This window comes from Vanacampus margaritifer, chromosome 10 (assembly GCF_051991255.1).
Source record: "Vanacampus margaritifer isolate UIUO_Vmar chromosome 10, RoL_Vmar_1.0, whole genome shotgun sequence".
Taxonomy (NCBI): Eukaryota; Metazoa; Chordata; class Actinopteri; order Syngnathiformes; family Syngnathidae; genus Vanacampus; species Vanacampus margaritifer.
This window is the reverse complement of record NC_135441.1, coordinates 19,160,996-19,221,943: the sequence shown is the minus strand read 5'-3', so window position 1 is coordinate 19,221,943 and position 60,948 is coordinate 19,160,996. Positions and strand designations below refer to the sequence as shown.

At 39.3% G+C, this 60,948-nt stretch overlaps 3 protein-coding genes across 11 annotated transcripts; 2 read left to right on the top strand and 1 right to left on the bottom strand.

The window, feature by feature from the left end:
• Positions 1-6,590: 6,590 nt before the first annotated feature.
• LOC144059062 (uncharacterized) lies at positions 6,591-12,165 on the bottom strand. Of its 4 annotated transcripts, XR_013295553.1 has the most exons (5): positions 12,028-12,164; positions 11,042-11,160; positions 10,762-10,832; positions 9,896-9,960; positions 6,591-6,946 (listed from the first exon to the last, which is right to left on the bottom strand). XR_013295553.1 is itself a non-coding variant. In XM_077577878.1 (4 exons), exons 1-4 carry the CDS (start codon positions 11,716-11,718, stop codon positions 6,772-6,774), a joined length of 339 nt encoding a protein of 112 aa, XP_077434004.1. In that variant the 5' UTR covers positions 11,719-11,868; the 3' UTR covers positions 6,591-6,771. The 4 variants fall into 4 exon arrangements, 1 of the variants encoding a protein (XP_077434004.1); XR_013295555.1 differs by lacking the exon at positions 11,042-11,160 and having other exon boundaries at positions 12,028-12,165; XR_013295554.1 differs by lacking the exons at positions 11,042-11,160; positions 12,028-12,164 and adding an exon at positions 11,696-11,868.
• Positions 7,733-28,442, top strand: LOC144059060 (solute carrier family 4 member 11-like). 4 transcript variants are annotated; one of them, XM_077577874.1, is made up of 20 exons: positions 7,735-7,949; positions 12,015-12,062; positions 13,054-13,149; positions 13,642-13,685; positions 14,289-14,508; positions 14,587-14,668; positions 16,263-16,386; positions 16,559-16,768; positions 18,492-18,576; positions 18,676-18,801; positions 19,712-19,825; positions 20,050-20,182; positions 20,466-20,539; positions 21,327-21,570; positions 24,896-25,002; positions 25,071-25,236; positions 25,958-26,131; positions 26,987-27,182; positions 27,381-27,550; positions 28,311-28,442. In XM_077577874.1, exons 1-20 carry the CDS (start codon positions 7,913-7,915, stop codon positions 28,375-28,377), a joined length of 2,517 nt encoding a protein of 838 aa, XP_077434000.1. In that variant the 5' UTR covers positions 7,735-7,912; the 3' UTR covers positions 28,378-28,442. The 4 variants fall into 4 exon arrangements, with proteins under 4 accessions (XP_077433998.1, XP_077434000.1, XP_077433999.1 ...); XM_077577872.1 differs by having other exon boundaries at positions 7,733-7,949; positions 14,289-14,668; XM_077577873.1 differs by lacking the exon at positions 7,735-7,949 and adding an exon at positions 11,844-11,934 and having other exon boundaries at positions 14,289-14,668.
• Positions 28,443-46,550: 18,108 nt separating this feature from the next.
• On the top strand, positions 46,551-55,475 carry LOC144059423 (uncharacterized). Of its 3 annotated transcripts, none has more exons than XM_077578508.1 (8): positions 46,551-46,614; positions 46,734-46,887; positions 46,981-47,224; positions 47,324-47,438; positions 49,021-49,183; positions 49,263-49,506; positions 49,597-49,715; positions 54,238-55,475. In XM_077578508.1, the coding sequence occupies exons 1-8, from the start codon at positions 46,601-46,603 to the stop codon at positions 55,321-55,323; spliced, it is 2,139 nt and encodes a 712-aa protein (XP_077434634.1). In that variant the 5' UTR covers positions 46,551-46,600; the 3' UTR covers positions 55,324-55,475. The 3 variants fall into 3 exon arrangements, with proteins under 3 accessions (XP_077434634.1, XP_077434635.1, XP_077434633.1); XM_077578509.1 differs by having other exon boundaries at positions 46,557-46,614; positions 46,749-46,887; XM_077578507.1 differs by lacking the exon at positions 46,551-46,614 and having other exon boundaries at positions 46,625-46,887.
• Positions 55,476-60,948: the final 5,473 nt, after the last annotated feature.

Genomic DNA, 60,948 nt, shown 5'->3' with positions numbered 1-60,948 from the left:
TAAGGTCATTTTCTGTTTTTTCTCTTCCTTTTTGGACATTTTTAGATAATTTTTAAAAAACTTTTTCATTTACCTTTCATCTATCTTTTTCTGACAACTTAAAATTTGGGACTCTGGCATTTTTGAATATATAATTATTAAAAAATAAAATAAAATCTAAATCATTAGTTCATTTAAATAATATTTTATCTAAAAAAATAAAAATGGGAAAATAAATATATTCATTTCTACAATTTTTTTTTAATTTAATTTTTTAGAAATCCACATGGAGCCACAGGAGAGGGACTAGAGAGCCACATATGGCTCCAGAGCCGCAGGTTGCAGACCCCTGCTCTAAGTGGTATTGGAAATTAATTGATGGATGCTGTTATGATGCTACTAAATGATGTATTAACACTCCTGGTTGAAATTAGGAGGATTGAAAACAATAGGTTGTTCAAGAGCTTTATTGAATAAAATGTGATTTTGAAAGTTGGAGTCAGTCGCGAAAAGCTTTATAACTTTATAAGTATGGATTCAGTTGGGATGGATACAAACAGGTTGAAGGCAATGTGGGATTGTGGTGATAATTAGACCATATTTTGAACCAACTGCTTTGGCACCAGAGCAGGAAAGGAACATTAGCAAGGGAAATTAATTCTGCTTCTCTGAGGGAGCTGACACAATAGGTGACAGATTACACATGAAGGTAGATGATTTGTATCAATTCAGGTGGAAAGTAGCAACCTCTGAACTACCACCAACCTTAATGAGGTGTCATCAAAAAAAGAATCAGGAAATTATCAGACAGTATTTTTGTGCTTTGGTTTGTACAATATCAATAGTTGACAATAGGGTACTTTTGATGGCATACATCAAATCTTTATAGTGATTGTCTTGTGATACATTGTTGCGTCACCATAAAAAAGTAAAGAAAAGGATAAAAAAACGCCTTAAGACAGCTGAGATGGGCTTCAGTAAGCCTAGTGAGGATAAGCAGTTCAGAAAATGGATGGATGGGATGGATCTAAAAAAAAAAATCTGTAGGTTCAGTGATGCAGGATTTGAATCTCAAGTTATCTCAAGGCAAAAGCATTTCTGGAATGCTTCCGACGAATGTCGTGCCGAATGCATTCATGGTTTAGCATAGCCGTCAATTAGAATAGCAAAAGAGACACTCCAGGCATTGGCTGCAGTCACACCTTCATCCCCCATCTACTCGTTTCCCCCCGATGCTTCCTTATTACCGCTTGCCTCAAAGGGATTGGAAGAGAGGACATTAAGGTGTTACTCATTGGTGGTGACTGGCTCCCATCTACCTGTGACCCTCACAGTCTGGAGCTGCCTAACCCAACATCTACTTTGCTATCGTTTTCCCTCTCCTTGTGCAAGTCTGAAATAGGCTATTACAGTTTTTGGGGGCAACTTTGGAGGAGTGTTGCGTAATGAAGACGAAAAAGGAAGCCGACGCCACGTCAAGCGTTACGCTCAATCGTTTTGCTCAAGGTAAGACTAAAAATATTGTATTAATTTGTGTGTGGAACCAAGAGGAAGTCCACCCATAATGCACGATTGCTGCAAAATGACATCATAACCTGTTGTACTCAAAAGAAACACTTGCTGCGCCATCACTCTAGAAAGTTTGCTATTTATTTGGATGATTCTTTAAACTTCTTTAGTTTAACAAAAAAAAACTGTTGCATTTACACAACTTTAAGTAAAACACCACAATTCTTTACAAATTTAATTTGGTGTATTTATGTGCCACTGCACCAGCCCTTCTTATAGTGGGACTTTAGAATATGTTACATGACAACAGCGCTGAAACCCTTTGAGAGCCATTTGAGACTCTTTTGTGATTGACTTGACCCAGAAAGCACTTTAAAATTGGTCTTGAAAGTTTTGTTATCCACATGATCTTTCTCACTGAAAACAAAATGGCGAGCATGCACACTGGCAACCCCAAATCTGATAACCAAGTCAAAATGTGCATCACTAACTTACGCTAACGCAGTAGTAAAGTCATAATTCGAGTAATTAATTGTACACAAACACTTAGAAACCATTTTGTACTAAATAATCAAATGAAAGACAGTAAACGAGGTCCCTGGTTGGACAAGCGGAAAGTGTTGTGACTAAGAGTAAATAAGGTCTGAAAGAGGATGCACATCCCAGTGACTCTTACAAGCCAAGCAGTCTTGCAAAATGGATGGATGACTGAACACTCTTAATGGCTAAAGAGGGCAATATGTAGTGTTTTATTTCCTAAATAACTCTTCCTTGCGGTTGCATCGACAATTCCGTGAGCAGTTATTTCCTCCTATGTGTATTACTGCGTCGAGAGTCTAAACATATTTTAATGTTTGAAGGGGGAAACGAAAAGACAAAATGACATACACCCTATTGTACATTTATAGGTCTCAGGAGGTAGAATATTATTGACACTCTCATTCAGTAGCACTTATATGTGATCCATTGCCTATTTAAAAAACTAGAGTGCCTGCTGGTTTCTCTACTGCCACCATTACCCACAAGTGTTTGTATGGATTTTAAAGTTGTGCTCATAATAACATACGTTTTACTGATTATTCTTTTTTTTTCGATAAAGAATGGTACATGATATGCAAATTTAGGAGGGACTGTCATAGATTTTGAAACACATAGTGTGTGGGAAAAACATCCGTTCTGCATTTGTTTTTCTCCCTCTAGTTGTGCCACTCCCGTTGTTCTTTGGGGTTGGATTAATGTGTCACTGTACCATAAACTGGAGAAAGTTTGCCCTTGCACAGAAGATTAGTTTATTAATGCAGCATTTCATTGCTCATTGTTTTAGTGGTCACTGTTTGACCAGCACGGTTGATGGTGAAAGTCCAAACAACTGAGGGGAAAAGGCCTCAAAGATGAATCGTCAAATGGAGATTAAAGTTGTAATTCATTTGGGGCGGGGGTTGTGGTGAAGATGTGGTGATTACCATTTAGGGGGGGGGGGGGCACATGGAAATGCAAACATTTGAATGAATGTTTTCTAAATGCAGAAAAAAAGTCACCTTTGGCCTCTTTCCCACACGGATCCTGCAAAATTGCAGCGACTCGACGTGCATCTGCTGTTTTTTTACAGAATTCCCACAATCAGATGATTGAATGACATCAGTTTCAGCATCTGGCATGATGTAAAAAGTACTTGCAACAGTTGCAGCAACTGTTCAACTTAACATGGTTAGAGAAACAAACGAGTGTGACTGTGAAACCTTTCGTTGTCCGGGCTTTGCTACAGCACTAATACTACCACGGAGGGTGGGAAAAATGCAAAATGAGTAGTTTTTATTTAATTATTTATTTATATAAATTCTGGTTTTATGTTAAAGCTAATCGTTTTAGTTAGGGTATTCTAAGATAATAAAAATTACGCAATTGAGAGGCTAATTAAAAAAAATATATATATTAACAAGGTCTCTTAAAGGATCTTTATGCAGTTTGTCACTTTTTTACTCACGACTGCCACCTCTGACCCAAAGTGTAACTGCAGCATCTGTGTCAGGCTCGTTCATGGTGCGCATGCGAATACGTGCACGATCTTAAAGCGACAGCCACAGTTGACAAAACGAAGACATGACTTCAAATGGTAAGAAGAAAAACTCGGCCCCCACCACCAAAGAAACTCTGGAGTGTGAAGGGTCCGCACACTCTACCACAAAGGGAAGATAAAAGCTGATAAGTGCAGTCAGAGTAAAACAGTCAGGGCTCTTCGTACTCATCTGGGCATTGGTAGAGCATGCATGATGTAGAAAAAGCTTTAACTCTTTGACTGCCAGACGTTTTCAGAAAAGGGATGCCGTGGGTGCCAGCCGATTTAAGCATTTTTAACTGATCTTTCAAGGTCCACAGAAAATGATGTGTTTGGACTATGGAAACACACATACTACCAAATGAAAGATTGGACTCTCATCTTTCATCAGAAAAAAAAGTTTGTTTCTACCTTATTCCGTTTTTCAGTAATCAACAATAGAAAATGGTTAGTTTCACCTCTGTTTTGAAAAAAAACAAACATCTTTTAACGTCTTTGGCACTCCTCCATAGGATTTTACTAAACGTTATTTAACGTTTTTGGCAGTCAAAGAGTTAATATTACATTTTTAAACACCTTTAAATAGGTCTTGGAAAACACCAAGAAAATAATTTTTGTTCAATAAAAAAAAACAAAAAAACAAACATTTTCCCATAATTATTAAATTGAAATGGTATTGTGCTTTGTAAATAAAAAATAATAACAAATGAGTATAATACTATAATCTCATGAAATAACCTTAACCTAAATTAACCCTTATTCCTAACCCTTCTAGTTCAAGCTTTTTTCCCATTGTACCGGTTGCAGACCCAAACTGCTTTGCTCCACTCGGAGTGGTTGCTTTTCCATTACACTATTTTGAGGCTGTACGGTTATAATGGAGCGGCCGAGGTGGTTCTCGAACACAGACTAAAACGCAATCATGAACTAAATCTCTTTTCTATGCAATCATTATGTCAACACATTTAATGAACGCTTACTGGTTGATAACCGATTCACTTTGTTTTCATGTGATTATTTCTCCATTTAAAGAAAAGAAAAACACACAAAGTACAGACACTGATACTAATGAGTGGATGCATTTTATTATTTCTTAAAGATTTACTAAAGTATAGCTTGAAAAGATCATTAGTTCATTATGTGGTTGTAAAATTACGACTTTACTGTCAAAATGATTCTTACTTTTGAAAACATTTGCAACGTTAAATACATACGACTTTAATCTCATAATGTAATCTTTTTCAGTGTAGTCCTAATACTTCTTTGTAGAGATGTCCTACTTCTGGGTGAGTGGCAATGATGTTTAAAACAGCTTGAATTCAACTACTACAAGGGAAAATGTTGGTTTCTGTCCACAACTGTGATTTAAACATCAGATGATTTGTGAAGTGAATAACTAGGGCAGCAGTGGTTCAAATGGTGTGGGGCCAAAGAGATCAAAATTTGACTCCCCCAGCCCCCAACACTGTGGGGATATGGGCATAGGAAGAATGAAAGCGATTTAATCTCGAGGACTCTGTGGCCATTTTTCCTTTTATCGACTGCCAATCTGTGTCCAGGAGTTAGTGATTTAAGGCTGTCGTGTGTGCGTTTAAATGATGAATAGGCATGCAGAATTAATTAAAACAAAGGAAGATGATGCAACACTGTTCAGTACAGGATCATGAATAAAAAATAAATGACGACTTGCTCTGTTGATAATGTCACTCAACCAGTGCTTTTTTTTTTTTGTAATCCAGAAAATTAAGACATAGATAAATGAGAACGGGATCAAGGATAAAAATATATGTGGACTCGTTTTGTTAGAAATGTCACAAAATATTGAAAAACTGTACAGCAATGCAAAATATTGCCACCCACCTCCAAACCGCTTATCTTCACTGTACAGTTTGCAACATGGGTCCTCTTGCTTTGCTTTTCATGACATGTGCTGCCATCTAGAGGCTTTTCTGCTACAAAGTAGTATTAATAATGTTTCTGTTTATAGAGGTGAATGCCCAAAAAAATTAACTTTATTTATTTCAATAATTTGTTTCATAAAGGGAAATGTTGTATTTGTTCGCCACACACAAATTGAAAATTTTCAAGACTATTTGTTTCAAGTTTGTTGATTATGCCAGAAAGATACAAAAAATAAACAAATCCAGAATTTCACTAAATGTGAATATTTCATGTTGTAATATGAAATAAGTACAGTAATATTAAGAAATATGCCCTCAGTGCTTTGTTGGCCCTTTTTTTTTGCATTAATTACAGCATAAGGAGGCATGGCATGAAGGTGATCAACCTTTAGCACAGTTCAACTGTTATTGTAGCCCAAGTTGCATTAATATTGGCCCTCAGATTGTCTGCATTTGGGGGTTTCTGTTCCCTCATCTTCTTCTTGACAATACCATATAAGGCCCATACATTTTCAATGAGGTTCAAGTCAGGTGAATTTGCTGCATGGCCAATACCTCATTCACTGCCACTGACGGCTATAGACGTCAAAAATGAATTTGAACTATTTGACATTTTTTTCCACTTTTGTTAACAAGAGAATGAAAACCTAGAAAAAAATGTATTGTACATTTAGAACAGATATAAAATTTGTGATTAATCTTGAGTTAACTAGTGAAGTCCTGTGATTAATTATTAAAAATTCTAATCACCCAATGTCCCTAATTAACAAAAGAAGAAAAGATTATAAAAAATTAGGGGCAGCAGACGAATACATTTTTAAAATTGTAATTAATCAATTAATCACAAATTTTATATCTGTTATAAATGCACGATAAAAAAAACTAGGTTTTCATAGTCTTGTTAACAAACGTGGAAAAAAATGTGAAACTAATATAGTTCAAATGAATTTTTGACGTCTATAGCCGTCAATGGCAGTGAATGAGTTACTGGCATTGGTAATTTTGTCTTTGTGGGCAGGTGCCAAATCCTGCCGGAAAATAAAATCATGGTCTCCAAAAAGCTCATCGACAGCGGAAAGCATGGAGTGCTCTAAAATTTCATGGTAGACTTGCTTGATTAGAGACAATTGATCCAAATCAACAAATGGCATGACTCCCCAAACCTTTATTGACTGTGGGAACATAACATTAGACTTTAAGCAACTTGACCTTTGCGCATCTCCAGTTCTCATCCAGACCTTGAATTTCCAAATCAAATTCAAAATGTATTTCCATCTGAAAAGGGGACACGGTTGGGACCACTGTGCAGTACTTTTTCTCCTTAGCCTAGCATAGATACATCTGACGCGGTCTTTGGTTATGACGTGGCTTGCGCTTGACGTATGGCATTCTACAGCTAATCATGATGTCATGATGTCTATATGTGGTGGTTCTTGATGCACTGACACCAGCCTCAGTCCACTCCTTATATGATAGATAGCCACAGCTCTCAATAGTTGCCCTGAAATTGATGACAGGCATATGAAATTGGAATTTGAAGCTCATATCAAAATCAAAATCAGTGTACTTAAAACGGAGCTGGCCATCATCATGAATGACAAACTATTATCAAATTGCACACCTTTTTTGTCAACTGAAGGTTAATGATTTCAATATTTTTTTTAATTATAGGTCAAAAATAAGTAAACAAAAAAACAATTAAAATACTACTACTACTTCTAACATAGTCTTGCCACAAATAGGGCAGGTCTGATGCCCACAAACTGCAGTTGCCACACGATGGCGGCAAAGCAACCTTTTCTATTGAGACAGTCATGAACTATATGAGTGAAATTTCTCTCCTCAGTGTACCACCAGATGGCACCACAACAATATTTATGTGTTGGATAAGGGCTGCACGCACAACAAAAAGGCGAGTTTTTCAGCAAATAATGGAGAGTAATCTCTGAATGGGCAAATTTGCAGAAACCACAATTATATCCACAATGATAATGATTTTTAGCTTTGACTGACACATCCAAACAATAATTTGAACAACATTTATGTTTGTTTTATTAATACTCATATTAATACTTTCATGACTGTGTCAATCGCCAATCTTTACTGTCTTTATAAAGGCACAACTCTGAACTGAAGTGTTCCTAATATTATGGCCTGAATAGTGGTAACATGAGCCAGCTCATAGGCAGAGGGACCCAGTAGGAACAAAAACCGGCCTCCACCCCAACACGTCACCTAACCACTTCCTCTTTCAAACCCATGTGCTGCTAGAGGAGGTCTTAGGTGCTCCACGTGTTCATGTGTCGTGCGTGAATGTATGCAACACATTGAGAGAGAGTAAGGGCGAGAAAGACTGAAGGACAGAGTGTGACAAACAGAAAGAGAGAGAGAGAGAGAGAGAGAGATCGCAAACATGAAAATGATGGGTTGACCTCTTGAGAGCATCTCACCTGAACCCCTGGAGAACATGGAGGGCAAAAAAGTCCTCCATTTCGTGCCGGCCGGTAAGTTTTTGAAAAAAATCTTTTTATAGGCGTGTGTGTGTGTGTGAGTGTGTGGTTTGAGAGTCTCCCACAGTGCAACCCGAGCCACCTAATATCACGTGGAGTGGAGAACTGTGCTATGCATGTGGATTGTTTTATGACAACATGACTTTTGTTTTGCTGTAGTTTATTCACTTTTCCTCAAAGATATGGTGATGAAGCAGCATTGCCCCGATTGTCAAAAAGCAACAAAGTCAACATTCACCCCCAGGCAAGAAAAGGGTTCATATGTGAGGATGTGAAGCAGCTACATAGACTACGTTTGCTTCGTCAAATGAGATTTTTCATCGAGATTTCCTTGTGCTTGCGCCTTTTAGTCGCCAAAAACCGGTAAATCTCAGTCACACGTCACAGATTAAGAAGATTAGGAAGAAGAAAAATGTCTCGTGTTTTAGATCTGACAAACCATTTGCTTTCAATTGACATGACGTATCCAATCGGATAGTATTTATGGCTGATATTATTGTTGGTCCACTGGCTACGTCCACTGTGCCGGATGAGCAAACATGAGGTGGTTTTCAATTGCAAGACTTTGAGTTGTTGAAGTGGACTGAGCAGTGAGGCTTTCCTTCCTGCTGTTTGCTTTACTTCGCGTCCGAACGTGTACATTGGGACGTCAAGTGCAAACACAGTTCACACAGCAGTCAGGTCGACTGAGCTCCAACTGCACATGACTTGACCCTGATAAAATCTGACGAGTGACGGGATCTTGATATTCTAAATATGCTAAAGCTTTTTTTCTCAGAGACACCACAAGGGTTCTTTTTTCTGTTTGTTTCCTATTGCTCAAGGGCATCCTCTTCTCGCTGATAGTGGGGCAGTGAGGATGAATACAACATTCTCCATGGTTAGAGGCAGTTTGGTATATCCAGAGATTTGTTTTATTGTCTGAGGGTTAGAGCAGTGGAAAACACGGATTCTTGAGTGCTAACTTTCTTGCACTGTGCAAATGTAACACGTTTATGCTGTTAAACTGATTATCATATGTACAGTATATTTGCCTCCTGTTACCTTTTGTTAGATAGTTGCCTCATTACCCCAAATGGAGCGAGCACAAGGCATATTTAGGTGGAAAGGAATTGCTGTGTGTTTTAAAAAATGCAAACAAACAAAACATATTTGCATTAAAGATGAAAACTCGCAATTGGAGTTACCTCTATCCCCCAAAGAGGGAATTAAATATTTTGTGCCTCCCCAATGCTCCGCCATGACTATAAATAGTATCATTTACCTATATATATATATATATATATATATATATATATATATATATATATATATATATATATTTTTTTTTTTTGCAAGTACTGTACACATTGAGAGTGCGCACTGCCACCTACTGTGGTGGATGTGCAATTGCACTTCTAGTTTACAAAAAACAAAACATGAAGTCATACCTCACCCCCTTATTTATACTGAGTTGAAGTACTAAGTTACAGTGAACCTATGCCTATTTGTGGATTTCTATTCACAAATTCACCAGTTTGCGTTTTTTTTTCTGTGGAACCTCAGCTATTTGTCACTTTCAATCACATTATTGTGCGCTTTCTCCGAACATGCCACAAGATGCTGCCAAACAGGTGCATTTTTCTGCTGAGTGACTACTAAATGGCTCAAACTAACAAGTTAAATCAAATAATTGGTAAGCAATTTATTTTTAAGGGAACTGATGTGTATAGTTTATTACTACTAAAGGCAAGTTAGTTGTCTTTTTCTTTTTATAGCATTTTTGTTCTTATCTAATTTCATTAACGAAAATGTTGTTTTCAGTTACAATTATTTTATTAGTTTGTGTTAATTACGCACAATAATAACCTTGGCCTCAACAAGTGATTGTTATGAAATCTGTACTTTAAGAATGCGTGATCCCGCCCACTGGTCATCATTGTAACAAAAGTCGAACTCACCATTGGCTCAGCAGTGTATAGAGTGTGATGAGGGCTGGCTCGCTTGCATAAGACTGGGCTGGCCCCTAAAACAAGAAAATGTAAGCAAGACAAGAAGACAAGGATGTGTCAGATTCTTGATCTTTGGGATATATTGACAAAAGCATGTCATTCTGGAAACTATTTGAAATTGTGGGGAAAAATGCATACAGCGTTAAGGAGCGACATGAAGCTACTCAGCTCACTTCAATGTAGTTTTTTGGCACCAAGATCCAAAGCAATACTTTTGTTTTTGACAACCCTTTAACCTGGGCCAAAAAACAGCTAAATGAGTAGCAAATCTAAAATATGTGGGGAACATTGTAATGCTTAAAATCTATTTTGGCAGCCATTTTATGATCAGTATGTCCCTATCAGAGATCGCACTAATAATTAGCTACAGTCAGAACACCTATGCCAAGTGGGACCTTTACCTTGACGACACCACACAGTAAAACTATCACAGGTGTGACACAAATATCTTGCTGCCTGAGCTGTGAGGCATCTCCCGTGAGGGGAAAAGGAGGCCTTGGGAATGTTCTGTGCTAATCTGCTACGAGACAGAGTCTAGCTCAGGAGGCTTCAGAGCAAAACAGCTCTTCTTTATAGAAACACAAAGACTGCTTATGAAAACATCGGGCACAGCTGCGCTCCGGTTTTCATTGTAAGTGAGAGTGGAATATGTGCTTTCCACTGCATGCTATTGCTTCCTTCCACATCGTCTTAACCGACATTATTACGGTCACTGTATGAAAAATAACCTCTCCACATTGCACTGGTGTGACGCTGTCCAAAAAACATGCATCAACATATGGGAAATTTCTGTATTCGAAACGCCGCTCGCTTACTGTGAGGAGTTTGCATGTTCTCTCCATCCTTGTGTGGGTCTTTTCAGGATACTCCGGCTTCCTCCAACATTCTAAACACATACACATGGCATGTTCATTGAAGACTGTTTGATTGTTATCTTCGGTGTGAATGTGACTATAGTCTTTGTTAGTATGTGCCCTACGATCGACTGGTGACATGTCTTGCAGCCTGTCTTGGCAAAAGTTAACCAGGACACATACTAGAGAAAATGGATGAATGTTATGTAGAATACATGTGAGACAATAAGGGTAGACCCACAGGCCATTTTGGCGTCCTGGCTCTTAGTTCGGTAAATCCTGCCTATATTGACAATTGCAAACATCCGGGCATTTCTGATACTTCCCCAATGCAAAGCAATGCAATCCCAAATGCTTCCTCTATACAATGAAAAAAAACAACATATTGTTACAGTAGTCAAAAGACATCTAATCATATTTTAAAATCAAAATAAATCCACACAAATATTTACAGACATTATGATTACACTATTGCGTGCGTACAGGTTAGTGACTATAGCGCGTTCTGGCTTGCATACAAATTTGAGCAGGTGCATCTAATTTTAAGTGTCCGCTGTGACACCGGCACTTCCATAGACAACAGCGACCCCTACAGAATCAATGGCCAAGTACAAGATCAATGAATTAAAAAATATAATGGACAAACGATTGACGATTCGAACGTAAACTTATACACACTAAGTTAAATGTCATGTAAAATATAAGCTTAATAGTATGAAATATGAAACTTAATACATCAGCGTGTTGCCGTTTACGAATCTCATTGACATTATTTAGAAGAACGGCAATACAGAACATAAAGTAAGAAAAAACAAAAGCGAAATTAGGAAGACATATTATATATTATTTTACCCAAACTCGCTAAAAAGGAAACTTTTATATTTATTTACTTAACAATTTAGCCAGCTTGGTGTTCATGGTTCATTGTTTCCTTAACTTCCCTTTTCTTCTTCTTCTACGGTCAGGTATGATACCGATGGCTTCCGCTATTACGTCCAAGTGATTAAAAAAAAAAAATACTTATTTTGATAGTCAAAATCCAAAGTGATCAATCTATTCCAATGTTTAATTTCTAACTATGGTTGGTTGTACGAAAGTATGGCCAGTCATTTGTTTTATATATGCATTGTGCAAGTATGTGTTTGGCATGAATAATGGATCATAGTTGAATGAAAAACAAACAAACAAACATGGCTATGTTTTTTTTCCCGCAGAGGTCTCACCAACCGGGAGCTCCAATGGATATGCGTTCCAAGAAATGGGTTTGTATTTTTCTATATATTTGTGATGATTTCTTTGACTGCATTCTTGTCATTTTCCTTTTAAGGTCTACTTTACAAACGTTTGCATGGACAGATATCAATCCTAGTGATCCCCTTTTACATAAGTTATATAAAATGGCCCTTAGTGACGTTTTAATACTCCATTAGTTAACAGCTACGCCTACTAGGAGAATGCAAGTGTCAACTAGTGCAGTATTATTTTCCCCCAAGTTGTATGCCAGAGGACGAATTTGGCATACAGCACTGGGGACAAGTGAGGCAAAACTACTATCAGACATTTTGGTGTTAGTGGTCCTGAAGTTCATTAGTGCGTGACACATGCCTAGTTTACTCTTAGGTTTAATGTTGTACTAGACGACTAAAAATGGTGTTGTTGGGACTATTGTGCTCTTGTACTAGTGATGACAAAGAGCTACTAGTAAATGGACCTTTAGCTGGATATCAAGGATATTGAATAAATCCTCAAGTGACTTGTCATACTTGTGGTCTATTTCAAATGCATGCTGTCCCCTTGCTGGATTGTTGAGAGTCTTAATTAATGGCTACATAACGAGGCGGATAATCTGTAAGGGGTGCAATCATCACTCATGGAGGCTTTTTGCTTAATTCTGAGACCTGTGTTCCTTCTCATAAAATAAGCTTCCACACTGTATTTATCGTCTGTACAATAAAGGAATTTACAAGGCGGTGCAATTTGTTATAGTGCTGCAGGTATTCTTTAAAGGTTTTGTTTTTTTAATTGGATCTCCCTCTCTCTTTCTCTCTCTACTTGTGGCTAGATGCCAGGGTGTAAAACAAAGCCTGGCTAACTATAGGAACCCTTAATGTTGCTAATATAACACCTACTGCTCAATAAAGAACCCGTTTATCTCACATAGGGCCAACAAATGAAATCAATACGGCTTGCTTTGTGTAAATCAATTATTTTTATGCTATATTAACTTAAAAGTAGCAAACTGGTTTATCGCAGAGCTGCGCAATGGAGAACAAGAGGATTATGGGAAAAATTCAGCCATCCCGCACAAGGACCCCATCTATGACAACGAGAGCCAAGTCAGTGTGTCAGGTGTGTAATATGAGTGTGAGAGGAAATAACACTAGTGGTTATTATTAAATGATCACAGTTGAAGCTCAAAAGTCTTAATTATGTATTATTAGAACATGTCTCAAAATGTATTTACAAAAAAAAAAAATCATCACATATGACATCAGCAAATCTTTGAGACTTTAACTCAGAGAACATCTTAAACATATCCCAGCTATATTTCGCAATGTCTTTGGCTTCTTTAATGATGACACCACAAACAAGTAACTGAAGCAGACTCGTGATAACCATTAAATCTAAAATGCAAAGACATTTAAATGGTTTCGTATGTTGCATATTTGGACCATATTTAATTGTTCAGGCACCTCTTAATTGATCATATTTGTATATCTTCTTTAAGTCTGCCACTCCTTCAAATTTTGAAAAACGTTGAACTATAGTCAGTCAAAGGGCAACTTGATAGAAACTGATCCAATTTGTGTGTTTATTTTTGTGTTATGTTTTTATTTACAGATACAGAAGGTCCAGGGTTTGGCCTTTTAAACACAACAAGAAAGGTAAAAATCATCTTTTTACCTAACCTTTTTCTTACAAATCATCTTGGGCGGGAGAACTTGTTAATCTCTAAATAGCACATGCAAATGAACACTTTATAATGAGGTATGTCATAAAAGATATATTTCAAATCCAAACTCAATTTTTTTCCCCTTCATAGTAATTCCTCTGGAATCGAATGCCCTTTCCCAGCCCATGCTTTCATGTACTCCTGCAGGGATTTTTCTGGGATCCTCCACATGACTTACCGTAGTTATTCTATTTTTCTTTGAGCTGCAAACGTTCCATGTCGCCATTCTTTTTTCCCAGATTTGATCAAAAATGGCATCCTTGAATACAAATGTAATAATCCTCCCTTCATGAGTCTTGCTTTCATGAGGTGGCCTCTGCACTGCACATTATAGGATACTGGTGGATTGCCAGGTTTGAGCACACTAAACAAAAACAAAAAAATATATAAAAAAGGAACACTATCTTGAAAGTACCGATTTTCAAATGTAAACAGGCGAGACTACGTTTCAAGCCAAGCAAGCCCCAAGTTTTAAAACTGGTGATTTCAATCTGACTTGAGCCTATAGGATTCTCCCTCATCTCTGCCTCTTTAGTATGTGAAGCTCATGGACTTTTGCGAGGAGGTGCGCGCCCACAGAGACTTGGATTCCTTCCTGGCCCAGGCAAGCGTCCTCCTGGACGAGGGATCGTCCACCCTGGACGAGGTCTTGAGGCGGATGTTGAGCAGCGCTGTGGAGGATGGCCACACCAAGTGTGACGTCAACCAGGTCATGGACTCGCTGTTCACAGATGCGGGAAGGAAGGAGCTGGACGGTAAGAACGCAAAGCATGAAATGAGACAAGTGATTTGGAATTGGATTATTTTGACTTCTTTTGTTTGTATGCCAACAGTTCACCTGCTGTCGGAAACTATTCAGGGGGTGACGGTGACATCCACGGGGATTCATTACCAGCAGTCGTGGCTTTGTATTCTGTGAGTTCATGTCCATGACATTGCCTTCAGTTTCATGCTGTATTTCTTTCTTTATTTGTGCTTTGTAATCAATACAAAATGGTGGGTCAGTTGTAAAAATATTATATAAAACAATGAGCCTGTTGGATGTATGGGCCCATCCTCTGCAATGCTGCCTTTGAAACAGACAAAAGACTGCTCTGGCACAGACTTGCACCAATTGTCATTGTGCTCTGAAATGACCAAGATGCAAGTAAATATAAAGTTGAAAGGAATTTATTCATCGGCGATACAGCATGACTCCTTCTTGTGTCAGCCCTTAGATTGCTTTGTTTCTGGTATTACATGAGCTCACGTCACCTCTCATTTTGCCTTTGCCTCAATTGTGCAGGTTTGCACTTGCAGACTTGGTCATTAAAGACGCAATTCAGCCGTTTAGCACTTCGTCTCATAATGCGCAGAATTAACTGCATGGCAATTTTATTCATTTGGCAGACACAATCCGGGGTGTGCCTTGTTAGTAGATGAGCATCCACATCTGTTTGTTTGAGCCACCTTTAACAGCCTGTGCATATCTAATGTGCCATTTTTACACCATATTTATTTAATATTCTGTGTATCTTGATTATGCCATGTTTAACTCTCCATACATGTAATATACCATATTTGGAGCGTATTTACTGTTATGGTAAATAATAGTGTCATACATTTGTGTTATAATGACTATTTATATTTACAATTGTTCTTTGCTTATAAATGTGCAAAAGCTAAATGTCGCTTAACCCCTGTGAACCATTTTGGTCTTTTTGATAGTTCTGACCAAGCCATTTCAAAATAAAAAACTGCCCACGAGCAATGACACAAAAATGCTATGAATTGTGACCAAAATTCACATGCAATATAAATATATCAAAACAATTGCCCCTGTATTTTGGATTATATCGATATTAAGCCTTTTTCTTACCATACATTGCTTTACATTGCATACATAAACTTTCAAGCATAACTGTATAAATTTGTTAACATTTGTTTCAATGTTTCTGGTGACCGGCGTAAAAGATTTGGACTTTATTGATGTACTTTTTTTTTTTTTTAACCCCTAGGCGTTATTGTGACCATTTTTTGGCTTTTTGTTGGTTCTGACCAAGCCATTTCAAAATAAAATACTGCCCACGGGTTAATCTGATTTCTCAGCCTCTTATTTAATTGGGTATAAAAAAAAAGATCACGGGCAGCACGGTGGCTGACTGGTTAGCACGTCTGCCTCCCAGTGCAGAGGACGTGAGATCGAGTCCGGGCTTCGGCCTTCCTGGGTGGAGTTTGCATGTTCGCCCCGTGCTTGCGTGGGTTTTCACCGGGTACTCCGGTTTCCTCCCACATTCCAAAGACATGCATGGCAGGTTAATTGAACACTCCAAATTGTCCCTAGGTGTGATTGTGAGTGTGGTTGTTTGTCTCTGTGTGCCCTGCGATTGGCTGGCAACCAGTTCAGGGTGTACCCCGCCTACTGCCCGAAGCCAGCTGGGATAGGCTCCAGCACCCCCCGTGACCCTTGTGAGGAAAAGCGGCCAAGAAAATGGATGGAAAAAAAGATCACCTGGTGTGTGTTTTTCAGCTGCAGTGTGAGTAGCCTACAGAAACGCCACGTTTGCATCGCACGTCTGGAAAGGCCGCAGAACTGGGGGGCCGACTGCTGCGAGGCGCGCTACGTCATCCTCATCCTGGCCCCACCCAGAACGGTAAGTACACTAGACCAGTTGGTCCTAATGACTGTGAGAGGTCATCATGTGTGTTCACTACTGTAAATTGTCCAATTTCACAAATAGTGTGCCTCATGAAGTTGCATACACAATTGTACATTTCATAGTCAACAAACATCCTTGGACTGTTCCCATGCTTCATCGTTCACAGAAAAGTACCAAGTCGGCCATTGAAGTGGGACGAACATTCGCCACCATGTTCGCGGACATTTCCTTCAGACAGAAGCTTCTGGAGACGAAGACCCTGGAGGAGTTCAAACAAGAGCTGGTCCGCCAGCGTCAGCAACTCTCTTCGTTCACAGAGAAGGAGGCTGTAGACCAAGTGGACGACTTTGACCCACGGAGAGGTAAAGAACTTAAGGTAAGGGAAGGAATCGGTGCCCTGTTGTGTCTACAGTCGTGTGAAACCATGGTAGCAACAATAAAACACCATGTTTCCAAACAACATTTTATCTTTCGGCTGACATTCCGTCTTTAGCGCTCCAGTCAGGCGTGCAATGAAATCAAGTGCCAAATGATGTGATTATCCTGATTCCAAAATGGACTTGTCAGGCAGGGGGAAAGAGATGCAGATGGGTTTGGAGAAAAGGCTGCCAAGTGCGCTTGGCAGCAGAATGACTGGAGACCCATCATGAGTCGACAAAACACTTCATTATGTCCAGTGTGTACATTTGTACTAAATACCTAAACATTTCCCCTCTGGAGAAATCTTGTGTTTGGGTTGTAACATTGACATACTTTGTTTCCTTGATGAGGATGGTTAAATGTTTGTTTAAAAGCCTTGATGAAGTAAGGTGATTGATGACTGAATAAGAACACATTTAATTGTCTTTATTGTATCTTATTTTGACCATACGGTCTGTGTATGGTATATAGCCATGAGGCACCACACTGCCTCTCACAGGTCATTTTTAGAACTACAACAGAGATCTGGTTTGGTGGTGGAACTGGATACTCAAGATTGTTGGTCTGGATATTGTTGTGGGATTTCTCACCAAAAAAATCAGTACAGTATGAATTGTAACAGTATATGTTCTAGTGTACAGTATATGTACAGTATATGCACCATATTTAGACTGTATTTATTCATCTGTGCATCTGCATTTTTAGACCACGTGATACTGTACAATAGTTGTACCTTATGGTCTCATGTATCATATTTAGACCACATTTAATAATCAGTTTTAATGCACCCAGTTTAGACTGTCCATATTCATGCATACTATTGTGTACCATATTAAGATCGTATTTATTTTTCTTTGTACCTAAAAATGTAGCCAATTAAGACAATATGTAAAGGGTGTGGGTTTTTTGGCGGGGACAATATTGTCTATGTAGCCCCACTAGTCTAAATATGGTATTCTGGTTGATATTGTGTTAGTGGAATATGAGTTAAGCAGCCAAATCTAGCTGTTTTTAACCATCTCAGGGGGCGGCCATTTTGCCACTTGCTGTCGACAAAAGATGACATCAGTGTTGCTCAGGTCTCAGGTAACAACCAATCACATCTCAGCTTCAGAAACTAGGTGAGCTGTGATTGGTTGTTTCCTGTGCCCTGAGCAACATTGATGTCATCTTCAGTGGCAAAATGGCCGCCGCCTGAGCTTGAGAAAAATGGCTGTTTTGCTTCGAAACTCATATTCCACAAATGTAATCGTAGTAGAGGTGAGAGTAGGTCAAATAGTCTCGTAGCAAGTCATAAGTCAGTCGAGTCTTAACGTTAAGGTTTCTGACAAGTTCATCAAACAAGTCAAGTCAAGTCGAGTCAAGTCATTACTTAGCTTTAGAAGTTCATAAGTCATACAACCTTGCCGAGTTACCACATGTATTTGATACGACTTAAGTCTGACTTGAGTCAAGTCATGTGACTAAAATCCCCTACGTCTGATGGATAGGACCTATTACTGAATACCGGTTTGAAGGTTGATCAGAAAGAAAAGCTCTATGAACTCTTTTGATTTAAAGTAACGTTTGCTCAAAACTCAATAGCTCTTCAACTTGTGTGCATACAATACTCAAACAGTCCCTCAAATGTCCTGCCACACTGACGTGTTTTGTTTTGTTTTTTTGTTTTTTTATCGCAGTGGAAAGATTTCTTCAAAGCTGGTAAAGGTGTTTATGACGACCTACGCCGCCGCCTTCCGCTCTACCCTTCCGACTTCACAGACGGTAACTCACCTTCTTTTTTTAGCTTTCATAAGTGTTGTGCTTTAAAGGCACTCCTGTCAAGGTGTTTTCATTTGAATGTTACCATTACCCTGAATAAAGGTATCATTGGGAAGGACCGCTCTCTGCTCAAGTACACCACTACTGCCATTTTCCTTTACATCGCTATTCTGCTGCCAGCCATCGCCTTCGGTTCTCTCAACGACGAAAGCACAAGAGGGGAGATAGGTACTGACTTTATAAATACTTCAGTTGCCAACATTAAATAACATTGTAGATAACATTTGTCAAAATCAAGGCATGGGGTCAGATCCAGCTGATAAAGTAAGCCTACTTTATGTTTCTTGCTCGATGGATTTCATTATTTTCATTTTTGCAGAAAATCTGTACTGGCCTTATCATTTGTCTTCACTTTTAAAAGCATATTTTTCACTAAATCCCTTCTAACCATAAAATGAGAAATAGTTACAGTCTGTATATGGTTTAGGCCAACACTATCTAAAGAAGCCTTCAAAAATTGTAATTCATTTGACAAGGTTTAATCTAGTTCAACTGTAAATGGATTTGATTTAGTCAGCAAATAATAATCAAACCCAAGTTATGTCAATTTAACCATTACATTGTAAATAGTATTTGAATTGTACAGCAACGTGTCACAAAATTTAAAGGGGAAGTCAACCCCCCCAAAAAAAATTTGGACAATAATATGTTCTATGCAGCCCCACTGGTCTAAATATGCTATTCTGGTTAATATTACGTTAGTGGAATATGAGTTAAGCCGCAAAATCCGGCCAGGGGGCGGCCATTTTGCTACTTGCTGTCGACTGAAGGTGACATCAATGTTGCTCAGGGCTCAGGCAAATCACAGCTCACCTGTTTTCTGAAGCTGAGCTGCAATGGGTTGTTACCTGAGACCTGAGCAACATTGATGTCAAGTGGCAAAATGGCCGCCCCCTGAGATGGATAAAAAATGGCTGGATTTGGCTTCATAACTCATATTCCACAAATGTAATATTAATCAGAATGTCATGTTTAGACAAGTGAGGTCACATATAACATATTATTGTCAAGAAATGTTTACGGTTGACTTCCCCTTTAAGAACCCCTGTGTGTAGACTGAGTTGAATATCTTTCACAGATGTTCAGAAGACCATCGTGGGCCAGAGCATCGGAGGCGTGATCTACTCCTTGTTTGCCGGTTCGCCGCTTGTCATTCCACTGACCACTGCCCCATTGGCCATCTTCATAAGTGGTGCGTTCTCATAAACATATTCCACTGAGATATTGGCAGAGTAACTCACAGATCTGCAAGTCATTCGTCCCGCCACATACAGGGTCAAGGCTTCCATAAGTCTTAGGCAAGCAAATCCTAAAACTGGCGACTTGAGTCCAGCCAGGGGACTCCAGTTTCCCACCTCTGGATATTGAACCAACAAACAGATTTTTTTTTTTTCATTCAATTGGGTTTGCTCATAGTGATCCGGGGCATCTGTGATGACTACGACCTGGACTTTGACGCCTTCTATTCTTGCATCGGCTTGTGGAACAGTTTGTTCCTCATCCTGGGAGGATTTTTCAACGTCAGCCTGCTGATGAAGCTCTTCAAACGGTGAGTACATTGTACAACATAACATAATAAAAAATAATAACGCACAGGCTGACACGACCACATTTCCACAGTTAGACGCCGAGTGTGACATTTCAACTCCTGTTTAAATATGTAACACTTTGCTCAATAAACCCAATTGGGACCTCAGGGCAAGGACTTTGATTTTAAAAATTGGATGTTATGACTTCCTTTTTTTTTTGCACCGTGATGTTTTATTCCACTGGGTCGGATTGTTATGTCTGCACACTTGGAAACAACCCTGCTATGCTTCTCTTTCTGCCAGCTCCACAGAGGAAGTCATTGCCTTGTTCATCTCCATCGCATTTGTTGGGGATGCAGTGAAAGGAACAGTTAAAAGTGAGTCCATTAAACATGTGTGATTATGAAGATAGACTTGGCAAAGCAGGGATGGAGAACTTTATGGAAAGATTATAATGCCAAGATTATTATTATTATTATTATTAAGTATTTAGGCGTTTTGTTGATGTTTCTTTTAAAGAACACTACCTCTAAAGTGCCTCAATCATTAAACCAAAATAATTTAACACGGGGTAGTTTTAATTAAATGGTTTTAATATATTTTTTAAAAGGTTTAATTAATTAAATATTTAAATATACAAAATTGTTCAAATCAATCTTAAATAATATTTATGCGATACATTCCCCCCGTATGTACTAGTTTTAAATTGAAATTATTTTTGGGAAATTAAATAGCATATACTGTATAACATGATACATTAAAAATATAAAATTCAATAATTTTCTCTTTCTTACACACAAAAAAGTTTTAATACAATTACAGTGGAACATTAGTTTTTATGATGAATCTGTTCCAGAAATTTGGACTAAAACAATATTTACAATAGGAAATAATGTAAATCCAATTAATCCATTCCAAACAAAATGTAGTTTTAAATAGTGCTCTATCCTAAGTTTTTAAACACATCTAGCTGTAAATAACTTGAAACTGAAATAAAAGCTGGAATTTTGAAATTTTGTCTCATATTCATATTTTGAACTGAAAACCCAAATGTCCTCAGTCTACAACAAAAACAAAACTAATTGACCTTGCCGTCCCAATACCTTTGGAGGGGACTATATTCTCAAATGAATAGTCAATTCAAGATGTCTCTTTCCTTGCTAGTTTTCCAACACTTCTTCCACGAGCCCACGCTGGCGACTGCAAACAGCACGCTGGTGCTTCACCAGATCACAGATGTTCTGGAGCAGATGAAGAACCAGACGTCAGGCCATCAAAACGAGGAGCACGCCAACGTCTTCCTGCCTAAGTCTCTGGTGATTTGCTCCAGAGAGATCCCCATCCTGTGCCTGCTGCTCATGCTGGGCACCTTGTGGCTGGGTTACGCCCTCTACCTCGTCAAGAGGAGGTAGGCCACTGACTGCAAGACACCCTAGCTAGCTATTACACCTACACCTTATGAACTGTCTTTTTTTTGTGTCGTAGGTATAACAGATTCAGATGAACATTTACATCCATCCATCCATTTTTCCGAACCGTTTAATCCTCACAAAAAGACCAAAATAAACATTACCGTAGTTTTAATTTTGTCAACGAAAACTAAACAACAATAATTTAATCAACACACATTTTTCACCGGGCTAAAACTAGACTACACTAAAACCCTCATGAATAAACAATAACTGGGACTAAATCAGTATGCATTTTCGTCGACTGATGAAGACGACACGAAAATAACTTCACTTAACTCTTTGACTGCCAAAAACGTTAAATAACGTTTCGTAAAATCCTATGGAGGAGTGCCAAAGACGTTAAAAGACGTTTTTTTTTTCAAAACAGGTGAAACTAACCATTTTCTATTGTTGATTACTCAAAAATGGAATAAGGTAGAAACAAACTTTTTTTTTTCTGATGGAAGATGAGAGTCCAATCTTGTTTTGGCAGTATGTGTGTTTCCATAGTCCAAACACATAATTTTCTATGTACCTTGAAAGATCAGTCAAAATGCTTAAAATCGGCTGGCACCCACGGCATCCCTTTTCTGAAAACGTCTGGCAGTCAGAGTTAATAAAAACTGGACATTTTAATTCATAAACACAAACGAGATGAAAATGATGTGATTATGATTTTGCTTTGTTTAGTTATAACGTAACAATCCAAACGGCTACAGCGTTCCAACAATAATGTTAATCCGACCGCTAACTAATGCTGACTATCATACTAGCTCATAGCATGGAATCATAGCAGCCACTCGTTCATATACTATAATTACGTGTTTTTCATCAAAAAGATAAGACGTTTTTATGTGAAATAGTTTTAGTTCCAACATGTTCAACATAATCTGCTCACAATTTTTTTTTACATGGGTTAAATATGTCAACTATATGATTATGTTTTCTTGGACTAAAATAAAGACTAAAATGCTAGATTTATAGTCGACTAAAAATACTAAATAAAATCGGGATCATTTTGACTAACTATGATAAAAAAAAACTAACAAGCATGATTGAAACTGGACTAAAACTGAGACTAAATTTAAAAATGGTGGATAAAATTAACACTACTACATTATCGTACCTATCTAGCTAACACTCACACACAATTGTAAAAAAAAATTGGTGAGGAATCCCACAATATCCAGACCAACGATCTTGACTTTCCAGTTCCATCCCCAAACCAGATGTCTGTTGTAGTTCTAAAACTGACCTGTGAGAGGCAGTGTGGTGCCTCATGGCACCCAGACGTACAGAAAAAAAGGACTAAAGAGTGGTCGTAGATTATAACTAGATTAGAAGAGGCTAGGCTAAAGTCTATTGGGGCCCCAAGCAGAAATTAACTGAACCCCCCCCCACTTATACTGTGACAACGTTTATAACAGAGTACACTTGACCACTGTTTAAAAATGAATGTCTCTTTCACACTCCTAGGAGAGTAATCCTTTGCATCAGTGGTTGAGGATTGTGTCTCGTTTGAATGCAAGTAGATAAATACAGCCATAAAGTGGATCATTTTGTCCAGATGAAATCAAGTGGGGCGAATGAATAGCACAAGTAGGTTTCACAGCACTTTTGCCGCTTTATATATTCCATCCGTCACCGTACGAGAGGGGAATATTTCACTTTCCGCTGCACTCTTTTATTTGTCTGCCAGCCACCGTGACCCATTTGTTTCGGCCACTTGACACAGCGCTGTGAAATGTGAAAGATTCGTTTCTCTCTCTCGGCTTGTTGTGGCAAATATTTTACTGTACAGTAATAAACAAGGCGAGGTGTCTCACAGGCAAGAGCTCCCGCGTTTGAATCTCGGCTTTTTTTTTCTGGAGCTTCCACTTCTTTGTATAGCTCAAATGTGTGTTATTAAAAACGATATTAAAAATGGATGGAGTAAAGACTCTAAGACTGGGACACACCGAAAGTAACTTTCATTCCTATGTTAGCATATGGAAACAAGGTCTTCTCAGTTTTTGTGAAGTTCCCTGATTTTTTGCAAGCTGGCTATAATTATGGGACTGCTGAGCGTAGCAAGCAGCACATATTACTATCCTACAAAAATGGGTTTATTGCGGTTATTATATCATCTTCCACGGATTTTTCCGCAAAAATGCGGCCCGTACCGTAGATCGCACTGGGACAAATGAGGTATCAAACGATGCGGCTCGATCTGACTCGGTGCGGCATTATTTTTCTAGGAATTCCCACTTACCACGGCGACGCAATACCCCAAAAACTACCCCAAAAAGTGCCATAGGAATGAATGGGAAATGGAAAGACAAAATCACACATCAAGCACCTTTTTCCAAGACACGCTGTGCACGCATACGTTATCCGACCGATACGAATTTTAGCTCATTTTGTAGGAATTTTTCCCATCTTTAGCTCAGTGTTGAAATTTTTTTTAAGGAATGAAAGCTCTCCCCTCTGTGCGGGTTCAAAGACAGTGAGTCATATAGCATTTTAACACACTCTGTTTTAGCAATTAGCCAGAGTGCCGGGAAGCAACAAATCTCTTGCCAAAAGTCAAAAGTTTCACTTCAAGTTGTCACCATGGCCACAATCTTTTCTCACTAGACGTCAAATTCTCACATTTTGTAGTCACGAGTGTCTTCTTTCAGACAAACTAACTTTTATTTGGCTAAGGTGTCATTTAGTACCTTTATTTTCCCTTTTAAGCTCGGACAAGTCGGACCAACTCGCCTATCTCTGCCATGTTAAATTCAGGCGCCTTTCGCTCTTCATTTCTGATAAATCATAAGTTTTCAACCTGCATTCATTTGGTCATTTTTCATCAGATTAAAAAAATGAGAACATGCTCGTGTTCCCCAAACCCTTGCCGTTCTAACGAGCCATTTCTTGAATCTGTATCTTGAACCGTTAAGTCGTGAGAGACTTTTGTTCAAGGGGTGCGTCTCTCATAGAATCTCAATGGAATGTGGGGCGCGTGACGGCTCCAAGTCAAAAATGGGTGTGCGTTGTTAAAGTGACAGTGACATATTTTTAGATTATGGTTAACTTCCACATTTCTTGACCGATTCCAGTCATTTAAATTTTAAACTGTTCAGCTCATTACCAAAGAGTCAGCAGTCCCATTCAAAATTTCCGCGGGAATTTTTCTAGTTGTTTCTTGATATAAGATAAATGAGCCACATGCTGCTTCACTAAGTCTAAAGCCAAATACGTTTCTGATCTGCTTTGAGAAATTTCCTCTACCACTTTTTTTTTTCTCATTCCTTTCAGCCCATATATGAACGGCAATGTCCGAGAAGTAGTGTCCGACTGCGCCCTGCCCATCTCCGTGCTAGTTTTCTCCTTCATCGGCTCGTACCTCTTCCTCGACATACAGAGTGAGTGCCTGTCTCTTTGTCTTTTTGACCATATGACACATGTCAAACGATTCGCCCCCTCTCGACAGTCCCCGTGTTCAGCGTCCACAACGGGCCCGTCTTCAACTACCCGCCCTTCGACAAGCTGTCGGGCCTGAACACCCTGAGCGCCGTGGGCCTCGGCTTCCTCCTCGCCCTGCTCATCTTCATCGATCAGAACATTGTCATTTCACTCACACACGTGCCGGAACACAAGTAAGAGACGGACGGGTGCCTTTTGTAGTTTTCTGCTAGAACGCAGTTGTAAACACCTGCACAGTCTCGTGAGATTCAATGCGAGAGCATATTGATTCGAGGGCAGAGTGATACAGCCTTAATGTAAATTCTCAGATTTGCATTTTTTTCGTTTTGCTTAAAGAAAAAGTAAATGACAATGACATTATTATTGTTTTTTATAAAGTTTAGCTTTCTCTTTTTTTCCTCTTCTGGGGTTTGCTTTCTGTCTCCTGATACCAAACAAGCTTTGAAAAAAACTTGCATCGACTTCCACATAAATAATAATGAAAAAAATATTTAAATATAATGGGAAAGTAAAAGTGAAAATGTCCCTTTTGACAAAATTGAAAATTTAAGACACATTGATAAATCACTGTTTTTGCAACATTAATGGGCATACACAGTATATGTCTTTAGCAACGTTAAGCGAAATTGAAAATGACTGTGGTTGGTTCTACTGGGTTCCTTTCTAGCCATACAGAAAACAATATGGAAATTCTAGTTAATAGTTCTTTGCTCTTTGGAAAAATAGTCACTGCAGGATTCAGAAAAGTCGCTAATAGTGACCAAATAGCTAAGAAGCCAACACTTTGAACTTAGCTTATTTGGAATTAATTCAATTTAGTCTCCTGTTGAAGTTTGTTTAATGATTCAGAGAGAGAAAAAAAATATTCTGATGTATGAGTTTTGTCGGTTGCAGGCTGCTCAAAGGCACGGCATTCCACTGGGACTTAGTACTGACGGGCCTCATCAACATCCTCATGTCCTGTCTGGGGTTGCCATGGATGCACGCCGCCTTCCCGCATTCCTCACTGCACGCTCGTCAGCTGGCCAAAATGGAGCAGCACGTGGAGAACGGCCATGTCTACACCACGTGCGTCAACCATATTCTATATATAAATATGGCCCACAATTGAAGTGATTTTAAGTATTTATTTGTTTATTTTTACATTATTTGAGCTTCCAGTTTATAAAACCCATGAAAACAGGATGTCAAATAATGTGAAAAAAATCACCATGGCCCTCATTTTCCCTCATTTTCCTCTTACTGTATTACGAGAGGAAAACGAGGGCCACCAGACCCCAAAAACAAAGAGCTGACAGCAAACATTTAAAAAAAAAACTGGGCTTCCAGGACCCCCGGGCAATGCCACGGCGCATGGAGACGGTGATTAAGGCAAAGGGAATCCAACCAACTATTGAAGATTGACATATCGTTTTGAAAATACCATCCATCCATCTTTTTTTTTCCCCCATGCAAAACACTGGCAAGTATGCATGGTGAATTCTGCACATGATTCAAATTTTTTTTAGACACCCTGTTTTCATGGGTTTTATGAGCTGGAAGCCCAAAAAATGTAAAAATAAACAAATATTTGAAATCACTTAAATTGTGGGCCCTGAACCTATAATCTATGGAAATTTGACTTTTTGAATGGAATTACGGAAATGATTCTAATATTCAAATTTTTTGACGAGCACCTGTATATATCCCACTCGTAAAAAAAAAAAAACATCCAGGTTGAGACTGTATTGATGCCAAAATGTGCAGACAAGAAGTTACACCTAAACAAACGAACTGAAAAATAATGATGAGAACCTTGAATGAGGTGAAACAAAAAATGTTTTTGGAACACACTGTAGTCATCATCTTGATTGTATCGGAATGTTGAAAACGAGCGCAACGAAGGACCCGATGCGTGTTTTCTCTTTCCAAATGTCAAAACAGTATCATCAGCGTGAAGGAGACGCGTCTGACCTCGCTGGTTGCCAACATCCTCATCGGCCTGTCCGCCTTCATGCTGCCCATTCCTCTCCAGTGGATTCCCAAACCCGTCCTCTACGGGCTCTTCCTCTACATCGCCGCTACGTCGCTGGACGGGAACCAGATGGTGGACCGCATGGCCCTGCTGGTGAAGGAACAGGTGTGCACAAATCAAGCTTTTTTGCTCCTTTTTTTCACGTGTTGTAGAATAATCGGCATAATGATGCACATATGCTGGATCTGGCGGCCCCGATGCAAGTGGACCCTTTGTCCTCCTGCATTGTTGTTTTTTTTTTTTTACAGCATGAAATAAGGCAATGAGAAGCATCTTGTAAGCATGTGACTTTTGTTGATGTAGACGGCCTATCCCCCCACCCACTACATCCGCCGTGTACCCCAGAGGAAGGTGCACTACTTCACCGGGCTGCAGATGATCCAGCTCATCATCCTGTGTGCCTTTGGCATGTACCCTCTGCCCTACATGAAGATGGTCTTCCCCCTACTGATGATCTTGCTCGTCCCCATCAGGTGAAGAGAGACAGACTTTTATTTCTTTCCTGTTTTGATAACTGAATAGCACGCTGGCCCGTCTACGTAAAATTAATATTTTATTCAAATGGTCAAAGTCACCTTCTGGATTTACCCGAACAAATACCCCCCCCCCCCCCCCCCCCTTCTGCTGCATATAGCGTTGCTTGCTTCCCACTCCTCTACCCGTCCGTCATGACGATGAAAAGCTTCTTCAGTCAGACTGAAATTCGCTTGTTTATGTAAATAGACTTTTAGAGTTATGTGTTTTGTTTATGTAAATGCGCTGAAGGGCATTTTCATTGTCTCTAATTGACCGTGTATGTAAATGAGCAGGTAGGTTTGCATTTTCTGTTTACATGAATGGACAGCTTATTTTTTATCATGTTCATATATAAAGTGGCAGACAGACATTTGAATCATGACTGTAATTTAAATGGACAGATGGACGTTTTTGTTGCGTTTGATTGGACAGACTGTCGTTTCCATAATCTGCATATCCAAATGAATGGCTAATGTCGGTATTATGGTTATGTAAATGGCCAGATTGACATCTTTGTTGTGCGTGCGTGCGTGTGTGCGTAATTGGACACAAATATATTACTTTATGTTTACATGTAAATTGGGAGCGATATTTGCATTATCAGTGTGCGAAAATGTACTTATAGACCTGTATCTGTTTATGTTCATATACCTGCAACTGTTTATTTTTTTTAGCCCAATATGACATTTGTAATATTTTCTCTGTGTTTTGATTCAGGACCAGCTTACTTCCAAGAATGATTGACCCCAAATATCTGGACATCATGGACTCGCAGTACATATAGAACAACAAAACATTAAAAAAAAAATATATATATATATATATATATATATATATATATATTTATATATATATATATATATATATATATATATATATATATATATATATATATATATATATATATATTTATATATATACATATTAAAAATGAAGGAAATGGACTCTTGACATATCTGCAGTTGCTTGTTAACAATCAGTGTCATTATTGTAATCATTGTTAACTACTTCACCAACCATTTTCTGCAAGCTAATCAGTCACGAGCAAGCATCCACACACACAAAAATGATATCATTATTCAGAACCTCTTTTTCAGTTTTATTTGTATTTTTTTTGTTTGTGGATTTAACTTTTTTTTTTACATGACACATTTTTACTTGAGCATCACTTGTGCAATACAAATTGTTGTACTGACGTTTAGGTAGAATAAATTCAATGTATCATTTGAATGAAACTCAAAATCCGGTTGCTCACTTTTTTTGTTCTTGTTTCAAAAATTATGTTGTTACAAATGTATGTTATTATATAGAGAATTTGCTTAGTGCAGTTGCAATGTGGGCATTAAACCGAAGAATTGCCATCAAATGAAGCCCTTTGTTAATTGTCTGTTTGGATTCATTTGACTGAGCAAAAAATAAAAATAAATAAATACTGCCTGGGAGTGTCGTGTGAAGCTGCTCCAGTAGGTGGCAGTACAAGCCAAGCAGCTGAATGTGTGCGAGCTCTGCTGACCTTAGAACAGAACACCACAGGGTCATTTCTAAGAGGCGAAGCCCCCCAAAATCCTCTCAGTTTTGCATCAGCTGCTACTAAAGTAACGGTCAAACAGCCTTGGATTTAACTGGCAGATGCTAAATTCCAATTTGTTTCCTCGCACATCAAATCTGTGAAATAAATGGTCATCATTCCCCAATTTTCACACCTGCACTCCACAGATACGTAAATGAACATCTGTGGAACTCTGCATCATTAAAGCACACATGCCGGCAAGCAGGCAACAAATAAATAAAGTCTTTTTTCCTGTCATTTCTGGCACACTACAACAAAATGCAGTAAGAATTGTCCATCCATCCTCTGTACCAGGCAGATGTTTGCATTCTGTACATATTGTATGTAAATTGAAACTAACGTTTTCATTGTGTGTGTGCGCGTGCGACATTGTCTACATATTTAATTGGCCAGATAGAAATGTGCAATCTATTTATGTGTATGTAAATTGACATACTGACATTTTCAGTGCGTTTGTGTGCGTGCGTGTATGTAACTGCATGATACGTACATGCGTTGTCCCCCATTTATCACAAACCATAATTATTGTATTATTTATGTATATTTTAAAGCTTTATGCATAATACAAAGCATGCATATGGGGCATTCTACACTGTATTATTTGCGACTTTGAATGTGTGTGGCTTTAAAAGGCACGAGGCTGGCCCGTTGAGTGACGCGGAAGTTAGTAAATGAGTAAAGTTGGGCTGGCTGCTAATTGGCTAACCGTTAGCTCGTCTGCATTGAGCGCTCCTGGGCAAGCGGCAGTCGTGTGAATGTGCTGCTTACGTGTTTATTTTGTTTGTTTCTATCCCTGAGCACATGTGGAGGGATGACAGTTCATTATAACTAGCAGTGCTAGGCTACATTAAATTACCTAACGATTTTTTTTTACTGTAGATGTGCGGCTGTGTAAGAACTATTCATTGCTTTATCTTCTTTTGTGTAAAATGATCCCAAACTTTGGACATTCTGTCTTTTACGCACACTTTCCTCCTGGCTTGCGCTTTTTGCTACAAAAGTCTGCAGTAACATTAGTCAAAATCCTGGGTGAGTCATTTTACCTTATTTTACTGTAAGTATAGTGGTGGGGGCTTTCAGCATGTGTGTCATGAGCTTGGCTTTCTAGGGGGGATTTAGTTGGATCATGCGGGGGATTCAAGAGTGTCACCATAATGATTTGCCCAATTAAATGTGCCTTTTTTTTTTCTTCCCCTCCATATTAATTCCGGCACCACCGATATAGAAAATGTCCTCTTGAAGTGAGGCGGAGGATAATAACGGTGCTCTCGTCTTGGCTGTGGGTTTCCTCCACATTTCTAGTGTCTCCTCTTGGGTGTTTTCTTGACAATATGTCACCCTGCCCACACATGTAGGAAGTGCTCCTCCTGCAGACCCACAATTAGATACTTACTTACTTGAAATAAAATGTTGGTCTCTACTAGCAAGATGAAAAATATATAACATAATAAAATAAATAGTGTACAGCGGATGCTCTAAAATAGTCTCTGCCATTTTGGTTGACTTTCAAGTTTTTCTAATTTCAAATACAATTTCCTGTCGGATATAATGTTTAGCGAATTTAATAATCCCATTATAAGTGTAATCATTTCACTTAATGTAAAGTTAACCACTGACACCAAATTGAAGTAAAAAATTACTTTCCTTATGAAGACGTCCGTCAGAAACGTATGTATGTAACGTAAGATGTTTTCTACAGCGATACTATCACCTAGTGGTATTTTATAGGTATTGCTGGAATCTATACATTTTGTGTGGTGTTTTTATTTACAGTGGAACCCACTAGCGCCCCCCCCCCCCCCCGCCCCAACAACCCCTTCCTCATACATCCGCTCGGTTTTTGTCGCAATTTTGTAAAAAAAAGAATAAGAATTTCAACAACAAGCAACTTTTATCATCAGTACAACAACTACGTAACATATCCTGCCAATAGTCATACCTTCAAAATAAAAGCAAAGGGGAATGGTTTCGCCAGCTGCCACACTTTGTTGGGCCACATGGTGGTTTTTTTAAACAATCGCACTCAAGATAATTAGAGTCCGACTCCTAATTAAGTCAAAATGATGCTATAGAAGTATGCTGAAACTGTTAATATACTGGTGAGCTTTTATTTTGAAGTCCTGACTTCTGACAGGGTGTGTATTAATGCCAATTTTGCCCCAACTTTGAATTTTTTTGTTAATATTTTTGGATGTATAGATTCCAGATTCTAGAATAGATTAATTGGATTTACATTATTTTCTGTAGGGAATATTGCTTTGGTTTTGTGTGCTTTGATTTTAGTCAGACTCTATGGAACAAATTATTCACGAATATCACGGTTCCATTGTACAAATTTATGACTCCTTTTGTACAAAATTACATTTCTGGCGGTATGGTCATCAATCATGTTACTTTAGCTCTTTGCCATTGGAGTACCCTCTAAAAAGGCAATCAATTAATTAATTAATAAACATTCACACAAAGACAAAGAAAAAGCTAACTACAAATGTGGAATTCATCCCTTAAACGCTCTCATGGCGTCTCATATGGTTTTGAACTTTGAAGTTTTGATGACAAGGCATATTTTATTTGCAACACGTCATTGCAACTATGCCCCCTAGAGGTTGACATCAGGACCATATTATTATGAGTGACAGCACCCCCAGACAAGAAGAAAATTCCACTGTGAGGGTCCGCCCTGGATAAGTCACACTTGAATGTTCCACGCTGTGATGATGATGATTATGTCAGGATGCATTAAGGTCCATCATGGAGATTCCGGACTGCTGCTTCACTCAAGAGAATGGAGCTGTTTGAAGTCAATGCATAAACACACACGCGCGCAAATAAATGGGCTGCTGCTGGAGTCCGTACAACAAAAAACTGCACACATACTTGACCACCTACACTTGATTTTCAAAATGGACAGAAGAGCTCAAATAGTTCATTTTTTTAAATAATAATTACGCTACCTTAAAAATATAAAACGTGTTTCAAATCTAATTTCAAATGTAGTTAGGTATGGTGGAACAACCAACTAGTGTGAGTTCCACTTGGGGGATTCCACTTCCTGACCTTTCAGCTACCATTTACACCTTCCAGCATGATTGCAATTAGTACATGAATAAAACAACAGTGCTTAATAAATACTTTATGGAAATGAATAATGGAATACGCTGCTCACAAAAGTAATCCATCGTTTTTACATCTGCATACCTCAATTCAGTAAGGTGCATGTCGCAATGTCAACCGTCAAAAGCAACAGCTCCATTTGTCACATGACCTACACTTTTGTCAAAGACTAATTCGGAACAATAAAGAAAATGGCAAACGTCAGTTACGATTTTATTCCATCATTTTTCTAGGTATGTTAAAGCTTGCTACCGTCATAAAACAGCACATTAATATGCAAAAGAGATCTGCTTTTACCAGGGAGCACTTCTACTCATTTCTAGCAAAGTACCCTACGGGAGCTAGCATATGTTAGTGAGCAATCACTAAGGAACCTTTAAAGTTTAATGCGCAGGAGCTCACACAATTCGGAATTTGTCTCTAAAATCTCACAAAATTTTGGAATTCTGTTATTTGTGATAACATTAAACACGGTTCGCTTTATTCATTGGCTTATTACGACATATACAACACATAAGGAGTAGCCTCGACGACCCAGTAGTAAATATACACACTGTTAATGTTTCATCTTATAGCAGTAAACTTCCTATTACACTTGTGTGCAAAACCAACCATTTTCTATAAAGCTAATCGGAATGTTAAAGAGGAAAAAAAAGATCCCATTATTGCCTCACTATAATAAAAAAACTTTAAAAAAAACTTGTTGTTAACAAAAGTAGAAAAAAAAAGTGAAACTAATAAATAGTTTAAGCGAATTTTTGACGTCTGTAGCCGTCTTTGGCAGTGAATGAGTTAATAATGTATTCAAATGGAGACATTTTTTGTACTCGAAATGACGTCAGATGCGTGTGAACTCCCATTTGAGTTTGAATGGGATTGGTTACTTCTGAACACTGCCACTGAGGGTGTGCATACTTATGCAACCACATTATTTTAGTTGTTCATTTTTACCTTCACTCTAAAAAGACTTTGAGAAATTCAATTGAGTGCTACAGGTTATACTGTATGTAGGTTACATCAATGATCGAGACTTAATTAATTGAAGAGGGGTGTGTAGACTTTTCATATCCACTGTTGCGTCATTTATGTTTTTATAAGATTATCTTGGTGATCCAATTGGGTTGTTTACGAGCAGGAACTAAATAATATCAGACCATTTCTTGAGGCTGACATTGTCTTCATTTGTTTATATTTAGATAAAGATGTATCTTTTGTCGTTTTATAATTATTAAGATTTTATTCATTATTGTTTTAAATTACAGTAAGTGATTTTTTTGGGGGGCAAGGTCTGAATTAGCATATTCATATTTTATTCATTTATTTTGATTTTATTTGACATTCATGCTCAGATTTAAAACTAAATAAATAAATAAGAATTTACTCACACATCACTCAGTACTTGAGTACTTCTCACTGAATACTTTCTTACTCTTACCCAAGTAATTATTTGGAGGACTAGCTTGTACTTTTACTTGAATCTTATGACTCCAATAGAACACTACAGTAGTAGGCAACCTTGTATTTGTAAAATATTGGTCACTTTCATGATCTCTAAAGAGAAATATTTCTTTCAGTTTTCTCGAGTTGATGTTATTTCATTTTCTTTCCAACATTTCAAGCAAAAAGCACAATAGCAGCATCTTGAAACCTAATGAAAAAGCTTTTTGCAGCTCAATCCCCCCCCCCCCACCAAAAAAAAAGAAACCACATACATTTGTTACTTGCAGGAAGCCAAAAATGGAACCCGACTTACTTCTGCATCAAACAAAGACGTCAATTTGACCGATTGTGACGCAGGGCGGCGGCGGCCATGATCAGAGGACATGCACCATTGAAGACCTAACGACCCGTGAGCCAATCACACAGCTGCACAACTCTTTCTACTTTAGCAAAGCCCGTGGAGGACACCGGCCGGCTTGACGCTTTCATTCTTTGAGCCAACAACTCTAATTAACGGGACAAAACAGCGGCAGCCTTGTTTACATCCATAAATAATGCATTTCACTATACACGCCGGCCATGTTTCCATCACGCCGCCACGTTGTGTTATGTAATCCAATGAGGACAAGTGTGTTCCTTGCTTTATTTGTCCCTGCTCGCTCACTCCAATGTCATTATGCAAAATTAGGAAGCAAGGCAGAAATAAGCCAGGCATGTAGCGGCGATGTTATATTTAAGTACGTGATGCTGTAAACACTGACAGCTTTGCTAATGTTTTGATTGACATTTAGGCTACTGTATTTTGATGTTGGACACAGTGGTGGGACTATTTACGATTTTTCGTAGACGTTTTATTTTCGTGCCAGGGCAACTTTGCCATGTCCGGGAATTTGGCAGGCGGCGCTACACGATGCTGGATGTTCCAGTGGACCGAGGGTGTTTTCTATAATATGATATCTTTACAATTCCAAAAAAGAAAAAGATCCAAGTAATAGTAGGTCTAAGTTGTGGCGCAGGTAGTGTAGCATGATTTTGGTGAATGTGATCGAAGCGCAGGCAGACAGATTCTGCGGTCGGCTGATATGTGCAGTGCATGTTATCGTAATTCATTCATAAATGTGACATTAGCATACATTCGAGACTTTTCTGACTTCATACGAGGAAGTATGCATGGGAAGGCCCCTTTGAACACGGAAATCCGGTTAGATGGCACTTTGCATGAGACTTGTGCTGGATATGAAAAAAGGGCCCTTAAACGTAAAAGTTTTGAAAAAAGGGCCCTTAAACGTAAACGTTTTTTTTTTCAAACACACTGTAAACGTATTTTACCGCAAAAAAAAAATTACGAGCATTAATATATCACTGGCATCGATCCAAAACCTTGTACCTCCTAAATCACTTTTCAGGGCACTCCAAAAACAGCATTAACATTGCATACTAGCTACCGTAATGTAACTGATATCGATGCAAAGCTCCGCTCCTCCGCTCTCATAAGCCAAAGTACATTCATCCTTAAATTGTTAGCACAAACGGTTCCGGAGTTACGGTGGTTTAAAGTCACTCCCTTTTATGACGCACGACTTCCCCCTCCTTCACACGTGACAATCTGCCAGCTACCGTAATGTATCTAATATTGACGTGAAGCGGAGCTTCTCTGCTTTCAGAAGCCGTTGGAATTACGTTGCTAGCGCTAACGGTTCAGGAGTTACGGTGATTTCAAAAACATGTGTATTTTCTGTTTGTATTTTGAGGGATAAAAAGAGAGAACAAGTCATTTTACATATTTTGAATTGTCCAATTAGTCTTGATTTTTTTAAACAAAAAAGTTAATAATAATAATAATAATAAGAGGCTGCAAGGAAGGTATGCTAACCATTAGCTTACGATGCTACCTAACAGAGTGTTTTCTTCTCACTAAACTATCAACAAGATAACAATATAAATGTTGTCATAATTCGAGTGTTCAATTATAAACAAGGAGCATCTTTTGTACCGCATTAACATATGGAATTATATCATAAAGGGAACGAATACACAAGAGGCATTGTAAAGCCAAACTGCAAGCATCAGCAAACATCCTCACAATTAAACACAAATGAGGCCGAACAATCTACACGCAAAAGTGTACGGCCTCTCTAATTGACTCGCAAATGTGCAAATACTCATTCATGAACCTGTTTGGATTGTGGCACTTTGCAAACAACAACAAAATTGTCCACTAGAGCGACTCCAACATATTAAAACAAAGCAAAACGTGTAAACAATGCTTGATGATCAAGCCACTTTAGGACAACTAAAGCGAACATATAAAACTCCTCGCATGACCCACAAGAGAGGTTGTGTGTGTGTGTTTTTTTTCCTCACGCACACACTGATTTTGATGAGCGCTCTTTTCACCCTGTCTGTCATCTCGCTTTAATGTCTCCAGATAGACTCAATTAGAGAAATGAAAGGCAATGTCAACGGGAGACAAGGCTTCCACTAATCCAATAAGACGCTCCACGATGCACCCTCCTCCTTCATGGCACACACGAAGCCGACTGGTGCCGCTGGCAACAAGGTCCACTTCATCCACACTATTTACAATGCAACCTTGATTATCAGAATGAATCCATTTGAGGAAGTCTGACTAAAACTAAATCGTCCAAAATGTCCCTATCCCTATAGGAAATAATTTAAAGTGGAAGTCGACCTTAAACATTTCTTGACAATAATATGTCATATGTGACCTCACTAGTCTAAACATGACATTCTGGAGTTATGAAGCAAAATCCAGCTGTTTTTATCCACCGTAGGGGGCGGCCATTTTGCCACTTGCTGTCTACTGAAGACGACATCACAGTTGCTCAGGGCTCAGGCAACGACCAATCACAGCTCACCTGTTTTCTGAAGCTGTGCTGTGATTAGTTGTTACCTTTTGACACTGATGTCATCTTCAGTCGCCAGCAAGTGACAAAATGGCCGCCTTCTGTTATCGATAAAAATGGCTAGATTTTGCTGCTTAACTCATATTCCACTAATGCAATATTAACCAGAATGCCATATTTATACTAGTGAGGCTGCATAGAACATATTATTGTTAAAACAACAACAACAAACATTGGGTTAACTCAAACTAAGTTTTAAGACGGCATATTATTGTCAGTTCAAAATGTTTCCTCCAAACAAAGTTCAATAAAGACACCATTGTGTCAAAAATGTGTCTTGTGTGTTAAACCACAGTTATAAATAGGCGCGTATTAATTTTCTGTATAAAAGTTTAAATTGACAATTTAGTGGACTAAAATTGCTCTTTATTTGCGCCAACTAAAATTGGAATCAACATAAAATACAATCAGATGACTAAATTATGACTAAAACTGTAATTAATTTTAGTCAAAAGACTATAACTAAAACTAAATTAAAATTTCTTGTCAAAATTAACACTGATAACATGTTAATATTGTACATGAACGTGTGTCGACTATGAAAATATGTGTACGAAAATCAAGCTTTTGGATCAAAACCAGGAAAAATTCAGCTGGGAAAAAAAAATTGAAACCCGAATTAAACAAAATAGAAAATTGAAGTTCCATTGTATTTAAAAAAAAAAAAATGTACATGAACGTGTCAACTAGGAACATTTACAGTATGTACGAATATCAAGTATTTGGATCAAAACCAGGGGAAAAAGACAGCTGGGGAAAAAACAAAACCATTAAAACTCGAATCATGCAAAATCTAGCAGATTAGAAAATTTAAGTTCCACTGTACTTAGAAAAAAACACTTTAGTCCTTTAATTTACATGACAAAAATGTTTTGAGCGCTTCCCTGTTTCATTTCAAATTCAGCTGTTTATGATATAATTTTTCAGTTGTTCCTTAGCTGTGACTTTGTTTTTGTGTTTTTGTTTTTTCAATGGCATTCTTCAGCAGTTGTTTTACGGTTCCTTGTCAATTTCCTAATTGATCTGAACTTCCTCACCTGTTTTCTTGTTGTTCCTTAGTTGTACATCCCGTTTGTATCTCTGCTGTTACTGATCAATTTTTTCAGCTGTGCTTTTGTTCATTGTCACATCAGCTGTTTCTTCAGTGTCCCTTGGCTGCTTCTCATTGGAATCTGTGATGTTCCTCAGCTCTTCCTTAACCAGCCCGGTCGTTCCTCAGCTGTGCCTTGTCATTTTTTTTGTAGTCCATTACTGTGTCACAGGTGATTTGGCGCTCTGGTTGCCGAGACAACGCTTTTGTAAGTTTCATGAAAACCTTCACATTTGCACCATTACGACTGTCAGTCGTCTCATCCAAGTTGCTTTAAAGTGGAAGTCGTTGAAGTTGTCATCAAATTTACCAGACATTCTGTTTCCTCGCATGGTTTCTCGTCTCTCCCCGTGAGGCCCGTTATTAGCATCCACACAACCGCACAATAGAGTCGAGTTGTGTGCGTTGATTGAGTCGTCCGGCGCCTCGTGACAGTTGCGCTTCAGTATCGTTGTTATCCAATTACATGGCTGATTGAATTTGAAGCCCATTCAAATGTCAGCCTTCAATTACCTCCTCAAAGTGTACTCAGGCAACATATAATAAAGGCACACGAGGTAATGGCACGAGTGCGAGCATTTCAGACTTCTTGGACAAACAAAATCGAGTGTGTGCTGTTCCATATTCATGACAAGCCACTGAACATCTTTTTAAAACCCAATTCCCTGCATTCCAACTGTTATAATTTGATCACCTTTCCAGCACGAATTCCCCTCACACTTCATTCTGTCTGCCAATAACCTGTGATGATGTAACTTAAAGAGATGTGAATTCAGCAGATGCCAATGATAGCAATGAACACGCCCGAGGCAATGTGACTAAAATATGCAAACATATTCAGAATGACATGCTATCAAATAAATCTCATTTGGGAGTTCATTCAAGGACCTGACTTGTACCTGAACGCCTGCGCAAGTTGTCCAAGTCTGACAATGGGGGAGAAATGAAATGTTGGCTTTAAGTTTACAGTCTTTGCATTTTGCAGCATTCCAGTCTTAGCGATGTAGCTAATTTAATCACAAAATAGATGAAAACAATTGTTGCGGCCATTTTATTGTTTCTCATTTTCTTTAGATTTTTTTTCCTGCTGTTCATCAGCTTCTGCCCTGTAACTTCTAAAACGCTGTTAGACTGTGGTGATTTCTTAGACTGGCTCACGTTGACTTAAGCTAGCTGTGTGGTTTAGCAAGTTGATTATTACTGAGCCGAATTGTTGTCTGCTAACTTTAAACAGTAATAAATACTGTAGCATTGGCGAAATAATCAGGCCAAGTCAAGTGTGGAGCTAACAGGACTTTTTAATGAGCAGTTTTGAAGTTAGACAGTAGTCCGTAACCACGCAGGAACACAACACTCAATAACAGTCTGTGTTGCTTTCATGGCCCGTCTAGATCGTTGGAAACTAGACTACTCAACCACAAGGGTTGCTACAATACTAAAATCCCGTTGATTTTCTGCTTTTTTGCTTTTCCTTGGCTGCTTCTCAGCGCTTCTGTTTCACTTTTCCTCTTGTTTCGTATGTATTTTTTTTCCAGCTGCTTCTTTCAATATTTTGTTTGCTCTTTCTCAGCTGTTCCGATTGAGCCTGTCATGTTTATTTCTAGTCGTGTTTAGTTCCTGTCACGTTTAGCTTCTGTTTTCCTTGTGTGTTCCCCTTGTCTTGTCATTTCCTGTTTTAGTTTGAAAATTGACTCCTCTCGTTTCTGGTCACTTGCTCTTCCTCGTGTGGTATGTGTGTCAACCCTGACTCCTGATTGTTTCCACCTGTGTCCCCATTACCCTCATGTGTCATCCAATCAGTGCCCTCAGCCAGGTGTGTCTTGTTATGTCATTAGTGTTGGTGTATTTAGTCAGGTGTCTCACCCCTGTCTGTGTTGGTTCATTGTTGCTGCCATTGTCATAAGTCTTTCGCCACGTCACGCTGACCTTTTTACCCTGTCAGGAACCTTGTCATGCTGTTTGTTTTGCCTAAGTTGTTTTGCCATGTATAGATTCATGTTTTGTTAGTTCCATTTATTTTGTACTTTGAGGATAGCCTTTTGATCAGAAATTAAAACCTTCTTTGGACTACACCTTGGCCTCCTCGCTTTGCCTTCCCGCATCTGGGTCCTAAAGCCCCCACCATATTGACAGAGCCTTCCTTTATTGTTCCTCAGCTGTTTACTTTTTCTCTTACCATCTCCTGCCTAAGGGACCATAACACAAAATGATGCAGCCCTTCTCTGCCACATTAGCCTGACCATATCTGGCATCCGTGAGTCCAGCCATACATCACACGATAACGCTCCATTTGGCAATACGAGACACAAATTTGCTTCATCTTATTACACCATGCAACAAACTTCTTAAGAGGCCTGACTAAAACTATACAAGGGTAGTCGAGGTTTAATCATTTATACCTTCTTCACATGAACAAGATACAGTTACTCTAATCTCATGAATATTACATTTCATCTTTTAGTTAATCCATGAAAAAAATATGGGGAAGATCAAATTACATGGAAGCCGCGCTAGAGTTTCTTGCTCAGCAGGACTTCAAGAAAATATGAATGTATTTGGGACTGATAATGAACATGGACCGATGGGATTTACTAGTAAGTGTATGAAAGCTTTGTTTAAGAACAAGTAACTACATGCTGCGGCTATTTGACATCACAGCAGGTGACCAGAGAAATGAATCGCTGCCTGAAGATATGTTTTCTTTTCGTTCTTGCTCCCGGGAAGGATATATTTATAAAAAAAAAAGGAGAAGAAGCTTAGGGTATTATAATATATTGTAATTTTCTTATGCAGTGAATATACAAAGTCTACACACTGCTGTTCAATTGGCAGGTTTCTGTGACGTAAAAAAAAAAAAGACTGAGATAAATAATTACAAAAAAGATTTCCACCAATAATGTGATCTACAATATCACCGTTACAACAAAACTGAAAAATAAAATGAAATAATTTCCAGATTTGGGTGCATTTGAAAGCCATGTGATGTATCAGGAAAAGATACAAAACATAAATCATCTCAGTGGACACTGTGCAAGAATGAACACATTTATTATTTTCATTTTTTCAGTAAGAATCATAAAATTATTAAGTATTTAGATGATGTATGATTTATTTTGATGATTGATTTGATGATATTTTGATTAAGCAGCCTGATTTTTGTTGTTGTTGGTGGTGATGACTAGATAATACCTAACAATGCATTTAATGCATAATGCAAAAAAAAAAAAGGTAAATAAATGCTAAAAAATTAATAATAAAAAAAAAAGATTTAAGATTTTTTTTAATTAAAAACAAAATGTTCATCCGTTATATTGTCGTATTTTTTATTGTTTCATTAAACGCTCATTTCAGGCACCTGGGATGAACCTGCAAAAAAAGTGCTCCACTTTTATGTATATCCATTTAAAAGCGTAAGTAAGTATCTTTCTTTGGTTATGCCATGTTCTCTCTCTTGTGCAGCTTAGATTCACTTTCATTTCTAGTGAAGGCCTCCTCCCATCCTCCTCTTTCTGCCGTGGCGCCATTCAAACCATTCGTTTAATTTCAGTTTCTATTCCAGGGAACTCCTTCGCTGACGTGCCGTGGTGGCTTTTTGTTTGAATCATTTTATTGTACTTCATGTGTTATGTGCTCCTTCCATTAATTACACACATTTATTATTTTCATTTTTTCAGTAAGAATCATAAAATGATTAAGTATTAAGATGATGTATGATTTATTTTGATGATTGATTTGATGATATTTTGATTAAGCAGCCTGATTTTTGTTGTTGTTGTTGGTGATGACTAGATAATACCTAACAATGCATTTAATGCATAATGCTAAAAAAAAGGTAAATAAATGCTAAAAATTAATAAATAAATAAAAAGATCCTGTAAACTAAATACTTGTTGCAAGGTGCATAATTGGTGCACAACACAATTGAAAATGATAAGCACGAGATTTTAAAGGAATGCACTTTCAGAGGACTACGTGAGCTGTTATCGAGATTTTGTCTTTGGCTAATTTATCCCCCCCAAAAAAGACATTGTTAAGGTCCCAGTAACCTTTATAATAGTGTCTGCACCACATCGTTCCTGAAACTTTAACTTCACAAGAACTAAAAGTTCCGGTCCCGGAACATTAGGAAGAAATATTAGTAGTAAAGGTTTATTGAAAAATACATTGACTGCATGTGGGATGATGTACTTAAGGTGATAAGATATGAAACCACAAAGCGTGTAGTTTGTGTTTTCAATCAAGCACGACTACTATTGATGAGCAGAGATGATTAGCTTGCTGCCCAAGGACAGTTTGGACATTGTCATTATTCCTCTGCTTAATGGCGTCATCAACAACAGGCAGGCTGGAAAATACCAGTTTTTACTCTCCCACATGTATGATCGAATATACAGCGCAACTCAGTGTCAATGTGTGATTTACAACAGCAAGGTTGGGTTTTATTTCCTTGGCGTCTGAAGGGCGTGACTTTTTCCAGGGAACAGAGATTAGAGTCTGATTACTTCCTGTTCTGTGCAGCTTGTTTATCTCTTATATTACATTTGTTTCTAATCGGATCACAGCACAGTTTATTTGGAATTAATGCAGACGCCCAGCGTTCTGTCTTTTCTTCTGATTTAGGATTCGTTGAGGTATCGCACTGTATTTGACCCCTCTCGACCCCCCCCCCCCCCCCCCCCCCACACACACACACACACATTGTTGTTGCGCAGACATACATCACTTATTTACCGTGGGATATTTCTAAAAGGGCACAGCTTCGTATTACGGAGGAAATAAACATCTAAATTCGGTTCAACGCATCCATTCAGGGATGCTCATTTGTCCACAGGAAATAATGGAAATTTGTTGCGGGGTTAAAATTGCACCAACATAAAACCTTAATTTAATGTACATATTTTTGAATTTTGTCAAAATTATTTAAGTTCAATTAAAAATAAATAAATACATAAATAAAGGAAAAGAAAAACTAAAAAAAAAAACATATTTAATTTAATTTAATTTGATAATTGGGATTGACATCATAATATTAGAGAAATAGTGGTAATCATCTGGAAAAAAAGTCATAATCATAGAAGAAAACAAGATTAAATACAATTTGACTAACGTCTCAATAGGAGACTATAAGCCTAGTTGTGTTGGAAAAAGAAGTTTTATTATGAGAATTAAGTAACGAAAAATCAAAATTTTCTGGAAAAAGTCAAAATTATACAACAATTAAATTATAAGGGGCAAAAGTCGTTATTTTATTAGAAATAAGAATAATCAAATATGACAACAAAGAGTTTTTTTTGTTTTTGTTTGTTTGTTTGTTTGTGAAACTGAAGTCCTAATTTTACAGGAAAAGTTACTTTGACAACAAACTAGAATAAATGTATAACTGTATAAGTGACAAATCTTTATTTTTATTTTTATAGAAAAGCCCAAATTTAAAAAGAAGTTTCAGTAAAGTTCAGATGGGAACTTTCACCGGTTATTTTATCTTTAATGCTCGCTATACTGACTAAAAACAACCAAGAGACTGCATATTCTCAGTTGAACTATTTACTGGTTGCACAAAGATCGACGACACAGCTGTGAAGCGTTATCTGCTGAATGCGGAAGAAGGTATGATCTATTCAAAATAGTCTCTACTCTTATACTGTCGTGGCCGCCTAGCCACACTGGGGACGGCTCAGCCTAGCCCATGTGAAAATGTGTGACCTGATGGTCTTAACTGGTTTCTGCTAGATACGTGTGCCACAGTGCAGATAGACAGAAAGACGCCAAGCCAGGACAGGTTACAGCGACACAACGGCCTAGCTCAAGTCACCTATCTAATCATTAAGAGGCCTAATCTAACATTTCAAAATAAGGTTCAAGTAGTAGTAATAGGCTATTATAAGTCCTGACTAGTGCCACGGAATGGATTGTCTTGTACTTTTGAGGTTTGGCTGTAAATGAAAGCGAGCAAGCTGGGTTACAACAAGCCTCTCAGGCCAAAACAAGTACATTGCCATTTCACAGCCTTTCTGCTCGTGGAAATATCTCAAGTGTGAACTTGTGAGAGTGGCGTGCAGATGGCAAGGCGGTGTGTCGCATTACGCATGCAGCGAGAGAACAGACACCAAGGCTGACTGTGAAATTCAGGCAGGCCCCGATTTTGCACTCTTCTGGAAAGCCGCTCATTGAAACATGTCCTCCCTCTGGTGACAGCAATATTTTTTTTTTTGAAGAAGCGACAGATAAGAGTCAGACGTGCAAAAATAACTTTGCATATGAGCGTGCGTGGATACTGTGGGGTTACAAGGAGCAGCGTGTGATGAATGACTGTCCGTGGCGGACGGCCCTGGGCAGCAGCTTGTTAATGTCACACCTACATCCTGAGACGTGATTAGCATTCCCGTGCGCCGATAGATTGAACACATTCCACTTATGATAGCGTGCATGAATATTCACGAGGAATATGAAATGGTCTGATTGAGATTCAAAGGGAAAACCTGACACATTAGGTAAAGCTTGATGTAGAAAATGAGTGTATAGCTTGTTGGGTAGATTACCGCATGAGATCCAAAACAAAATGGTGGAGGCTCTTTGCTAGTTAAGTCATAGCATCAAGCTAGCTCGCAAAAAAAGCTTCGGCTGTCTACTAGTGCGCCTAAACATATTGTGGAGTCTGACGTGAAAAGATAGAGAAGCCGTGCTAATGTGATGCTAATGCTAACCTAAGATTGGCACGGCTAGCATGTTAAACACCGTAATTAAGTGCTTGGGTGATTGAGTACATTTTTCACAGACGTACGTGTAGCTGGAACCGCGTTCAAGCGGATTCGACTTTGTTCATTGGGAGGAGATCAGTCGCAGACGTTTCAAAGTTGGAATGCAAAAATCAATACATTTTATGGAAGTTATATCTGGATACCTTCAACAATAAGCATTAAAGCAAAGACTGATGAGGTCTGATTTAATATCGATCACTCGCTACTTATATAGTGATAAGCCAGGGGTGTCAAACATATGGCCCGCAGGCCAAAACAGGCCCGCGAGATGATTTTGTTAAATAAATAAATAAATAGGAGTTGGACCACTTAATCAGCTGTCAACAATCAAAAAAATATAAATCTATAATTTCACAGGCAATCATGGAATTGCCCAAAATGTCATTATTGTACACACCACCTAAAGTTACGGTTTGTTTAAAAAATAAAATCAACCGACATAAGCGTGTTAAATATGACACAAGTTCTATTACCTTATAATTTCATTCACTGTGCCACACAATGCATTCTGGGAACAATATATATGTAAAACGGGTAGCTACAACAGGTCTGGAACTCATACAGGCAAACTGTTGCTGCATTCCATTTGCATTTGTGTTATTTTTTTGGAACAATATAATTACAGTTGAGCCCCGTAATGTAGGGCTAACCCACAAATAGCGAAAATCAGCATTTCTGAGTTTTATTATTTAGTTTTGAGGTTTGTACAATAAATGTTTTCAAAATTACATTAGAGCATTTTTTTTTTTAAATCAATTAAGCTTTGCTTCTAGACAAGAAAATACATCTTATACACAAACGCAATGTCAATTTAAGATTTTTTTTTATTAAAAAAAAAATGTTCATCCGTTATATTGTCGTATTTTTTATTATTTCATTAAACGCTTATTTCAGGCACCTGGGATGAACCTGCAAAAAAAGTGCTCCACTTTTATATATATCCATTTAAAAGCGTAAAAAAGTATCTTTCTTTGGTTATGCCATGTTCTCTCTCTTGTGCAGCTTAGATTCACTTTCATTTCTAGTGAAGGCCTCCTCCCATCCTCCTCTTTCTGCCGTGGCTCCATTCAAACCATTCGTTTAATTTCAGTTTCTATTCCAGTGAACTCCTTCGCTGACCTGCCATGGTGGCTTTTTGTTTGAATCATTTTATTGTACTTTGTGTATTATGTGCTCCTCCCATTAATTAAACGCTGTTTATTGTATTTTAAGTGAATGGTGCCCAAGATTTGATGGTGAAAATTTGTCACAAATTCAAGTTTAATTGTGGTTGAGTTTCACATTAACCCTGGAGAACCCAAGAACACTTTTCTTCTTTGGAAAATTATGAATTATACATTAAATGACTGCTATAAGTTCACTGAACACCAAAATATATGTTTTTTTCAATTTTAACCCTTTTTTTTGAACAAGCTCAGAGTTGCTAATTTATCAAAATATATATATATATATATATATATATATATATATATATATATATATAAAACATACTCCTAGGGATTCTGCAAAATAACATGAAATAGATTAACAAAAAAAAAAACACAATTTTACTATCTGATGGTTTGCTGAGAATATGGTTTTGTTTGGATTAATTTCCAGCTCAACAAAACAGCATGTTGCCAGCCATCTTGTCACCACCACTCTGGCTAATTTAAGTGCAATATTCATCCACTAGATAGCCCCATACAGGGGTCAGAAGTGGCACTCTGGACTTTTTAAGTTAAATTTGTAGAAAAAAAAAAAAGGGTCTTTGTTATTTGAGTAGCAGAATTTATAGGGGCCAAATTTGACCCCGTGGGTTCCCCAGGGTTTTAATGTGACTTCCATTGCAACATGTTCTTTTTTCAAAATGTTGGTTCCTTGATAGGGAAAACACTAAAAAGTAGTATTCCATTCCGATTTCATGATACCTATAAGCAATGAGAAGGTCCAGCAAAAGAATAAGCATCAGCTGATACATACACTGTCGCACTTGATTGGTTAAACTGGACAGGTTAAACTAGATGGGTGAGATTTCAGATTATAAAAAGCAATGTTATTGCATGAGCAAGTTTCAGTAGGTGTTGTTGGTCCTCTGAAGCAATCGAAAGCTTACATTCTCCACTTGGATGGCAGAACCATGGTAGGTCCAGATATGATCGTGTCGCTTTCAAAGAATGACATAAGCTGCATTAAATCCTACAATTTTACCCAATACTGTGACCAGTCAATTAATGATATCTCATTTTCCTCGTGCCTGAGTGTGTCTTTGAGCAGGGCTCGCTTTCTCTTCCAATACAAAAATGCGCTTTTGGAAATCTGCCGGGGAGCCTACCTGTGCTTCGAAGTATTAAGTGACCAAACTGGCAATTCTCCTATATATGGATATTTTCACTCCTGTGGAGTACACGTAATGGTGAGTATTAAGACACATACTGGAGAGCCTTCTTAGAGGATCCCTTTCAAATGTTTAGTCTATTTAATTTTATGTATCCACTTTCTTATGTAGATCCGTTTTCTGGATTACCTGAAAACCTTTCATCGAGGACTCAACTACACGGTCACTTGTTACTCGTCCTGGTCGCCCTGTGCTGACTGCTGCGAGGCATTAGTTGACTTCCTCCGCAACAACGCAAACGTAAAGCTTCGCATCTTTGTGTCCCGCCTCTACTTTATGAATATGAAGAAAAATCGCGAGGGCCTGCGACTGCTGAATAACGTCGGAGCGCATCTCGAAGTCATGAATAAAAAGCGTAATTTGGAATTGTACTTTTTTTTTTTTTTTTTTTTTTTTTACAACTGAACTGATTGTTGTGAAAATACCAATCTCTTTCATCTCCATTCTCCCACAGACTTTGAATACTGCTGGGAAACGTTTGTCGACCATCAACAAATCCCTTTCCTGCCTTGGGACAACATTGTTGAAAACCATCAACATTATCAAGCGGAACTCACGAAAATTCTTCAGTAGGTGACTGAGTGAGAGTACAAAGTATAATTCGTCAAATCAACCATGTCAACGTTCTTTTTTTCTGCACGTGGGCAAAGAGTAAAAAGAAAAGATAAGCCTCAGCTGGTACATACCCTCTCGCATTTCATTGGGTAAAGTGGGCCGGTCAAACAAGCTAGGTGAGATTCAGATTATAAAAGCAATGCTGCTTTATGAGCAAGGTTCAGTCAGTGTTGGTCTTCTGAAGCACTCCAAAGCTTACATTCTTCACCTAGATGGCAAAACCACGGTAGGTCCAGATATGACTGTGTTGCTTTCAAAGAATGCTGTTAACTTTTACAATTTAAAAAAAAAAAAAAAAAAACATTTATTAATTTTTTTTAATTTATTGTTTTTTTTTTTAAAAAAAAAAAAAAGGAGAGCAATGATGATGTCAAATCGAATGAACAATACTGAGCTCTAACAAAAAAAAAAAAGAATTTTTTTTTTTTTTTTTTTTACAATTTCTGGTCACCAGAGCATAAACCTGAATTAATAATCTATATGACACAACGAGGCTGTTTTTGGACTCAGACGCAGAGGAAGAGGTGGAGGGTAAAGCAGCTTTTAATTAACAAAACAAAAGCTCTTCGATGAGAGGGAGAAAATAAAGACGATACAAACATTAACTGAAAGCGCTCCAAAAGGGAGGAAGTTCAAAACTACATTCAAAAACAAAAATCACTCTATGACTAAACCAAACTAAGCTATACAAAATTACAAACAAAGGTTCTCTCACGAGACAAGGCAATAAAGGCAACAAGGCAATTGGGTATCAAGGCTGTGGTCTATGGCAGGCTTCAGTGGCTCAAACGAAAACACTTCGGCACAAGACAGGGAAAACGCAGACTATTTAACACATGAGGGTAATGGGGAACAGGTGGAAACAATCAGGGATCAGGGTTGACACAGACACCACACGAGGAAGGGCAAGTGACCTGAAACGAGAGGAGTCAGACTTTTCACAATAAAACAGGAAATGACAAGACACCCTCACCGCGGTGTGACACTATATTACTATAATTTACTCAATGTGTGTTTGCCACTCAGAATCAAAACTCACACAAGGTTGAATTGGATTTGTTTGTTTCTTTTAGTTTCTGGAGTTCAGGAAAAGTACATCAGTCAGATCTTGGTTGCTTTTCTTATCCTCACAAACGCTCACGGTCAAAGTCAGAAAAGAGCATCCTCTCCAGAAAAAAATAAAAAAAGAGCATCCTACAATGCAGCCCTCGCATCTTATAGGTTACCTAACACAATGTCTCATCTGAGATCACCATTTTCCACGTTCACTTTCCCTTCCAAGGTTGAGTTCCAGGTGCGCTCCCATAACTCCCAACCTTGATCTTGGACATGTAAACGCTGCCTAGCATACCTATAATTGTTTGCCTGATAATATAACTAATACATACTGAGATTTGGTTGATGTTTGATGAATGAAATATGATTATTGATTACAAATCTGCCACTAATATAGAATTGATACTTCAATAGGAAAGACTGCATTTAATCTTACAAATGGACTTAATATTGTAATATCTCGTTTTCCCTTTGTGTCAGTAAGAGTTTGAGCATGGATCTCTTTCTCCTCCAATACAAAAATGTGGTCCTGGAACAGCGCCGGGGAACCTACCTCTGCTTTACAGCATTAACTGACAAAACTGCCAATTGTGAATATCTATCTGGATATTTTCACAATATCTGTGCTGGAGTGCATGCAGAGGTGAGAATGGAGAAACATACTGATGGGCCTTCTCAGGTATTTCACCAATTTAATTTTGTATATCCACTTTCTTATGTAGATCCGTTTTCTGGATTACCTGAAAAACTTTCATCAAGAACTCAACTACACGGTCACTTGTTACTTGTCCTGGTCTCCCTGTGCTGACTGCTCCGAGGCGTTAGTTGAGTTTCTCCGCAACAATGCAAACGTAAAGCTTCGCATCTTTGTGTCCCGCCTCTACTTTATGAATATGAAGAAAAATCGCAAGGGCCTGCGACTGCTGAATGACGTCGGAGCGCATCTCGAAGTCATGAATAAAAAGCGTAATTTGGAATTGTACTTTTTATTTTTTTTTTACAACTGAACTGATTGTTGTGAAAATACCAATTTCTTTCATCTCCATTCTCCCATAGACTTTGAATACTGCTGGAAAACGTTTGTCGACCATCAACAATTCCCTTTCCCGCCTTGGGACAACATTGTTGAAAACCATCAACATTATCAAGCGGAACTCATGGAAATCCTCCAGCAGGTAACTGACATTTCAAGCTATTTCAGTAGAATGGAAAGTGAATTTTTTTTTTTTTAAAGAGATCGGTAAAATTACAGAATGAACAATACTGGGCTCTGAAAATTAAAAAAAAATAAAAATAAAAATAAATAATAAAATAGAATTGAAAGTGAGAGTACAAAGTATATATAATTAGTCTAATCAGCCATGTCAATGTAATTTAATGGGGTTTTTTTAAATATTAGAAAAGCGTGCTGATCATCGGGACCTCCGTGATCCAGCATGTGGAGATTGACAGATGAAGTCATCCCCCATCTGCTTGCTCAACACCCGTCCGTCTCAGCCGTGGTAGCTCACGTTGGAACATGGGACCATAAAAAACAGCAGTCAGAGAAACTGAAAAATGACTACATCTCTCTCATAAGCACCATCCAGACCTCAAAAAAGCAGGCCGTAGTCTCGGGTCCCTTTGTTCCCCCTTGCGTTGCTGAGGTCACATTTAGTCGCGTCAGGCAACTTCACATTTGGCTTAAAGGATACTGTTGCAGAAGAGACATCCCCTATGTGGACAACTTCACCACTTTTTTCAGTAGACTGAACCTTTTCAAACCAGACAACATTCACCTAAATCTTACTGGATCTCAATTATGAGCCACGAATATGGAACTAACTCTGCTCTCCTGCAACGCGTTTAAAAAGACGGTCAGTAACGTTGATCACTAGAAAGGGAGGCGGTATTGCATCACTGAAACACTGAACTCGTTTCTTTTAACAGTTCCAAATCATTTGAATACCTTTTTTTTTTTTTTTTGCCTAACCACCGTTTTTTCACAATACAGACGCTCCCCACCTTACGAACGAGTTACGTTCCGGACGATCGTTCGTAAGGTGAATTTGTTCGTAAGTTGCTTCAGTGCTATATTTTGTATTATAATTTATGTTTAAAGCCTATATAAGTATATTGAAGGTTTATATAAGTATGTTTAAGGCTTGTACAAGTAACCTGCATTGGTTTGTACTGAAAAAAACTTTTAATAAAATGGAGAGAATACGTACAGTACTGTACTGTACTACGTATGTTAGAGAGAGAGAGCGAAAGACACACACACAGTATGTACATGTACGTAATAAGATAAATAAAATGAAGTTTAACTTACTTTAGGAAGATGTACTCGATGCTTAAGGAGATGATGGAGGAAGAGGAGGATTTTATATCATGAGAGATTCTTCGTCGTCGCTGGAATCGGCTTCAAAAGTTATTTCCTCCTTCATGGGGACCGGCGTTTCTTCCTCCTCCTCCTCGACACGTTGCTGAGCCTCCAATGAGCTCTCACAGCGCCAAGCGTCGGTATTAGCGGCGGAAAGAAGCACTACGCGCAATACAAAATCGAACTTACAGCATTTCTTTCCGAACATTTTTCGACATACTGTACGCGCAGAAATGTTCGTATGTACCGTTGTTCGTAACTCGAATGTTCGTAAGTAGGGGAGCGTCTGTATATAGACCATCCCAACATCAGTGATTTTTCATAATTACTGTACTATTGAGTCATATACACCAGTGGACCCCAACCTTTTTTTCACCACGGACTGATTCATATATGTCCACAACTTTGGCGGACCGGCAACCCAGTGGATTGGGGTTGGGGGGTTTGCTTGACTGTTCGTCGGCTGATTAATAAAAGGCTACGACAACAAACGCAAGTCCACTACCATAACAAGGGTAACAAAACGCGACTGAGCTAATTAGCATATTGGCATGTGTCAAGAGTCCGTCGTAAACAGAGAGAATCTGGTCACTTTTCAAAATAAAATATTTTTAAGCCTCGGCTAATCAATTAACCAGAAGTACAGTAAGTTTTTTTTTTATTCTTCTTCTTCCGGTCCAAAGGTGCCCACGGCCCGGTACAGGTCCGCGGCCCGGTGGTTGGGGACCACTGATATACACCACCTATATAAAAAAGGTTTTAATAACTTGTGTTTTTCATTTGCACATCTGGTAAAATGTCCAGAGTATTTTTTTTAACCTTTTTGCTAGCAAAAGCCCATCCCAGCCCATACAGGGCGTGGCTAATCATTGTCAAAGGTATTTACACCAGCCATTTGTTATTCTAAGGCAAGGCATTTTTGCTTAGTCATTTGTTTTGCCCAACTATCAACCCATGGCAGCCGTCGTCATGTGTCAGTCGTGGATCTGATAAGCCTCAATGCGTCTGTCCAAAGCGATCTTCATCCAACACGTCTTCACCGCAAACAACTCTGAATATGTTCAACAAAAGGCATAATGCACAAATTCCCACAACAAACAGCTTAAATAAGTTTTAGCAAATGTATAATGAATATATATATATAATTTTCCTAACACAAGTTTTTGCAATCCGGATTTATTTCCCCATTGTGTGCTCAAAATGCCATCGAAGTTGGCAGTTTCACGCATTTGGCAGTGTTATTTATGTACGTTAGCAACTTAGTAGCTGCTAAATCGGCCGCGGCCGCCGCCATTTATGCTGTAAAATGTCGTCTTTATGGTGTTGGTCACTAGAAAGAAAAGCTGCATTCAAGAATTGCTAAAACAGTGACTACTGAAGAGTCCTAATCTAAATGTTAGTTGATATATATGGCCTTCAAAATGATATTATCAGATCAAATATTGATGCATGGGTGGTACCAACAATTCTGTTTACCTTTATTTATTTTGTCCATGCATTTATTTCTTTTACAGCCTAACATCTTTCCTCACTTTTTGTAAAGCAGTGATTCCCTCGCTGTGCACATTAGAGTGCTTTGAGAGCATAATAGTAAATCTTTGGTCATCTATCCTTGCCTTGACAAGCAGAACAATAAAATGCTCCTCCTTGTCAAATGATACAATTAACTTGTGTATCCAGTCCACATGCTGCTATTCACGCAACCTAATGTTAGCTTTTGGTTCAACTTGACAGGGCCAAATTTGACACTAACGGAGTGACACATTTGATGGATTTTTATTCATATATGGATTTGGAATATGTTGTTTTGAATGCTTTTTGGAATAAATCATCTTTTTACTCGACTTGCGTTAATCGTTAACGGTTGCAGAATTCTGGAAATTGTGGAGCTTGAAGGAGGTATGCCGCCAATGAAAATAATGACTTAAATTCCACATAGACACACACAGCGACCCCTTGCATTAAGATTCCGGAATCCATTCGATGCTATGTGCATGAGTGATCATCTATCATGGCAACAGATATTGAATCAAGGTGTTTTGTGTGTGGACCCCCTGATGTGTTGTTTGTTTATGTCAAACTCACCTACGCATCCCATAACCTCCTTGCAGTGGCATTTTAATAAGCATGCGAGTCGTCTTCAATCGCTTGTCAGAAGTCTGCGTACATTCGTATTCCAATTTAATTACGGAGCCATTACCGGAATGCACAAAGTGTTGCTGTCCAATGAAAAGCATGTAAAGTAGAGATAATCCGGAAAAAAAAAATTCAGGGCTGATACCGATATTGGAGCCGACATTCATTTTCATTAAAAGAGAAAAATATTGGCATCAAAATGCGAAAAAAAATAATACAAACTCCAGCTCTTATTTATTTTATTATTTTCTTTATTTTTCAAGCACATGTTTATTGAACAACTTTAGGGTTAGTAAAATATTGTCAAAAAAAAAAAAAGCGTAATCAATGGTCATATTTGTTTTAAAAATCAAACAAAAAGTTCAGGGGTCTCCCATGGGCAGTACCATGTCTTCCAAAGTCCATGTCTACCTCCCTATTGTTTTCTACATTAAAGGATCTTTGTGCACTTTGTTACTTTCTTACTCGCGACTGCCACCTCTGGCCCAAAGCGTAACTGCAGCATCTGTGTCAGACTCGTTCATGGTGCGCGTGCGAGTACGATCTTAAAGCGACAGCCACAGTTGACAAACAAAGACATGGCTTCAAATAAGGTAAGAAAAAACTTTGTGCGGGGTCTGCACTCTGCTATAAATAGAACTCATCTGCGCATGTGCGGAGCATGCATGATGTAGAAAAAGCTTTAATATTACCTTTTTAAACGGCACAATGCACCTTTAAATAAAGTTATCCAAAATTTTAAAATATCTGAAGTATTAAAATGTCACTTATTTTTAATTTCAAACTGTCATGTTTAGATTCTGTTTTCCTGTTGTGTGTTCCTTGGTCTTGTTAAGTGTGATCCTGCCCTTCCTCGTGTTATCCAATCAGTGCCCTCAGCTACTTGTGTCTTGCCCCAGGTGTGTCTTGTTGTGTCTTTAGTGTCTGTGTGTTTAGTCTGCTGTCTCCCCGCTGTCTGTGTCGGTTCATTGTTTTTCCCCATGTCATGCTGCCCGTTTTTTGCCTCATCTTTTCCCCATGTCATGCTGTTCGTTTTTGCCTAGTTGTTCCCCCATGTTTTGGTTCATGTTTTGGTTCTAGTTTTGGTTTATCTTCTAATTTGGAAGATCACCTTTTGTTTGTAAGTAATTAAAATTCCTTTTTTTTTTTGATTGAACCTCTGCCTCCTTGCCCTGTATTCCCGCATTTGGGTCCTCAAGCTCCCCCATCCTGACAGAATGAACCAACCTGAGAAGGACCCAGCGGGAGCGCTGAAAGCCAAGTTGTGGAATCAGGAGGCACGCCTGTCACACCATGAGGAGCTCCAGCACGCCATGGCCGCCCAAATGGACCTACTATTGTCCTGGATTGAGGGAGTCGGACGTCGTTGGGCTTCAGCTGGTGGCGCTCGGAGTCACCAGCCCCAACTCCCCGAACCACGTCTGTTGCTGTTTCAAGTCCCCGAACCACGTCTGTCGCACCTTCACGTCCCCGAACCACGTCTGCCGCAGCTTCAAGTCCCCGAACCACGTCTGCCGCAGTTCCAAGTCCCCGAACCACGTCTGCCGCAGTTCCAAGTCCCCGAACCACGTCTGCCGCAGTTCCAAGTCCCCGAACCATGTCTGCGGCTGTTCCAAGTCCCCGAACCACATCTGCGGCTGTTCCAAGTCCCCGAACCACGTCTGCGGCTGTTCCAAGTCCCCGAACCACGTCTGCGGCTGTTCAAAGTCCCCGAACCACGTCTGCGGCTGTTCCAAGTCCCTGAACCACGTCTGCGGCTGTTCCAAGTCCCCGAACCCCGTCTGCGGCTGTTCCAAGTCCCCGAACCACGTCTGCGGGCCGTTCCAAGTCCCCGAACCACGTCTGCCGCCGTTCCAAGTCCCAAAGCCGCGTCTGCCACCGCAGCCTCGTCCCCGAGCCTCGTCTGCCGCCGCAGCCTCGTCCCCGAGCCACGTCTGCCGCCGCAGCCTCGTCCCCGAGCCACGTCTGCCGCCGCAGCCTCAGGTCCCCGAGCCACGTCTGCCGCCGCAGCCTCAGGTCCCCGAGCCACGTCTGCCGCCGCAGCCTCAAGTCCCCGAGCCACGTCTGCCGCCGCAGCCTCAAGTCCCCTAGCAACGTCTGCCGCCGCAGCCTCAGGTCCCCGAGCCGCGTCTGCCGCCGCAGCCTCAAGTCCCCGAGCCGCGTCTGCCGCCGCAGCCTCGTCCCCGAGCCGCGTCTGCCGCCGCAGCCTCAGGTCCCCGAGCCACGTCTGCCGCCGCAGCCTCGTCCCCGAGCCGCGTCTGCCGCCGCAGCCTCAGGTCCCCTAGCAACGTCTGCCGCCGCAGCCTCAGGTCCCCGAGCTGCGTCTGCCGCCGCAGCCTCAGGTCCCCGAGCCGCGTCTGCCGCCGCAGCCTCAGGTCCCCGTGTCGGCTCCCCGGCAGCCCCAGGTCCCCGTGTCGACTCCCCGGCAGCCCCAGGTCCCCGTGTCGGCTCCCCGGCAGCCCCAGGTCCCCGTGTCGGCTCCGCGGCAGCCCCAAGCCCCCGTGCCTCGTCGGCCGCCTCCACGGCAGCCTCAAGTCCCCGGGCATCCTCGCCGCTGCAGTCCCTGGCCTTCTGGCCTCGGCCGCTCTCGTGCAAAGTCTTTTCGCCTCTTCCATGGCGGCGTCAAGCCCATGAGGGTGGACAGGAGGTGTACGTCGGGGCGCCCTCCGGACCGGCGCCACCGGACTCCCCTCGTCTGGCGTCCGGGACGCCCCCCGGACTGGCCCTGATGGATGTGCCAGGTTCCCGCCTCCGTGCCCCCCTCCGCCCGTCCTGTTTTTGAACTTTTTGTTATAGGGACGTCTGGGAGCCGTCAATCGACGGAGGGGTTTTGTCATGTTTAGATTCTGTTTTACTTGTGTGTCTTCCTTGGTCTTGTTAAGTGTGATCCTGCCCTTCCTCATGTTATCCAATCAGTGCCCTCAGCCACTTGTGTCTTGCCCCAGGTGTGTCTTGTTGTGTCTTTAGTGTCTGTGTGTTTAGTCTGCTGTCTCCCCGCTGTCTGTGTCGGTTCATTGTTTTTCCCCATGTCATGCTGCCCGTTTTTTTGCCTCGTCTTTTCCCCATGTCATGCTGTTCGTTTTTGCCTAGTTGCTCCCCCATGTTTTGGTTCTAGTTTTGGTTTATCTTCTAATTTGGAAGATCACCTTTTGTTTGTAAGTAATTAAAATTCCTATTTTTTTGATTGAACCTCTGCCTCCTTGCCCTGTCTTCCCACATTTGGGTCCTCAAGCTCCCCCATCGTCTGTCGCACCTTCAAGTCCCCGAACCACGTCTGCCGCAGCTTGAAGTCCCCGAACCACGTCTGCGGCTGTTCCAAGTCCCCGAACCACGTCTGCAGCTGTTCCAAGTCCCCGAACCACGTCTGCGGCTGTTCCAAGTCCCCGAGCCACGTCTGCCACCGCAGCCTCGTCACCGAGCCTCGTCTGCCGCCGCAGCCTCGTACCCGAGCCACGTCTGCCGCCGCAGCCTCGTCCCCGAGCCGCGTCTGCCGCCGCAGCCTCAAGTCCCCGAGCCATGTCTGCCGCCGCAGCAGTTGTTCCCCCATGTTTTGGTTCTAGTTTTGGTTCTAGTTTTGGTTTATCTTCTAATTTGGAAGATCACCTTTTGTTTGTAAGTAATGAAAATTCCTTTTTTTTTGATTGAACCTCTGCCTCCTTGCCGTCTTCCCGCATTTGGGTCATCAAGCTTCCCCATCCTGACACAAACAGGGTAAGCAGCATCAATTTTAATAATTAGTTCCCTTGAGTATTTTTTTTACTTTTATGGATCGAATATCGGCCGTATGATTCTTCAAGATTCGATGCCGATATTCGTCAAAATGCCCAAAATATTGGCTCAAATAATAATTATGTAAAGCATCAAAGTTTTATGTGTTGAACATTGAAAGGAATGAGCCGAGATTCGAAAACTAACCTCAGAACCAGGAGACGACTCACCACCAGTGCTCCGCATTTGAGTCAAAACTTGAAAAAAGTTGCGTCATCGTCATTTCACGGTGTCCCATTTCTAAAATTAGACAGACTTTCTCACACAGCCGCGATTACCGGCCATGTGCAGTGCCACCAATCCCGCATTGCGTGTGGCACACTTGACACCAATGCATGTTTAATGCCAACCAGCGTTTGATCTCGCCTGCCTGCTCGCCAAACTTAACAGGCGGAGGGGGGTGGGGGGGTACTCTTGCATCAGCATTCATTGAGGTCATCAGAGGTTGTCTCCAGGCTGGATAGGTGGCCCCCTTTCTGTTTTTTGTTCCTTTTCTTTGTGTGCTTGAGGCCAAACAAATACCTGGGGACAGCCATTAGTGCTTTTAAGGAAAGATGAGCCAAAGGCGAGGAAGTGAAAGGAAACTCCGGATGCCACAAAGACTTTAAATTGACTCACTGAGAGAGGAAAGAGGATGAAATACATTTTCTATCACACTGCCCTCTGCGTAATCTCGTCCACCCTTCCGTCCTACTCTCAACATGGGCAAGAACGGTGGAAGTCAAATAATGTGATTCTAAGGAGTGCTGGTTTATGTCAGTGGTTTACCAAAACAAAGACAATGTATTTTTTTGTATTGAGGGTTTTTTTTTTTGGTCTTAATAAAAATAATTTGGATAATCAACTTCCACATATGACTTTTGATTTGTGTCATATTTGATACATCTGGCCACAATGCTTTAAATTTGTACATTTATAACTGTCAAAAATATAATAAGAAACAGACATATCAAACATATTAGTATTTCCAAAAATCACTATTAACTCATTCACTGCCATAAATTATTCCTTCTTTTTTTTTTAAGATTATTAAAAAATTGGGGTCAAGACACGATTACATTTTTTTTATTGTATTTAATCACATGACTTCACTAGTTAACTCACGATTAATCACAAATTTTACATCTTTTCTAAATGTACAATAAAAAAATTCTAGATTTTCATACTCTTGTTAACAAAAGTAGATTTTTTTTTTTTTAACTAATAGAAATAGTTAAAATTATTTTTGGACGTTTATAACCGTCAACGGCAGTGAATGAGTTAAGTTTGCGATGTGGGGGAAATGTTCAAGAAAATCTGAGAATCTGTCTGCGTATCTAACGATGGATGATACACATGGACAAAAATTCAAAACCTCCCTTCCATTGTGCTAATCCGAAAAGAAGTCAAACTTAAATCAAAAAAATTCTCATTTTTCTCAATTCTCTCAGTTTTCATACTCTTGTTAACAAAAGTGGAAAAAAAATGTTAAACTAATAGAAATAGTTCAAATGAATTTTTGACGTTTATAGCCGTCAATGGCAGTGAATGAGTTAATAAGTACAGGTGTCTCTCCTTTCTAAATTGTCTTGCAAGGTCGCTGGTAAAGCCATCAGATGGGTGATACTGCCCTCTAATGGATCATCCGTGCAATGTATGTGTCAGGTCATCTACATCAGGGTTTTAATGGGGGGTATTATACTCATGAAATAGAGGGCTCAAAATGTATTGTATTTAATATGATACATTTGGCTTTATAGTATTAAAAAATATCCTCTGAAAACAGTATTTGGTAATCTACACAGTAGATGATCCCGAAATGAAACAGAAAAAGGGAATTTCCCCAAAAACTGTTCCGAGATAGTTGAATGAATATTTATACAAGATTTAAAGCTCTAGACCAACCTGGATATTGATTGAAGAAGTGTATACATACACACTTTCTTACATCAGTCAAGGTTAAAGAGATCAGCTCACCCTCATCCCCCAGATCACATGACATGCTGATCACATCCTTTGTATTCTCCCAGTGCATCCTTTGGCCATAGCAATTGTACATGTAAGTGCTTGGACAGGTGAAAGACGAGAAAGTTAGCTCATTGATTGACGTCTCGTCTTCCTCCAGCTCGGCAATTAATTCTCATTATTTGACAATCTTGTTTCAGTCACTGGGTTATGAAGAAGGAGACTTTTTGCTTAATGGGGTCTTGATTTCGTTGGAGCCCCCCCCCCCCCCCCCCCTCTTTCTAGTAGGCCTATAATCTGTAAAAGTTTATTCAAGTTAATGCTGGGGAATTACACTGTGGGGGGAAAGTTCCATAGCTTGTTTTGTATCAGGATAAATAAATCAAATCCCAGAAGGGAGGCAGAGAAACAAAAGCCAAACAGTTTTGAACAGAGGTGGGTAGAAGCGCATTGCGTTGGGTTCATTACATTACCTTTATGAATAAATTCTGAGGAGTTTTAAAGCAACATACTTTTTATTTTCAGTTGGACGTTTCTGTTGAGAAGTAACTACATTCCGCTTTCTGCTTTTATCAACTTCACATAACCACTCGCGACCTTTGACTCCATTTCACCATTCAAACGGAGCCAGATGGCAAAAACAACGGGAGGTTTTATGGGTGTAAATAAAGAAAGTTAATGCAAACTCATTTCTTTTGGCTGAATTTGCCTTCATTTATTTCATTGTGTGAAGAGTTATTTTATTATTAAATTGCACACTTCTGATTTTATCATTTCCTCTACCTTTAATTTGAATTATTTTGACTTTGATTCTTGGCACGGTGACTTTAAATGACAACTTTAATTCACATTATATTTAGTTTTTCCGCTAGGTCACCTTAACGCTGTCGTATCTTATTAATTCCTTTCTGTTATTTTGAATCAGCAGGCACTTAATCAATTATTTGGATAACTACTTTTTTTTTTTACTTTAACCTAAGTAACAATGCTCATATTTGAGTAAAATTTTTGGCTATTCAAAATGACATAAAGCTAATAACCAATAACTTTTGTTTTGTGCTTACACTCTGTCTATCTATACGGTGTGAATGTGTGAATAGGAAAAGCCCAAATTGAATAGATCTATAGATCTCCATACATTCTCTCTCTCTCTCTCTCTCTCTCTCTCTCTCTCTCTCTCTCTCTCTCTCTCTCTCACTAAATAATGCAAAGGGGTTTTATTGCCATGCCTGCTGTTTTAAATGAGCTTTGTGAAGTGTGAACATACGGCGGCGATTCTCTCCAAGAGATTTAAGGTATCTGCAGAGCGAATCTGCCGGATGGAGATAAAAGATTTTATTTTAAGACGTCATGACACACGTCAACGTGTTGCGTGAACCGCACGGGCGGGTGAGATTCACAGTGGCCAGGAGGGTTGTAATCATGCTCAGTTTTTATTGAGACTGTCAGAGAGGTGATTCCTTTATTTATTTCTCTCGGTATGACACAGCCGCAAGAATAAACATACAGCAGTGTTTCGCATGTCTTGTTTCTTATCTGTGTGTTCTCTCATTTTGTTTGTTTTCCCCACGTCTCCTGCTGACTATGACATTCAGCTCGGTGTTGTTTGTGTGTCTATTTTTGAATGTAAGGAGAGGTGGCAAATCCAGGTCCAGAAAGTAAAAACCCTGCCACAGTTTGGTTTTAGCCCCTGATGCTCGCTAGCTAGATCCCTAGCAGGTAAACGAGCACCATGGGAGGTAGCTAGCTAGCATCTGGTGCTAAAGCCCAACGGTGGCAGGATTTTTACTTTCCGGACCTGGACTTGCCACCTCTGAATGTAAGTGCTTCTGTGTTTTTTTTTTAATTTTTGAATGTAAGGAGAGGTGGCAAATCCAGGTCCAGAAAGTAAAAACCCTGCCACAGTTTGGTTTTAGCCCCTGATGCTCGCTAGCTAGCTCCCTAGCAGGTAAATGAGCACCATGGGAGGTAGCTAGCTAGCATCTGGTGCTAAAGCCAAACTGTGGCAGGGTTTTTACTTTCCGGACCTGGATTTGCCACCTCTGAATGTAAGTGCTTCTGTGTTTTTTAAAAAATAAATAAAAAAATTTTGAATTTAAGGAGAGGTGGCAAATCCAGGTCCAGAAAGTAAAAACCCTGCCACAGTTTGGTTTTAGCCCCTGATGCTCGCTAGCTAGCTCCCTAGCAGGTAAACGAGC

What these genes read in the sequence shown, in the direction of transcription:
- LOC144059060 (XM_077577872.1), top strand. Translation starts at nt 7,913, where the DNA reads ATGGAGGGCAAAAAAGTCCTCCATTTCGTGCCGGCCG. An exon ending in CTGATGAAGCTCTTCAAACG is followed by an intron (nt 20,183 to 20,465) that starts GTGAGTACATTG and finishes TCTTTCTGCCAG; the next exon opens with CTCCACAGAGGAAGTCATTG. An exon ending in AACGGCCATGTCTACACCAC is followed by an intron (nt 26,132 to 26,986) that starts GTGCGTCAACCA and finishes ATGTCAAAACAG; the next exon opens with TATCATCAGCGTGAAGGAGA.
- LOC144059062 (XM_077577878.1), bottom strand. Translation starts at nt 11,718, where the DNA reads ATGAACACCAAGCTGGCTAAATTGTTAA. An exon ending in CAAGCTGGCTAAATTGTTAA is followed by an intron (nt 10,833 to 11,690) that starts GTAAATAAATAT and finishes GTATGTGTTTAG; the next exon opens with AATGTTGGAGGAAGCCGGAG. An exon ending in GAACATGCAAACTCCTCACA is followed by an intron (nt 9,961 to 10,761) that starts GTAAGCGAGCGG and finishes TTCTTGTTTTAG; the next exon opens with GGGCCAGCCCAGTCTTATGC.
- LOC144059423 (XM_077578507.1), top strand. Translation starts at nt 46,627, where the DNA reads ATGATCGTGTCGCTTTCAAAGAATGACATAAGCTGCATTAAATCCTAC. An exon ending in CCTGTGGAGTACACGTAATG is followed by an intron (nt 46,888 to 46,980) that starts GTGAGTATTAAG and finishes TTTCTTATGTAG; the next exon opens with ATCCGTTTTCTGGATTACCT. An exon ending in CGAAGTCATGAATAAAAAGC is followed by an intron (nt 49,507 to 49,596) that starts GTAATTTGGAAT and finishes ATTCTCCCATAG; the next exon opens with ACTTTGAATACTGCTGGAAA.